The sequence below is a fragment of the Danaus plexippus genome, chromosome 7 (genome assembly GCF_018135715.1).
Source record: "Danaus plexippus chromosome 7, MEX_DaPlex, whole genome shotgun sequence".
NCBI classification, from domain to species: domain Eukaryota; kingdom Metazoa; phylum Arthropoda; class Insecta; order Lepidoptera; family Nymphalidae; genus Danaus; species Danaus plexippus.
The window spans coordinates 4,102,281-4,163,005 of NC_083541.1; the positions used below are offsets into that span (position 1 = coordinate 4,102,281).

The 60,725-nt window shown below is 31.7% G+C and overlaps 5 protein-coding genes across 15 annotated transcripts; 2 read left to right on the plus strand and 3 right to left on the minus strand.

The window, feature by feature from the left end:
• The first annotated feature begins 9,530 nt into the window (after nucleotides 1-9,530).
• Nucleotides 9,531-13,674, plus strand: LOC116770632 (uncharacterized). 2 transcript variants are annotated; one of them, XM_032662185.2, is made up of 3 exons: nucleotides 9,531-10,753; nucleotides 12,146-12,277; nucleotides 12,371-13,674. In XM_032662185.2, exons 1-3 carry the CDS (start codon nucleotides 9,701-9,703, stop codon nucleotides 12,446-12,448), a joined length of 1,263 nt encoding a protein of 420 aa, XP_032518076.2. In that variant the 5' UTR covers nucleotides 9,531-9,700; the 3' UTR covers nucleotides 12,449-13,674. The 2 variants fall into 2 exon arrangements, with proteins under 2 accessions (XP_032518076.2, XP_032518078.2); XM_032662187.2 differs by having other exon boundaries at nucleotides 12,374-13,674.
• Nucleotides 13,675-13,717: 43 nt separating this feature from the next.
• On the minus strand, nucleotides 13,718-27,827 carry LOC116770494 (nuclear factor related to kappa-B-binding protein). 2 transcript variants are annotated; one of them, XM_032661973.2, is made up of 23 exons: nucleotides 27,097-27,827; nucleotides 26,680-26,973; nucleotides 26,183-26,299; nucleotides 25,739-26,112; nucleotides 25,134-25,264; nucleotides 24,235-24,486; nucleotides 23,776-23,888; nucleotides 23,357-23,466; nucleotides 22,744-22,860; nucleotides 22,013-22,183; nucleotides 21,345-21,491; nucleotides 20,962-21,049; nucleotides 19,958-20,536; nucleotides 19,661-19,756; nucleotides 19,399-19,488; nucleotides 18,740-18,839; nucleotides 18,577-18,641; nucleotides 17,559-18,494; nucleotides 16,582-16,731; nucleotides 16,199-16,274; nucleotides 15,951-16,006; nucleotides 15,819-15,869; nucleotides 13,718-15,221 (listed from the first exon to the last, which is right to left on the minus strand). In XM_032661973.2, exons 1-23 carry the CDS (start codon nucleotides 27,526-27,528, stop codon nucleotides 15,099-15,101), a joined length of 4,668 nt encoding a protein of 1,555 aa, XP_032517864.2. In that variant the 5' UTR covers nucleotides 27,529-27,827; the 3' UTR covers nucleotides 13,718-15,098. The 2 variants fall into 2 exon arrangements, with proteins under 2 accessions (XP_032517864.2, XP_032517867.2); XM_032661976.2 differs by lacking the exon at nucleotides 15,819-15,869.
• A 421-nt stretch (nucleotides 27,828-28,248) lies between these two features.
• Nucleotides 28,249-34,329, plus strand: LOC116770496 (serine/threonine-protein phosphatase PP1-beta catalytic subunit). The gene is made up of 7 exons (XM_032661978.2): nucleotides 28,249-28,407; nucleotides 29,596-29,727; nucleotides 30,892-31,107; nucleotides 31,352-31,543; nucleotides 32,279-32,430; nucleotides 32,726-32,860; nucleotides 33,145-34,329. Exons 1-7 carry the CDS (start codon nucleotides 28,359-28,361, stop codon nucleotides 33,241-33,243), a joined length of 975 nt encoding a protein of 324 aa, XP_032517869.1. The 5' UTR covers nucleotides 28,249-28,358; the 3' UTR covers nucleotides 33,244-34,329.
• On the minus strand, nucleotides 33,552-37,080 carry LOC116770552 (uncharacterized). The gene is made up of 4 exons (XM_032662082.2): nucleotides 35,989-37,080; nucleotides 35,773-35,917; nucleotides 35,131-35,340; nucleotides 33,552-35,056 (listed from the first exon to the last, which is right to left on the minus strand). The coding sequence occupies exons 2-4, from the start codon at nucleotides 35,883-35,885 to the stop codon at nucleotides 34,735-34,737; spliced, it is 645 nt and encodes a 214-aa protein (XP_032517973.2). The 5' UTR covers nucleotides 35,886-35,917; nucleotides 35,989-37,080; the 3' UTR covers nucleotides 33,552-34,734.
• Nucleotides 37,081-37,236: 156 nt separating this feature from the next.
• On the minus strand, nucleotides 37,237-44,489 carry LOC116770551 (uncharacterized). Of its 9 annotated transcripts, none has more exons than XR_004353537.2 (8): nucleotides 44,363-44,413; nucleotides 42,552-42,669; nucleotides 42,235-42,471; nucleotides 40,824-41,066; nucleotides 39,624-39,788; nucleotides 38,565-38,795; nucleotides 38,317-38,437; nucleotides 37,237-37,527 (listed from the first exon to the last, which is right to left on the minus strand). XR_004353537.2 is itself a non-coding variant. In XM_032662075.2 (8 exons), the coding sequence occupies exons 2-7, from the start codon at nucleotides 42,640-42,642 to the stop codon at nucleotides 38,367-38,369; spliced, it is 1,038 nt and encodes a 345-aa protein (XP_032517966.2). In that variant the 5' UTR covers nucleotides 42,643-42,669; nucleotides 44,363-44,489; the 3' UTR covers nucleotides 37,237-37,527; nucleotides 38,341-38,366. The 9 variants fall into 9 exon arrangements, 8 of the variants coding, with proteins under 8 accessions (XP_032517966.2, XP_061376815.1, XP_032517968.2 ...); XM_032662075.2 differs by having other exon boundaries at nucleotides 38,341-38,437; nucleotides 44,363-44,489; XM_061520831.1 differs by lacking the exon at nucleotides 44,363-44,413 and adding an exon at nucleotides 43,609-43,631 and having other exon boundaries at nucleotides 38,341-38,437.
• Nucleotides 44,490-60,725: the final 16,236 nt, after the last annotated feature.

A 60,725-nucleotide genomic window follows, 5' to 3' on the forward strand; every position in this document is an offset into this window, starting at 1 on the left:
TAACTGTGTAAAGTACGAAATAATATTTTAAGTAACACAGATTTAACCATTCATAATATTATAATAAAGAAATAAATTATTTTATTTTAATTTTATGTTTTTGACTTGTTCACAGATCACCTTTGACGTTTGATCGATTTGACATAATGATATATCGTGGTATAGGTAATTACGGTTCAGAAATGTCTAACCTTCAAGGATCTACTAACCTATCAGATGTTTGAAGGTATCCAAATTATTATAAATAGAAATTTACTAAAACTCCTTACTTCATTCCGTTTTACAATGTTGCTAAGTCCCATTTTTAAATTGACGTAGAGACTATAAAATTTAGATACATATCTATCCTAACCTATCTAGGCAATAACAACGGCAAGTCGCTCAAGTATTAAATGCAACGTTACTGAGATGATTTAAATTGTTTATTTGTAAAAATAATCTTGTTATTAAGAAATTAATAATGACATTTCATACATTAACAACGCAACCCGGAAATTAAACGACCTTGACCAAAACGCACAAGGAAGGTAACAAAAATCATATAAATGTAACATGTGTTAGTTTATTTCTAATAACAATCGAGAATTATAATGTATCGTTTATATTAAATGTATTCCATTCTATTAGTGGACAGTCACGTGTCGATCTTTTAAACAATTTCCGTGTTTTGGCATTAAGGTTATTCAGCCACATGAAATTAATTATATCTTTATGAATTATTTAATCAATATTTTTAACCTTTGTTTCAAAACATATTTATTTATTTTTTTATGAACTTAGTATTGTCACTAAAGAGAATAGTCTTTACAAATATAATAGAATCCAATTTTTTGAATGTCTCACAAAATTCTATTCGCTGTACTGTCAACTGTGTATTATTATATGTGTGTATTGTTATCTGTTGTATAGATACGTGGCTCATTCGATAATTAAATGACAACTAATAAAATCCTCTAATTACTAAAGTCTTTGGTTCAAAATATTAAATATATATTTTCATGGATGCCAAATAAAGAAAACTTCGTTTTATTAATTCCATGTTATTTAAATAAACTTCTGATCTGTCACATAAATAAAATTATTATATATCAAATTTAATTCCGCAAGTTTTGTTTTTTTAACCATTTACTACACGCAACATCCGGGTTCTCTTTAATAAATAAAAAAAAAATAAGTTTATTTTTGATTCTGAATAAAAATTCATTTATATAATTATCTTACATTAAAATTTTAAACATTAACAGTCACTGAAGACTTTTGAACTGTATGCAGATAATATTATTATTGAGACTTGAGACTAATTTAGGGAATTGCGTGATCGTCTTTATAATTTGCGGTCGCAGGGTTACCATATTTTAAATTAAAATCGATTTCATCGATATTCCGATGGACTTTTTAATGTTTTTATTCATGACGATTAAGGTTATACGCGTTAATGGAGTAAGCTTAGGTTATTTTTGTATATCAACTTCGCTTTACAATTTTTGGTTTAAAGCTTGTTGAAAGAGTACGGTTTGTGTCGCCTTACCATTGTGAACCTGACGCCTCGGCTGGAGTATAAATGTGCATTGTACCTCTTTAAAACGTCATACAACACATTCGCATACAACGATAGCTAGCTATAGCCAAGTATTTATTACAAGACGTGCCTCAACTGACAATGCCTATTTATGTAGATGTGTTTGTACATCACACAGAAATCATAAGATACACATGTCGCTAGTCTTCCCCGAGAGGTGTACGAAAATAAACATTTGAGACAAATAGTAAGAGGACACGTTTAGAATGTAATAAGTTTACAAAGAATCGAAAACAATGAATAGCGAACATTTGTGTTCGTAAAACGTTGGGATCGCCTTGACAAAAACACAGCGCCCATTTTACATGCCGCGCTCGACCTCTGACGTTTCTTCGAAATAAAACAAAGGAATCCTTGCGACTTCAAATATATTAATGAAGAATAATATACATATATATATATATATATATATATATATATTCAGTGTTTATAATGAATAAATAATGTTAGCCATACTTTATTAATACCAAAAGCCATGTGATAAGTACAATGGTATCATATAGTTTTTAGTATCGTATTTTTAATTTGTAGCTAATTATAATATATATATAATTTGATTACTATTAGTATGTATTATTACAAAAAACTGGACAATAACATTAAATCCAAAAATCGAAAATAACGAAACGTAAGTTTAGAAAAAAAAAAACAATTTTAAAAGAGAAAAGTTTCATGGATTCTATTTACATAATTTTACTTATTGCATAAATGTTACAAAAGCTATAATTGTTTACGATTCATTTCATTCGATTTTCAAAAAGCCAAGCCACGTAGGGATGTAATCAAAAAGATCCGCTTGCAAATACGTGATCGCATTTCACAAAATAAAATGTTAAATATTACCGTTCCAACAAAATATAGCTCGGTACCTATGTCTGTTAGTACATAGAAATGTTTGTATTACGATTTTTATCGGTATCCATTAATAGTAATGTAGAAAACTACCGCATGAACCGGAGCGAAGATAAAAATTGTATATTTTATGTATTGCCAGGATGCAAACCAGTATTGGGATTAAAAATTTAATGTCTCTCACCAGCATTGAAAATGTTTGTTTTATGTATGCAATGTAATACTCTTTATGGAAACCATAACAATAACTATAGATCCTAAAACTTTAGATTGCTAATTTGTTGCCAGGTTTCAAATTAGGAAAAAAAAAATTGGTAAATTTTACTCGTACATATTCTTTGTTTCAGAATACAATTTTTTTTGTTACCCAAAGAATACTGGATAAAACATCAGCAAATATTATTCTTATGTGACTTGAATCTTTCGCATTCCGTATTATTTGCAGTATTAACGTAGGTTACGGATATAAAAACGGGCAACGCTTCGTAAGTAGTGTGACGATGCAAACTAGGATTAAGGTTACTAACCTTATACTTTCATTCACTTCACTTCATGAATAATAGAGGGAGTCCGCATAAAACACATATATTCTACGTCTTTCTTTATCCTTTCTTCCCGCCTCACACCTCAATCACCACTTTTCTGGATAAAAATGCATGTCTCCAAATAGTCTATTATTGACAATATGTTCTTACCGTCATACTAGCTACCTATACCCACAATGTTGACTGAAATAAAAAGCAATTACTTTCAGCCAATTTCAATTCCATGCTATGGGGCATGTAGAAATAGAAATAAAGCAAAATGATTCAACTTAAATATGCAAACAAATCTAACAATTTATTGTAGGCCTGATATCAAGGAATAATATAAGTCCATTAAGAGCGAGCATCTCAAAACATAAATATCTTTTTAAATCTACATTTAAAACATTACAGATCTATAATTAGGATTTTCTAGGAGATTTAATTAATTTTTTGTTTGCGAAACACAAAAACTTAGGTTGTGTTATAACTTTTAACTGTCAATTAGTTATTTATAGTAGAACCGAACCAAGTTTATGGCCCATTAGAAGGTCCTCCGTCGAGAAATTCAATAACATAAAAATCTGTTCATAAGGGCCCCCAAATTTTTCCGTTGTCACCATAGTAAAGTAGTTTTTTGTTCAACCTGTCAACCCCACTCAGTTAGAAAACAAAATAACTTAGTGACGTACCACAGTAACATCACTAGTATTTAAATAATTTTGTAGATAAATATAGTATTTATATTTTCATAAATATTTAACGAAATGTTTACTATAATTATTATATGAAGTAGGCACACGGGTAAGTTATAATAAAATTTAATTATAATATACCTTTTCCTTTGACCCACATTACTTTAACTGTAATAGCCTTTTGAAATATATGATTGAAACCACTTAATAAAAAAACCAGGTGTATTTAAAATGGCAGGTGAAGTGTAACAGTGACAAATACAAAACCGTTTACTTTATACCTACATAAGTTAAGTATAATGGCTTCATATTTGTTACAAAACCTAATTAAAAAAAGAAATAAATTGAATTAATAATGTTTGATAAGTATCAATTCTCTATTTATCGATATTGAAGTGTATCGATAAGTGTGCATCACTATAGCTGCACAAGTGCAAGTTGGGTTAGGTCAGGTCACTCTTGACTGCACATGTATACTATTACGAAGAGTTCTAGTACCATCACATAAACAATACGACAAACCTGTTACGTGTTTTTTTTTTAATTCTCTTCAAAAAGAAACCGCAAGATTTTAAGTCTATGCCTCATTTGTCGGTAAAGTCGAATATTCATGGCCGATAATTACATTGTAGGTATGATAGAATCTCTTTCTACATGTTACAGCAATTTTAATTATCAAATTCATCGATTAATTCAAATTAAAAAAAAACATTTGAAAACAAATCGGTGTGTTTGACATAGAATATATGTACTTAAAAGTGTCAAACGCATAATCATTTATATATTGGTTTTATGAAAAAATTACGATGTTGATATTATTATAGTACATAATTTATACGCAAAAGATGTACATTTAACCGATTTCACGTAATCATATATATTCACAAAATATTTAAATAACATATAAAAATTCAAACCATTGAATGACAATAGCATTCTTACGTGAAACTAAATCAGGCATTAACTTTATTACGGTCATAAAAACTGTGACTACCGACTCGGTTTTACTACGAACACGTTAAATTAAACTTGTTGATTGCATTATCTTCACTCAAAAGAAAACGCAGGGTGTAGACACGGAATGGGCTAGATTTATATAGTCAATTTAACATTACAGTAAATTTATCGCAATCATAATTGTCAAATCTTAAATCTAACTTATTTATTAGGTTGCATTCCTGTCCCAGTTTTACACGCCTACAACAACCCAGCAACCTATCTAGAAGTTAAAATAAGACAATCTAGCTGTTGTTGCAATGCCCTTGTTATTGCACTTGCGCAATTAACAACGACTGTTTATACAAAATATTCCAATTAAAATATATTAATGGGTACAATAGTGAAGTTACTGTTGAAATTGTTATCGGTGTTTCGTTACTACGAAAAATTGCACGTAACACGATCATGGCGTGCGTAAATCTGTATGAAGCCGTACACTACATTGGGCACCAAATTTTTTTTAGGTCCAAAGATGCGTTCGCCATATGTAAAATCTACCGGAGGGATACATGCTTCGATTGTTTGTGAAATTCGTTCATCACATGAGTTCAGTGAACGAAATATAAACAAGCTTTTATCGCGGTATCATATGTGTAAATTGTGTTCCATCAACGACTTGTCGGCCACGGAAATTTCAATAGATTACTTCCAAATACATAAAATTTGTAAAGTTATTACAAGCATCTGAGTAATCCCGAGTCATTCGCCGGACAAGCTATCGCCTTAATTCATTAATCAATTACTCATCTATCATTTAACTTTGAAACCGTCATTCCTGAAGCCCTAGGCGTTAAAATGCGATATGAAGACCCAGGAGGTAAAAATGAACCAACATAAAAAGATCTCTGCTTCTTTGAGCTGTCCACCGTCTTGTTAAAACCGTGTGTATTGTGACGGGGTTGAAAGGGTCTTTGTATAATGGTCGGTGCCACATGGTATTGCGGGATTGCGGGGGGAGAGAGTATCGTGGGAACAACTAAGGAACACATATGGAGCGCAGCTTTATCTTCCACCATGCATATTACTCGAGGGATAATAATAATCATATTTGGTTAACACAATCTACAAAGTCCTAATGACGATCTTTAATATTGAGATTATGTTTTATTTTATATTGGGATCTTGTGTTTACAAACTGTGTGATAACTGTATAGCGTTCCTGTGCCGACAGGCGGTTGAGACAATAACATGGCACGCTATTTGACTCGCATAAATTAATTTCAATGAGCGTAATAACAAAGTAGGTACACAATGTATATTTATACAGAATGTAGGTAGTGCATTTGCATATATGCTTGTGGTTCATTGTTTTCCAACGCTTAGTGAGACGTACGATAATAAAAAAAAAAAACATTGTGTTAATATGTCAAGCAAATTTCAAGTTTGTCATTCATGCTAATACAAAGTGCGCCTGTAAGTTACATATTGAAAGCTGTAAAACAAACGTATTTGAATATTCATCTGGCGGACGTCCAAGCACGAATTTAACATTGTTTCCCTTTCCCAGGTCTCTTACCTATGAAATGTTCACACTGCGACTGAAACAGATTTTGTTCTCGGTCACGGCGTTTTAAATAACATTGAATTTATCGTAGAATACGTTTAATATAACCCCCACCAAGAAACTAGCTCGATCATTATCTCATAGTTTATTTGTATTAGATAAATGTTAATCTAAACGTGTGCAAGTCACAAGTGCACTCAATGCGACTCACACACGTGTCCGGTGAACGAACTCAGCCTATGCCAATGCCAACAATCCCTCAATTAATTACCCATTACAGTACGGATAATGATTTGGAAACCGTTTGATCGTCACACAAACAAAGTCGTTGCGGTAATCCAGAATAGACATACGCAAGACTTAAATAGAAACGGATATGTTTTGATTTTAATTACGGTTAGTGAGAAAAATCATGATAGTGACTAATTTCACGTATATAAAAATGAGTATACGTTCAAGGCTACTATTAATCAAAGGGTAATCAAAGCTTACGTCGGTTGTAAAACTGTTGGAACGATGCGGAAGGTTGTGATCACTGGCGGGTTGCCCGAGCCCAGAAATGTTGTGGCATTGGTCCAGCCAGGGTCAGGAGCGGCCAATGCACTCGTCACAGTCGATCACACGCCAATTATAAATAACATTTAACTCGAAAACAATGGACAGGACTCAATGCCGTCATCGGCCGCACTATCAATACTACCAATGTTTATTTACACAACTTTTCTGAACGCAACCGACGAATAAGAATAGAATAATAAGTAAGTTTTAAAAAAAAGTGTAATGATAAATTAATGTATATAATCAGAACTAAATATATACCCTTAATATCCTAATCGGCTAAATAAATAATAATTTTAAACTGAGAATTAAAACGTTACTCCATAATCTGAGGCCGAGTCCTGACTTCTAGGATAAGATAAGTTATCTTAAGCCCAAGTGACGATGATAGTTGAGAACTGGGGACAAAAAACTGACAAAAACTTTATTTAGAATAGGATAGGCGTATTAGTTGAGTGTTATAAAAAATACTCGTGTAAGATATACTGAATTTTATTAAAAAGGACGATGTTTGAACATTCGCTAATATTAGTGACCAAACATGTGCGAGATAATGTTTGTTTAGGCAAACTTGTTAAATGTTGACGGGATGTGCTTTGAACCTTCAAGGTTGCTGAAGTTATTTAAAGTACTATAATATTTTTGCTCAACACTTAATTAACTAAAAATATAAAATATACATCTCTAGACGAGTTGAGTGTTGAAAATGCAAATCAAATTGAACACATTATTTCATAACATTTCCCGTCACCAACAAAAAAAAATCGATTAAAAAATAACATCATTACTCTGTAATATATTACAAATTCATAATTTTTTACAACACATACAACGTAGTCATTGTGCCGAATTAGATCGGAACATCAACAAGATGACCTTGACATCTTAGAATTGAGATCTTAGCTTCTTTCAGTGACATCTGTTTTGGAAATTCGCCGGCCACAATCCAACTCCGGCTTGCGTTTTTTTTTTTACAACGCCCGTCTTTGGCTTTGCTCCAAAACGCTAAAATAGCACCTCCGTACATGTCATTGTACTGAGGAAGCTTGCAACATCAGCAGTTTCAGAACACATTAAAACTTTATACTGTAAATGCTACTTTGTATGAAGCATAAATAAGTGTAAGCACAAAAAGTATCCTACGAAGTTGGGCGACTGTTTATTAGACTTCACGAGTGACCAGCTGTCGAGATTACTTTCATCTTAATGTATCATCCGTATCGAATAAACGTTTTTTAATCGTAATATTTCAAGGATGCGGAACAATCTCCTTTATCTAACCCGACGCTTCATCAAAGTAGAAAATGGTCGACGGACAAAAACTGGGGCTGTTCGTTTGGACGAACCCTTTTATTTTGTTTCGCTCCATTCTTTTTACCTTTATTCTAAAAATATCGCATTCACAAGCCCATTTCGAAAGGAAACGTGATTCTGTCCAAGGTCAAGTGAATTAGTATTCGTATGGTGTACATAGTTCGGCCGGACGCAAAAACTTGTTAATGTAGGTATGTGCTTGTTGATTTTTTTTTTAGACAATAATTAGAATCACCCGCGGCGGAATCTCGTGAGCTGCTCCTCGAGTTATGTAATTGAATGGAGATGAAACGTGGACAAAAACTGAGTTTATAAGTGTTTACGAGTTTAGAACTTGTTAACTTTATGAGAGCTATTAGTACAAATTTAATTTTAATATCGTGATTTGGGCGATTGTTTAAATGGAATCACGTATTTATTTTATTCTCAACTAATAGTTTTTAGATCGCTTTGTAGTACCGGATGATAAATTCAGCTATTAATGGTAAAAACTTTAATCATTGATGACGTAGTTTATGAGAAATACGTTTCTTAATTATGAGTAATAGCGTACTTTACTCTAGCATTATTAAATTTTTCTTAAAATATGATTTAAAAAATAATACCTTATAATAGGAAATTTATTATTTATGATTCATTGATTACAACTATTCGAAAAATATACAATGTTTTAGAAAAAAAAAAAATTAAATTCTCTACTTGAAAAATATTGCAATCAAGAATATTAATGGTGTCAAAAAATAGATGTGGCCCTAAAATAATATAATAAATCTTTACGACTACAACAATGTTATATCACAATAAACCCTCTGTATAGTGTTTGCGACGACGCTAAACGACCAATCAATCTCTACACGGACCGCTGAGTTAATTAACTGTCAATATTTAAATGTATATTATGTTCCTCGTAAGCACCTAGCCTGCGTCAGTCAGATGCGCTGCGAACCCCAAATTTATCAGACATATTCATTATAAAGGTAAATTGCTGGAAATCTGAGTCATAGAAACAAGAAGACCTGAAAGACGCAACAACTTTCAAGTGAAATCTGATTCACCGGCTTCTTTATCATCCATTTATATAGTTGAGAACTTTTTTTTTTTTTTGCAATTTGCAAAGCATTTATTACCTGCCATTATACATAAATTTAATGAATATTATATTAAAACAGATATACATTAACATAATTATATACTTTTGGATATAACATCCTTTAATAAAGTTAATTTTTCACCTAGTCACATATGAGGAACGAATAATGCTTAAAAATTTATTATAAAATATGAAAAGACCTAGATGCGTTAGACGGTACAGTGCCATCACGTCTCTAATGAGGCGAGCTGTCTGCCTTGTTATTGTTATTGTCAGAAATGTGATGTACAATTTATAGAAGCCGGCATAGGAGTTATAACCTAAAAGTCGGGGCCGTTGAGCCGCAAGACGATAAGACCCCGCGCAGCCGCTCGATGTTGCTACGCATGCGCCCTGTTAAGTGAAAAAGCAAAGAACCATCAAAGCTTCACAAAGCGAGAATAGATTCCATGACTCGCAGCAAACGAGCACAACATTCGCGACAGACCAATAGTACATTTCAGTGCCATTTTTTATTATCGAGTATGTGATAAGAATTGACGGGAACATAATCGGTTAGTGCTTCTGTTGTGACTATCTACTAACATGTACAAAACAGTGAGACATGGTGAAAATAGCCTTCAGTACACCATATTACCGCAAACCGAAGAAGTCCTAAGCAATAGTGGTTTGAAAGGAAAAGGCCGTGATTATAGTCCCTCGATTCACGTGCGGCGATCCCGTAGAAAGTCAGCGTTGAAGTATATATTGTTAATAATTATCGGTATAATTGTGGCTTTAGCGTTTGCTTCTGTTCCGCTCTACGTTCTTAATGGTGCTCTGTATGCTAGAAGATTACATCATGAACAACACGAGACGATAACAGCGGCGCCATTGACGCCAGCTGGTCGAGAACTGGTAAAATCACGCAAAAAAGAACTGAAAGTAGCTGCTGAGTTGACAACTCTGATATCTAGACTAGAGTCAAGTACCACTTCTACTACATCATCTAAGGTAACGTCAACACCGCTTCCAACCACATTAGCTAGTGAAAAGGCCACTACTCCACCGTGGACGCTACCTGCACTAAGATCCTGGAAGTTTTCGTCGTCTTCGACCACTATCAAACCTATTCCTACAGAAGATAATAACGAAATTCCATTCGCTGGGACACCACCTGGTGGTGTCCGGTTATTGGACCATTACATGTCCATGTCGATGAAACCATGGGAAAAGGACATTATAATAAGAGCAACAGTTACTCCAGATCCGCTAACTATCCGCAACGTATTTCAATACTACACCCGAACCATGAACCCGTCGGAAAAACCAACCACAACAAATTCAAAGTCCTTCGACGATGTTTTAATAACAACAAAACCGACCACAGCACACGCGGCGATCACCACTGAGTTGAACGAAATCAATGACAAGGCAAAAATGAAAGATTTGAAAGACGCCATACTATCGGTGGACGATGATGACGAGTTCAAAGAATCTTTGGAGGTGGATGAGGTTTTCTCACTGCCACCTCTAAAACCGGAAACTTCAGTCCAAGCTACCGATTCAGACGAAGTGACAGTTTCGAAAGCGACTGAACCAGGCTGGTACGGAGCTCGCTGGCCATTCGTTGATACGTCATCGTACTTTCAATGGACGGTAAGCACGATCGTGAGTTAGATAACTTGTGTAATGTTTATATTTACGTGAGCATGGATTGCGTGCTCAGTAATCTCGTAACCAATTCTTAAGGTAAGAACTGGGTGATGCCAATTATGAAACGTCTGATATAATTTGCTCCAAGATCCGCTCTGTTGGGTGTAATTTCTTATATATTTATATATTTTTTTTTGTTTTTAGAATTCTGTTTTTAGTTATTTTTCTACACGCCCATAACATTTTCGGTATACAGAAAAAAAATATTAAAATGATCAACAGAGATTTTAAACATTCCATTTATAGTATTTCATATTAAAATTTTTATATTGATATAAACTTTGAAATTAGTAAAAGTATTTAGGTAGTTAGTGACTAAATGTGCTATCGAAATTTATTGCAATTTTGACTGCTATTAAGTTATTAACCTACTATCTCGTATAACTACATAAATAACAATATCTAATAGTAACAATTTATCTCAAAAAGTAATCCATTGAAATCTTTAATGTTTGAAATATAAAAAAATTTAATTCTAAAAGTAAGTATAACTCGCCAGTCTCCGGCGTTCCTCATAAATTAATACAATTCGTGTAGGTTAGGTGTTAATTTAAATGAAAAATGTTATTCTCAAACCGTCACCTCTTAATAAGAGACGGCAATTAAAATTTGTTTTGTGCCTACGGCTCCCTTTTATTTATTTTTAACAAAAGTGCCGCTAATGAGATCTTGTTAGGTCTATATTGTTCTTAAAAAATACAATTAAAATTCTTTTCAGCGTGCTAAAATGATACGACCATTGGAATTAATCTATTTCTTACATTTGATAACGCTGTTTGTCAACCGCTCGCTTTAAATAGGAATGGAATGATGTGAATGATATTGAAATTTAAATAGACATGATACTATAATCTATACATATAAATAAAATTGAAGTGTCCGTTTGTAATATTGAAATAACCGTTTTTTACTACATGCATATGAATGTATACGGTACATACACCATAATATTATTTTTTTTACAATTTTTGTCTGTCTGTATGTTCCGGCTAATCTCTGAAATGGCTGGACCGATTTTTACGGGACTTTTATTGGTAGGTAGCTGATGTAATAAGGAGTAACTTTTATCAAGATCCCGAATCCCCGTCTCGAAATTATAAAACGCGAGTGGGTGGCAGGGCGCATACGGAGGTTAGCTTTTTCATTGTTTCTTATTGTTTTTCTTACGCAGACGGAGTCGTAGGTAACAGCTAGTATAATATTAACAGATAAATAAAATTTATTTAATAATATAGTATCCAATACATCGTTTGTTAGGTTCCTTCGCGTTATTCTACATCATAGTCATGGCGATAAATGAATATGAAATGAAATAAAAAATAAGACATTCCACAGGGTTATTCTCCGGGAGATAATCTTCTGCTGCCGCTGTTAATAGCAGCACTGTCCTCCATTGCCCTGGTTCTATTGCTGGCGTTAGCTGTCAAACGCCGCAAAAGAACGACAAACGCTTCAGCACAAATAGGGGTAAGAAATTTTATCACGTGACATCAATGTATATTTATACCGGCAATACTTTGTCACTAACTATAGTTACGTAATCGGATGCGATTGTTCCAGAAGTTGACCGCCGATTTGCAAGCAGACGACAACACTAACTTACTCACAGCCGATAATCAAGAAGAAACCGAAGAGTGATGCTTCCCATGAGCATTTTTTATCTCCTCACGTACTAGCAACGGGTGTGATGGATTCTGCTAGAAGATTACTTTCTTGGATGGCTTTGCAATTCACGCGTATATATTGAGTTGATTGTAACTAACGCAAATTAGGTGTGACAATCATTCGGGTCGTTATTAGACTGATGTATTGATCTTGCTCCTGACATGTTGTTTTAGGCTTATATATTTAAGGGCACATTTATAAAACCCTGATACATTTTTTGGATATTAAAATAATAATTGATAAAAATGGAATTGATACGTTAGGTAACTTTGTCGGTTTTTTAAAACAATTTGTATTCGTGCGGATCGTTGTTCGTTCAGATTTAAATAATTTTGAGTGCCTATCAGTATAATGGAGTGTAGGGCTTCGCGCGAGGGCCTTTAGAAAGCATATTCAGAGATACGATATAATTCTGCTTAACGAGTGATATTAACTTAGATTTTGACTAATTAATTAAGATTATTAAATGCCAAAGCAGTTAAAATTATTTTTGTTAAATATCTACAAAATAATCGGTACACTGTGAATAAAAGGCTGAAAATTAGCTTCGTTTACATTTGAAAAAAAAAAAAAAAAAAACAAAACCCAAATACTAGTTTTCGAGATTTCAATAAAAAAAAAATTGCAATAAAGTATATCATATCTCTGAAAGTTCCGACATCTCGTCAGTATTAACAAAACCCTGTGGTATATAATAAGCGTATTATTTTTGGTGTAGTTATAGTGTAAGGCAAAATATAATATCAAATTAAAAAAAAAATGTATCATTCTTCATCGTTGGACACTATTATTGTATAATTTGAAAATAGAAATAAGACTGAATAGGATTGCGTTTCAGTGAGTTTATTTTAGACAGAGATTTTTGTTCGTTTCGTCGATGTTAGGTTAAGAAAAAAAAAATAATTAATTATAAATTTGAAAATGGAATGGCTTTTATACGCAACGCCATTGGATCGAATTACACCAATCACGAAGCTTTTACGTCAAAGCGACATCTAGCGGATAAGGATTAAAGCCGTACGCTACAATCGAGACCACAGATATCACGCTAGCGATATTTTAACGATAATAATACCGCACATTTTATATGTAAGTTAGCTTTTGTGTTAGAATAGTTTTGGGCAGTGTGATTATTTTCTACGCTGGATAACACCGTGTACATAAATACTCGAATAAATTATGTTTTCCCACCTATAAAACATTCTTTTAATGAACTTTCGTGTAAATAAAAAAAAAAAAAACTACAAATATTAATTGACTTATATTGTACAAAAAAATCCGAAATATTGCAACCAATTATCATTCAGATGAAGACTTTAACCTAAACTTATCTAAATCACTAAAAACTAAATCTTACAATTTATCATACAATAAATAAGAAATTAAACTTTTTATTATTATAAGAAATAAAAGCAAAATATAATATCTACATAAGAGTAAATAAATATATAATGAATCATTAAAATATAGCTCTACATACTTTTTACAGGTTACCGACCTTAGTACAGTTAAAATGTTGTAACACTAAAAAATAACTTGACTTACAAAGTAATTAAATTTTAATATATGTTAAGTTAAATTTAAAAGAAACAAAAGCAATTTATAATGAATAAAACTTCCTGACGACTACTCGAATAGATCTTTGAGATCGTTTAAAAAAAATTTCCGAACTGAATTTAGACACCATACAATAAGCAAACTACTTTTATTTATACATTCGCATAAAAAAATCGAAAAACCCAATAATAGGAATATTTGATAATGCAGCTATAAATATAAGCACATTTCTGAGAAAATAAGAATAATATCTCTCTTTTCTGTTAATTTTTTTTAAATTCTAAAATAAAAAAAAATTAATTTGTATCATAATAAAAAATAAATAAATAAATGGAAAATTTTGGGGTCCTTATAATGTAAGAATGGAAACACAAAAAAATTGTCATTTGTATGAAAACAAAATTTTATATATTATACATTAATTTTCTTCGTTTGTTTACTTGGAGACTTCAAATGAACGGTATAAAGTATAAGTAAAAGGTTTCTCGACTTTTCTATGAAAAATGTATATAATAAAATTGTTTCAGAACACATTTTTGGTCTGTATGTACATGTACGAGTAATTAAATGTACACATTAATCCCTTAATCTCATAATTTATTGTAAATGACACGAAAATTTAAATTTTCCGATACTTTAAATATATTATTGCGGCTCAAAAACAGACGAAACAAAAAGTACACATTAACATTATGTATATAATATTTACACAACGAATTTAAACTTGTGTATAATGGGGGCTCAGCAAAATTAATTTTCTACGACGCTTTACGTGAACATGGAATTTTACGTAATGTGGATTTACATGACATTTCCATGAAAAATTTTTTTTTTTAAGCATTAGTAAAAAATCAACTCCCCTAAGCGCACGACACCCTTAACACATGTTCTCGTACTCACGCTGCTAAAAGTTTAGATTCATTCATAAACCTGAATCGATATAATCATGTTAGGAGGTTTACAAACAACAGGAAACTGTAGGTACTTAGTTGGTCCATGTTGACACGTGTTAAAGGTATCGTATATTTTAATACTAAGTTAATGTATAAAGTGTATAATTGTATAATTAGGGGGGTGCCTGTTTTAGGAGGCGGGCGAGCACGTGTCTTCCTCCAACCAACTTCAATTGCTGGCCGTCCATCAGGACACTCCTCACACCGCTAGATGTCGCTGTGGTCGTAGTCACAGCCTGAAATAATATTAATATAATAAATATTATATAAAATACCATACACTTATAATACATCTCAAAAATTCCTTGACCGACTTAAAAAAAATTGTGTTCCATGTTTGCGTGTGTGTGTTTGTGTGTGTGTTGTCAATTTTCTCATAAACTAATCTCATATAGTGAAATTCTCATTCAAAACCAAACTCTAAGAGGAAATTTAGTGTGTAAGATATAGTGAAAATATACAGTAGGTGAGCAAACATCTCAGTGAATAGATTAATTATAATTAGGTCTCAGAATCATACGTATTACTTATGACAAATATTTAAACAATCGCATACAATTTCTCGGACATATTTTTTATGAAATTTTAACTATAATCATAATTAAATTATACATACATAATATTATTTCTAATTCATATGTCATTATATGCATAAAACCGTGCAACATCACCCTCATCAGTACTCATATCATACCAAACGTGTGTGCAATAATGTTCATACAATTGAAAATGTTAAATGTTAATCTACAATGTTAAAGTTTATGTTATATTTTATAATCCTATAACCCCTGGTCCATGCCAATCCCATGCTTCTAATGTAACATGCATATCACCTGTTGAATTTTAATTCCCTGTGGAAGTTTAACCTGATGTATCGGATTCACCTGTGATGATAATATTTATGATAATATTTCTGTTATGATACATCACTGTGATATGATAATGATATGATACGATATTTATACCTGCTGCAGTTTCAACACCGGTGCTGTGGTTGTAGGCGTGGTGACGGTTTGAGAGCCTGTTGATGAATTACAAATATTTAATCTATATATAAATGCATATTATTTCATGCCGTTGTACTATAAACCTTTGAAATAACAAAAAAATCAATACTAATTAGTACATAAGTTAATTCCTGTGACTCAAAATCACCTTCTTATGCTATTCCTTGCTAATCTCTTACCAACCACATATATTATGACACACATACCTATATTACTTAAAACTATTGTCTGTGATGTTGAAGTCCCTCCCGATGACGTCACTCGTATGGTGCCGTCCGATTGCTATGGAATTAAAATTGCGTTATTACACGATAAACAAATTATTAATTATTAAAGCAAAAATATATTATATCTAGCGTTAAAGACCTTTCCCGAGAATAGTATATATTTCGAAAATCAATTAATGTTTGTTGGTGAGCTTGTGAATTGTGATAAAACTAGTAAATTATCTAAGACGCCCTTTAGGATTTTGCCTTTCACATATATATAAACTATGTTTTTCTTGTGTGTAATCACTTTGTGTTAAGATTCATTAAAATTTAGACGTCTACTGCCGAAAGTCTTAATATACATACATACTATAGAGTACCTGTAATATAATGTTATGGAGAGGTTTAGCTGATGTCAATAAGAGGGGTCTAGCTAGCCTGGACGCCGGCGCTAGGACTCGTACGCCGCGCCCACCCCGGCCTCCTCTGCCGCGAGACCCCACGACACCCTCCAGTGAGATCATCTGGGTCTAAAGTATAATGCATTAATGAGTATATATATATATATACTCATAAAATACGTTTTATAACTAGAAAGCTACATTAAAAACAGTTGAATTAACATTCGTACAGTAAATATAGAATGAAAAAAATATTAACTAACTAAACTCGAACCTAAAGAACCTATAATGAAACTAATATCGGAGTACTGCGCGTCATTTTATTATTTTTAAAACTACATACTCCCGACTTTTCGCTTACTATGCAGCAAACCTGTTCACGGCCAGACGAGATGAGAGATTCTCAAACGCGTAGTAATCCGAAAGAAAATATTAGTTTTTCTCGCGAAAGTCTTAGGTCACATAATGTGAATTGAGTTATTTATTTACGCGATATATCACCACAGAGTCGAGATAGGACACGATGGCTAAATTATTTAATTAACAGCAAACAGATATTCTGCGGGTCGCAGGTTCGAATCCGCTCGTGTTGATGATTTTTTCATTTTATGTTTCCTATTTGTATTTTAAATGAAACACATTTCGGTCTTCATGGATTAAATAAGGTTCAGATTGATTATCTCTAAGCAATCACGAAAATACTTACAGGGTACCAAAAATATTCTTGAGACAGAAAGTGTAAGACTAACTTATAGTTTTTTGGACAAAATGTATATGTAACAACAATTAAAAAAATATTTATTAATTTTTTTTTATATCGTTCATTTTAAGATGTACAGTCTACTGTCTTATAGTGAAGTTGAAAGTACTGCTATGTATACGTATATATATTTTTCGGTTTGTATTGAAAATAGAAAGAGAGAAAAAAAGAAAGAAAAAATGTAATTATATCAAACCTGAGCATTAGTTAGCAACTTGGCGACAATTGGTTGAGATGTTTTATCACCGGTAGGCTGGGTTCTAACCACTTGCGCTATGGATTTCGGGGTTTGTTGATTAGCCAGTTGTAACGTCTGGCCACTCGCCAACTGTAACGTCTGGCCACTAGACAACTGTACAGTCTGACCACTGGACAACTGTACGGTCTGGCCACTGGACAACTGTACGGTTTGGCCACCAGACAACTGTAGAGTCTGTCCACTCGGCAACTGTACCGTCTGACCGCCGCCCAACTGAACAGTCTGACCTCCGATCTGCACAGTCTGAGATCCCAACTGAACACTCTGACTAGGCATTTGCACTGTCTGTCCACTTAACTGAACGTTTTGGCCTAACTGTACAGTCTGCATACCACTTGCCAACTGTACAGTCTGACCGCTAGGTAATTGCACGCTCTGTGATGGCAGCACATTCTGACTGGCGACTTGTACGCTTTGGCCGCTCGGTAATTTGACTGTATGTCCAGTCAACTGTACACTCTGTCCAGCCAATTGCACCGTCTGGCCAGCTATTTGGACAGTCTGGCCTAATTGCACCGTTGATACTGGAATTTGTACTGATTGGTTCATAGCTTTGATATTCGGTGACGATGTCTGTGCTTTCGGACTTGGGTTTTTCACTTGTGTTGTAGATACAGCCCTTACTTGTGGCGACGCCAGTTGAACAGTTTGTCCACTGGGCAGTCTGACGCTGTGTGTTGGTAACTGAAGAGAAGAAAGTTGAAGCGTGTGTCCTGAAGTTAATTGTACAGCTTGGCCACTCGGTAAATGTACAGTTTGATTGGCAGCCAACTGAACTGTTCGACCGCCAGCCAACTGTACAGTTCTCGTTGTAACTGAAGACGTTACAGCTGTAGGTATACTAGATACGACGTTGGTCGGACTCGATGTGCTCTGAAATATAAATAATATATATGAGATAATATATATGAAAAAAATATTTACTTATACTTACATTATATATATTCACATATACCTGTGCTATGGTAGTAACTGATGTAGTCCCGGGTATGATTGAGCGCTTTTTCGTCGTGGGTATACCTACAAATTACCAAACAAAATTATAAGTATGAATATTTACATATACTTAACATTTTTGTACTAAATCTTTGTTATAAACTATTTAAATATACTCTTACTCTGATGCATGAGTGCCCTTGGAGATATTAATGATTTCCCCGAGGAAGGCGTCGCCGGACTCAGGACTCTCACTATACCACGTCTGGCGCTCGGTGTCACCTAGGATTTATGTACAAAAATAAAAAATATCTAAAAAACTATCAAATATTTCTACTGGTGTCAGTTAATATAATTGAAAACTTAAAAATGTATTATTCCTTTAAGGTTATTATTATGTAAATTTTTTAATATTACTTCCGTTTAATATTTTATTATATATTTTTAAAGATGTCGACGTTTCATTCCTTTCAGTCATTAAAGTATGAATTAAAATCTTAATTTGGACTAAAACAAAGCAAACAAATTTTATATAAAAAAATAATAATCTTAGAGTCGTATACTAAACAAAATTATGCGTTAAAATAAAACTAATATTTTTCGGATATACTACGTGAATTTGATTGTTTTAAAAACTACATAATCCCGACGTTTCGTTTACTTTTCAGTAACCATGATCGCGGGCAGACGAGATTACGGTTGAAATAATAAAATTCGCGTAGTAAATCCGAAACACATTTGTTTTATTTTAATGAATACTCGCGAAAGTCTTAGATCTCATTAAAATTATGCGTTATAAGTGTTTTTATATGTTTTTTATTTCAATAACACAGTTAGTTACCTGTGTCGTCGGTGTACAAACTACGGCAGAGGTTGTTGAAGTCTGCACCGTGGAGGGTCTTATTAACAACGAGCGAGTTACTTGAGCTAACTGGAATGATAAACATTATATATGACAGAATACGTTTAAATAAATACTGACCTTAACGGTCATTATTTTAGAGATCAAAATTGAACACATTAACATGTTAACAATAAAAGAAATTAACCAAAGAGTTAAATTAAGGTCAGTAATATTAGATTTTATTTAATAATTGACTTGCCTTTGCCGACTGACTGGCGCTATTCTGATGTATAGATGGCGCCACGTTGCTTTGGATAGCGGTTGACGAGGGTTGTACGGAAATATTTAATGAAACCTGAAAATATATACATATACAGTATATACTTAAAGAAATAAAAAAATATAGACTGTATATATGTAGGACAACTATTTAGTCATATATAAGTTAGTTGCATGTTAAATAATTTCTACAAACAGAAGGACATAATATTATTTAGAAACCTGATTCAAAGGGCACTGAAAGTCACTGAAAGATATTATGAAAATGATAAATTACCGGGACTTGTGATGTTTCTATCGCGGACTTTTGCTTCATGAGTGGCGACCTCTGCGGAGCTACGACTATGGACGGAAGGCTGACTTGAGTCAACATAGTGTCGCTGTTCTGCTTCGTTAACGGCGGCACGTTCTGTTTGACCGTCTGAACTATCACACCTTGCTTCCCGCTCTGCTTGGGCGAGGGCAAACTCTGCTTCACCTTAGTATTAACCTGCTTAGCCTGAGTCTTCACAGCTGGTTTGTTTGTCAATAGACTAGTTTTTGAATTAGCTTGGATCACCGGCTTCGGCACTGTTTTTGGCGTATTCGTAGTCATTTGTTTGACAGCCGGCTTCATTTGTACTAGTGATGGTACTTTCGGTTGCTTGGGAACCGCTCGAGGCTTCTGCGGTGTCGCTACGAGTTTGCCTTTCGGTTTATTTATCTGTATGTGTTTCTTCGTGGCTTGTGTGGCTTGCATTAACAATTGGGCGGATGATAAATGTGGCATTGCGCTGGGAGAGGTGTCGTCTACGTCGACATCACTATCAGAGGCATTATCCCCGACCTCCTCAACGTTAGCCACGTCGAGGTCCATCTGTAATGGAAAATAATAGAACTGGGTTAGTACTGTATAGACTCATTATATAGAATAGATATATAGATTTAGATATTTCCTCATAGACAAGTGTCAATACGTTGCTAGGAATGTTATACTTTTAGTTTCTGATTTACATAATATTAAAAAAGTTAATGTGGTTATCGTAATTATAAGTTATTCTTATATTTTAATAACACCATGTTTCACAAACAAAAAACTTGAAGTCAATAAAAATAAATTCAGTACATTTCATTTCAGCGTTAGTTCTGAGTTGTAGGAGGTTTTAATCGTGCAATCAACGCTTTATACTTTGATGGAATCTTAAAGACCCCACTTCACATGACGATAGACAGAGATACGGACGATAGAGAGAGATAGAATTAATTTTTCTGAAAACCAGATCACATCTTATAAATTCTTACGGGTGTTTGAGGCGAAGTAACCTGATGTGAGGAAACGTTGGCCTTGCTGGCGCGACTGCGTACACTCTTATTCCAATCCTCTTCGCTCCTAAAAATAATATCGTTTATTACAAACAATATTCATGGGACAGTAATAAAAAAAGATGTTACTGAAAAATTAAAAAACACAAGAAGCGGTATAACCGCTTGAGAGCGAGACCTTCTAGACAAACTAATTTTAATAGGAGAAAAAAGTATGAATTGAAAATCGTGAATACCAACATATAAATACATACAACAAGACTATACATACACGTCCGTAACAATGACGGATTTTATAAAGCGTAAAATACACGATCATTAAAATATATTTTTTTTATAAAATACGTATACGAAATATTCACTTGTGTCTGTGCAGGTACGTCCACACCGCCGTTCTTTGGTCGTATTTGACTATGGGATCCCTTTTGACGGCCAACAGTCTCTCGAGTGCAGTGGCAACGGCGCTTGATAGGGCTTGCTCACTGCAGGGCACGATCCATTGAGACATTCTAGAATAGGAAGAATATTATCAACATCGATATAAACATAAAAATAAACTTTGACTATTTATTAGTATCGTGACTTGCCTTATATTTAACAAGCAAAAAAAAATATGAAAATGTTACCATTTACGTGTTACTATATTATTTTGTATTGTACTATTATTTTTGGGTGAAAATAAATCTAACGATACACTTGAGATATTCGGATTCTAAATAAGAATATAATAATTCTGATTTATGTAAAGCTTAATTAAGATAACACATAGTTGTAAGGGTTCTTTTTTTTGTAACTAACAAATAAACTGTAAATTGTCTGAAATAAACAAAATTATTATTATTATTATTACGCTACAAAATTTGGTTAAACATTGATCGCAATAACGTAGATGTCTTATTTTCAAGTTTCACATTTACGCCTCAAAATCGTATCATATAACCCATCCCCGCTATGTATTGAGATAACTGTCATAGAATATTATAGTTAATTATAATAATCATTATATTAGATCTCTATCTATGATCTTCACCTGAGTAGTATGACGATATCTCTCCTCGACCCCTCTCCGTTAGGCAGTCGTGCTAGAGCGTCCCTTAGTAACGGCAAAAACGCGGCGGCGCGAGGTCTAGAGGGCGCTAGTAGCGCGGACCCCGCTGACCCAGCGCGTTGACCCGTCGCAGGACCCACGACCGACCTATAACTGAAAATAACACCAGTTCAAATTTATAATCGTGTTTAAAGACATACTCTCCACGTTTCGATTACTATACAGCATATTATGTACTTTCATTTCAATGAAAATAAAAATCTTAGATCTCATTATACCACTATTCGTGGCAGTGTTGACAGCTAGCACACCGTTGCGCGTAAATTTCACTTAAGAAATATCAACATAGAAATACAATAGTTATGAAGCTGGAGTCACACTGTTGGACTTAAAATCTACATAACATGCAATACAAACATATTGTATATAAAGCTATATACACACTATTTCCGAAATATCCTCCATGACTGACACATTCTTATAGGAATAGGTAAATAATAAATATTCCATTAAAATTGCTTTTTTTGGGTAGTATAAATTATATAAGTATATGTAGTTCATATATATGTTTCTCAAAGCTATAACTGAAACAACGGATATGAGTAAATTGTCCTCGTATTTTTTATTCTATATTATATATTCTATTTATTGTCATTAATTTCCTTCAGACATCTGGTTATATCATTATATGTAACTATATTATATAAACATACTCATATTGTACGTATGTGAATGGTTTAGACGCGGAAGCGAATCTCCTCCGCTCTTGTGACCGGAAGTCTGCTATCTCCATGGTCGTCGGTTGTCGAACTACCCACGAACTCGGATACCTAAAAAAATATACATTATTTGTTCATGACATATCACATTAAAGATCAGAAGATAGATTACTTCAAACTTCTATTAATAACTTGATGTCCGTCCATATAAAAATGCAAAAATATATTTTACTGTTTCTGTGAGAACATATTGATGTTTATGACTTATAAAATTATATGAAGATTTAACAAAAAAATTATATGTTAATAATTTAACACATAAATATGTATATATAAATCAATATAAACATACATATGTAGAGGTATTTTGAATTGGCTTATAATTCTTATAAGTACGTAACATATTGACATAATCGATGTATAACATTATTTTTTAAACCGAGAAAATTGTCGCGGTCACTAGAAATTCACTACTTTAACATGTTCTTGAAGTCCTCGTGTGTTAATGACGTCATCGAGTCGTCGTGCGTGTAAGACGTCAGCGAGTGTTCGTGTTACAGTGACGTCATCCAATCATCATATAGTAGTCACGTCATAGATGCCGTACCTTGGCGGCGGTGCGGGCGGTGCTCTCGGCGGCTCGGCTCGCCTCCACCTCTCACAGAGTCGACCCAGCAAGGCGTCGCAGTCTCGACCGGCGCCGATCCATTGATACATCTGAGGTTGCATTATTATTATTACATTAGATCAGTGTTTCCCAAAGTGGGCAATAACGAAACTTGTCGACGCTGCAGGCCTAACGTGGAGCGGTTAGAGAAACCAAAAAAAATGGGGGTGTTGTGTATAGTGATTTTTAATTTAATTTTGCTAGAATAAGTTAGTGGATTTTCAGTAGGTGAAGAAATGAGAGGTTCACTATTAACATAAAATATAGAGTATTGTACTTGTAAGATTATTATTTACCAAAATCCATTTAATAATAGAGCATTGAGGTCTTAAAGATTACAAATATGAATGTAAACTCACTTCCGTTTCAGGTATATATTGTAAATATGGTACAAAATCTTCTGGATGGGGTCCCCTCTCCCCGGCGAGGAAATCCAGTGCTGAATCTAATTCAGCACACCAGTCATCCGACACTGAAATTATGATCGGTAAAAATATTACAATCAAATTAATTAATCTCTTCAGAATAACCAATACCAAATAACAAGAACATTTAAACTACATTAAACTAAATATTTAAATCAAAAGAGTAACAGCTTTATTACTTAACCGACAAAGTAAATAAGAATATATATCACAGGTTCATGTAATACTTGTAAATTTTTTTTTTTCATACTATACTCTTTTGTTTCAAATTTAATTCCAAAAATGCTTCCGTTACTGTCATAATACATTTAACTAACATTTGTAATATTAAAATACTAATAAATAATTTAAAACCTGCATGTTTTAGATGCCATTCTATACATAAACACTTACAATTATACCAAGTATTCAGTGGAGCGATTGGAGATCTCATGACAGCTGCGCATCTAGCATGTAACTGTTGCTTGGATGCCCTATGGGCTGCCTTCGCCGGAAATAAGGCTCGCACCAGAGAAAGGAAGTTAGCGTGAGTTATCTCTGTCAGAGCCTCGCCTCCCTCTAGAAGGCTTTCATCGTTCTCTCCTGATGTATCTTGGAGTACTTCGCCAGAATCGTCTGCTAACTCCACCGGTAAGGCCATCATATCTGTCATTAAGATTTTTATATATGTCAGATAGTTTTTTTGATATGACATTCCATAAGGGATAGTACAAATCCGAGTCACTAGCATTTAATAATTCTACGTATCTGCATTAGAAGACTAACAGAGCAAGGCTAAAACTTAATAATTTTCTAATTACAGTCATTAAGACTGTTAAGGTCATTTTTTCACAATGAGAAAAAATTACCTTGAAAATTATTAAATTTTAAAAAATATCAAGTTTTAACGTTGTTCCTTTGGAGATACAGGGAATTATCTAATGCTAGCTATTCGAATTTGTACTATCCCCGACTATTTGGAGACTAAGATCCTAAATTTAAAAAAAATATCGATTGTGATAGTATTATATATGCCAGACTCAATATTACTTGAATGATATAATTTCTGAATCTATGCTTAATAAAATATAGATAAAGCGGAACACAGTAACGAATGATAGAAACCAAATTAATCTAAATGTGTTGTTGAGTAAAAATTATAATATTTTATATTAATATCTTTAAAATCAACCAAATAAAGATTACAATTGCATTAGAAAGTAATTGATAAAACCTGGTTATGCATATATAAGAAGTTATGTATGCTTAAGTTTGTTTCCGTTATAGCAATCAGCATTATCTCATAAACACACCTATTCCATCCAAATCTTCCAATTTTATAGGCACGGGTTGAACAACTCTGGATTGATTCTGCATCGAGAGTAGAGTATCTTGAGGCTCCTGTTTTATTGTCCTTTCAATGTCACCATCGTGACAATTTGCACTGTAAATAGATACACATAAAAATAAATACTAGGCAGAATATAATTTTCATTACTTATAATATTAAAGTAGACATTTGGATGTGTGTAGTGATATGTAAAATAAATTACCTTGTAATCATTTGATAGTGAACATTTTTAATATGATGTTGTATTTATGTCCTAAATACATATTAAAGTACAAATATTAAAATTAAATTCATTAACATTAAAAAAATCATCTAATTTAACTTTACAGAAAACTTATTAGTTTCTATAAAAACTTTCCATTGGTTTGCAAATCTAATAGTATTAATATGTTAAGTCAAAAACTGATTTTTAAATGTATTTGTAACTTAACTATTAAGAAGGCGTGTGAATTTATAACTTTATATGTGATATTCTTGAGGTATCATGTTTCAACCTCAATTGTTCTTGTATCAATGAATTAGAATATTTATTAAGTAACAAAAAAACAAAGCACATTAATAGCTTACTTGTGATATCTCATATCTGGAACCTCTTGTTTTATATCCACATGTTCTGACAGTCTCTTAGTAAGTTTCGGACTCGTCACTGGATCTAAGAATGACGAACTCTCGGAGTCCGATTCCTCTCTTTCGCATTTAATTTTAATGTTTGGTAACAGAGGTTTATTTTCGATACTATCAATATCTTCTTTGATTTTCTTTGCACCTTTGCCATCTTGCTTCTGTTTATTGGCATCTTTTTTAGCACCTTTCTTTATTTTTTGTATGGGAGCATCTGTCTTTTGACCACCAAACATAAGTTTCTTTGTACCATTCATCAAAGCTACCCTTTGCTTTATGTCATTCAAGGTAATGCCGGTTGTATTAAGTTCCGGATGATTCTAAAATACAAAATGGCATTTTTAAATATTATTTTAATGTATTAATAAGTTAATATAGTTGTTAACATACTTCTCTGAACTGTCGTCTAGCTCTGTGAGTTGCGAGGACATTTTTAAGACAATCCAAAGACGCTGGATGTGAGGGGTCGGTTATACCAAGCGTTCCCGATACATTTGTATCACCACTCTGAAATCGCCGTATGTTTATAATATGCTTATTAATTCTATTTGATCTTCTTTTTTCACAATATGATAACATTTTGACATAATTATTCTTATAGGAAATATCAAATTATATACAACAATGAAGGGATATAATAGAAAGTTGCAAAACAATACACCATAGTCCATACAATATGAATTCTAAGACCTATATGTTTACATTTATTTTTGCATCACAATAGATTTCTACAATGGCATTGCATGAACCATTTGAATTGTAAATTGCAAAATGATTCTTGAAGCTTACTCTTGAGTTAGAAAATAAAAGTAACATATCCATGTAACAATATGTATGAGCTTTGGAAAATAAGACTTTAGAGATAAATTGAATTGTTTACAATATACCTGACTGGATTGCATTGTTTTTCTCTTTTTAAATGTATTTTCAGATGGGCCTTCAGGATAATTATCATCTTCAGATTCCTCTCCGCCTACCTCACTCCAGATAGCAGCTAGCTCTTCAAAATACCTTTGTCTCGCTCTCACATATAGAGGTTTATAACTGTTTTTAGCTGATGGTTTTGGTGGAAGCAATGGAAGAAAAGGAATAGGACCAGGAGGACCTCCTTTTGCTGTAGCAAGCAATCGCTCCCGAGCAATTAATACTTCCGGCAACATTTTTGCATAGTAAGATTTGGTCTACAACAATTTAATTTGCACATACTTGAAACTAATCAAATATTAAAAAGCTTTCTTAAGTCTGTTTATAATGGAAAAACATTAGTATTATTTTGTTTACATAACAAGTACAAAACAGATTACCTTGTGTTTTTGTTGTTTAGTTCTGGCTTTCATCAAGAACTTTCTCATTCTAGCAATATCTGGTCTGTAATTACCTTGTCTAAGATTACTAAAAAAGTTATTCAAAGGTGACTTGAAATGAAATGGCTCAAAGTTAAATAACATTTTAAGTGTTGTATCTTTTTCTTCTTCGTCATTTTCTGGGAACTTTGGAAGATATTCTTTGAGATACTCCTTGTGTTTATCTTCTAGACTTTCCCAAGTTTTCATTGAAAAGAACTCTTTAAAAATGGAATAGTCCTCACATAACTCCTGAGGTAGCTCTAGGGTGTGCCCAAGAATTCGTACTGGTTCAGTGACTTCCTCATCGCAGTCGGAACTACCGCTGGAACTATCGGAAGAACTGCTACTATCATCACTGTAACTGTTTTCACTGTCTGCTTTTTCCTCCATGACCAAACCACAACAGTAGGTATAAAATTCCTAAGCCTTAGTGTTGGTCATTCACCGCGTATCACGCTTTAAAGTGTATTCCATCCACTTCATTGATATTTCAATTTGTTTTGTTACCGATGTTTACGAAAAACCGAATAAGTGATAAGTATTATCCAACAGATAGCCATGGACTTTTTTATTTAGTCGTCAAGTCTTGTCTAAAATAAAATACAACGCACACGCCAATCTGTAGAGTTTCATACATACTATGCGCCAGAACGGCACATTGCGATGAGAAAATAGCTTGACAACCCCGAACAGCGACATTTTGCCTTTTCAAAATAGAATTTTAAAACAAAATACCAGTTGTCTATGCGCCTTTTCAAATATACGCTGTGAACTTGCAACAGATTATCCTGTAAATTATAATAATGAACAATTGAAGTTCGTAAGGGTTTACCTGTATTTCTGAGTTACACAATCTAATTCATATTAAATTATAATTTCATCTAAGAAACATTAACAAATAATGAGTTCGAAAACAAATATAGTTTTCCCACTATAAAAATGTTAAAATATTTTGTAATAATTTTTGTGTCTGTAAGCTTTGATAGGCATGTATTTAAAACAAAATGTGTTTTTTCGATATTTACAGATATTATACTTCTTAGCCTATTATCGTAAAAGTCTCCTTTCAATCCGAAATTATTTTTGAAGAGTTCCTGAAGATTTAAAAGTTTTTTTCACATATTTAATCTGTATTAATCACCTTCACAACTTGCCGCTAGGCTGAAATACTATAGGGGATTTGACTTTTTTGACATAAAATAAATCGTGGTGTAGTAAATATGGCTGACGAACTCAATGTTGACAGTCTTATTCATAGGCTTTTAGAAGGTAAAGTACCAATAATTATGTTTTATTGTTAATATTCAAACTCTGCACCTCCTAAACAATAGTGATAATAAATATTTCAATCTATAATCTGCTTATAGTTGCGTAATTATCGCTGAGTGTATAGGTATAGAAACGTCTAACTCATAAATAAATCGATTATCCTCAATTCTTATCTGAAACTACTATGAATGTTCATGCTCAAATGCCTTTTAGACGGCTATTTTTGTCTTATTCGTAAAGTGTAATGCGAATTGTACGAATATAGAAGTACAAGTTACGTATGTATTTCTAGCACTGTGGATGACAGATTCCATGGCATCGAAGAATTTCATGGGCTTATTGTTATGCTTTGTTCGCATTGTATGTTACTTTACTTGTTAATTTCATTTTATCATGCTGCTTTTTATGGGTTACATCAGTATACAGGCTGCAACAGGAAACGGCACGGCGAAAGGGAAAATTCAAAGACATCTTTTCAGGAGAATGTATGGTTACCTCCAAAATTCTATTTTCAGTATTGAGCTAGATATTAATTCGTTTTATTTTTACTTGGTTCTAAATGGACTGTTCCTTGTTTGCTTCCATTACATCCCAATTTGAATTTATATTTACTGCTGAGTTAAATTGGGAAATATACAATATATATTCAAGGCTTTCTTCTTTTACCCAAAAATTGCCAAGTCCAATATCTACCTCTTATGCAAATTGCATAGTCATATCCATTGTATGTAGCACTTCATAGTAAGTTAGTTGTGTTACTGATAACTTATATTGTTGCTTTAAATTATTAAACAGAACTGTTTAATCCATGTCCATTTTTGGTTTATGAGATGTTTTTACTGTCACTGAATGCGAGCATGTCTTATGGAAACTGTTATTCATTACATTATATTATCATGTGCTACAAACAGCTATACATAGAGGCCGGACTTATTGATGAGTCATAATTTTGATATAGCTTTTATTTTTATAGTACACTACAAAATAAGCATTTTTTAATTACTAAAAAGACTTAGTAACTTACAGACTATAACTCTCATTGGATTAAAAAGGGATGGATTAAGGCGGCCTCTCTGTATTTAAGTGTAATGTTATTACCAACCACAGTGATGTCATAATCATTGCCTATCCTTGCTTAAATAATGATTTTTAGGTTGTAAATGCTATATATATTATATTTTGTCTTAGTTCGAGGATGCCGTCCTGGAAAGACAGTTCAGATGTCAGAGTCGGAAGTGAGGGGGCTCTGCACCAAGTCCCGGGAGATATTCCTACAGCAGCCCATATTACTGGAATTAGAAGCACCACTCAAAATTTGTGGTAAATATATACCAATTATTTTCATACAATATACTGTTTCTTTTATCATTATTGTCATTTGTTATGAGTAATTTAAAATAGTGTAATTTCGAATAGGCCGTGACATAATCATGTGCTAATATCATATACAATTTATTGAAAATTATTTATTGGATATTTTACAATTAAATTATAATTATGCTTTAGATGTAATTGGTATTCATAACAAATACTGAAAAGTTTGACTATGTTTTAACTAAATATATGTATACATTGAAATAAATAAAGTATTTATTTACTTTATACTTGAAAAGTAACAATAATACATATGATGACTTTTAGTTAATATTACTGATTCCAATAAGGAAATATTTTTACCATAAAATGTTAAAATGAGGTTTTATCTACAGAAAGTTTCCTGTCTTTGTTTATCAACGGTATATTTGTATTGTAAAATATCTGTAATTTAGAATGCAAATTTGAAACGAAGTAATTGTAAGTATTATTGGTTTTAGGTTTAATAAAAATATTGTTTTCAATAGGCCAAACTGACCAATGGATAAACGGACAGTTTGTATTTAATACCAAATGTTTCTAAAAATCAACTCAATTGGTTATAAAAAAATTATATCGTTTGTTTTATAAAGTTTTCCTGTAACAAATTGGATCTCCTCGAAGAGAAAATTTTCACATTCATATAAAATTATCTATATATTATTTTTTATTTAATATCCTGTTGAATGCATTCTATAACAGTTGAAATTCTCTAAACAAATGACTGTGACACATGCAACATGTAGATTAAAATACAGTACCCGCTGTATATTAATGAGTTATGACAATATATATTAAACTATGCCAAATGCCAATTCTGTTACAGCTGTCAGCATAGATAACGTAACTTTCTAGAACATTTAAGTAAAATCATATTTCAAATAATGTGAACAAATATATGTATATATAATTATATAATATAAACAATATATTTGTTCTTATTATAGAATTGCTAACTCGGACGTGGATATGTGGAAAATAATATTTTTAATAATTTTTATTTAATCATTGTAATTATTAATGCAAAATAACACGGAATTTCAGAACATTATTAAGTTAATTTTATTTCTATTTGTATAAATATTGAATTAATGTTATATGTGTGAAATTGATTGAAAAATTTGTTTTCAGGTGATATACACGGCCAGTACACAGACCTGTTACGTCTATTTGAATATGGCGGCTTCCCGCCAGAAGCTAACTATCTATTTTTGGGTGATTACGTTGATCGCGGCAAACAGTCTCTCGAAACCATATGCCTCTTGCTGGCTTATAAAATAAAGTATCCAGAGAATTTCTTTCTGCTTCGAGGCAATCACGAATGCGCGAGCATAAATCGTATTTATGGTAATTTTATGTTTCAAACTTTTGTAAGAATCTATTAGCTGTGTTTACTTACTAATTCTGTATTAAATCTCATGATAACGAAAAACACATGCTGGCTTTCATGTTTTTTCTTCGCGAAAATACTTCGTATATTAACAAATTGTTAATGAATAGTTCAACAAGTATACAAGAATGTTAAAACCATTTTCTTTTGTTTGTTTTTTCAAAGTATAATATTGGCTAAATTACAAATTAATGTTTTCAGGTTTCTATGATGAATGCAAACGCAGGTATAACATAAAGTTGTGGAAGACATTCACAGACTGTTTCAATTGTTTGCCGATAGCTGCTATCATTGATGAGAAGATATTCTGTTGTCATGGAGGTCTCTCGCCTGACCTTCAGGGTATGGAACAGATCAGAAGGATAATGAGACCCACTGATGTACCCGATACAGGTATTTATTTCTAGGAATTATAACAATTTATTCCTTATAAAGTCTTTTTACTGTTGTTATATTATAGAGAATTATTTAGTATCTACATATATACAAATGATATAATTTATAAAGGTGTTATTAAATTAGAAAAAAATATAAATTACTTTGTAGGTGTTTTAGTTAGCAATATCTTAAATAATCCCACATAAAAAATTATTAGTCCTTTAACATTCAGAGAACATATTTTATCTGTGAAACATTGAAAATTCATTACTTATTGTATAATGTATGTCTGGATATTTTCGTTAATCTTATCAGACATTATATGTCATAGTCTATCTTATTATGATTGAAATTTTTATCTTTATCTCACAGTAAATGACCTCCTGAACTTGGTATCACCTGCAATATGAATCAGATGCCAAAAATAATAAGATTACATTCAGCTTCCTCCGACTATACATTTTTAATAATTTATAGATAACAAAATCAATAAACATTCACATGGATATATATAGAATTAGTGAATGACCTTATGCTCTATAGAAAATACATTATATTGATTAGACATTAAACAACCACAATCCCATTGTTACATACGCATTACATAGGTATATTTGTGAATATTCCTAATGTGTTTATTGTCACTAAATGTCAAACAAAATGATATTTCTATTACACACAGTTGAAATTATAATCAAATAAAGATGCTTTCATTGTATATTATATCTAATATAATGTGCTATTTCCCAGGTTTGCTCTGTGATCTTCTATGGTCTGATCCCGATAAGGATGTACAAGGTTGGGGAGAGAATGATCGTGGTGTTTCCTTCACTTTTGGACCAGATGTAGTCAACAAGTTCCTGAACAGACACGATCTAGATTTGATATGTAGAGCCCATCAGGTACGCTTATTGTGATGAATATTGAATGAGGTCATAACAGAGCATTACGTCATACATATTGTCTTATGTATTGAACCAAGGTTGAAAATTTAATTCAAGTATTGCTAGTGTACAAGTAAATGTTATTGTAAGCGGAATATGTTATATGTGTTTTATTGTTATTATGTATTAATTCTCGGAAGTTATAATATGTAGGCATACTAAAAGCATTATTTCGTTAATAAAAACAATGCTATTACTGGTATTTATAATTTAATGAGGAGTTAATTTTAATATGGGTATTTTTTTTAAATAGGTTGTTGAAGATGGTTATGAGTTCTTTGCCAAGCGTCAGCTGGTCACACTATTCTCGGCCCCAAACTATTGCGGGGAGTTTGATAATGCTGGTGGCATGATGTCCGTTGATGAAACGCTAATGTGCTCCTTCCAGGTGACTAACATTATTATTAAAAATGATTGTGTCCTATAATTTTTGTAATAATATATTATAACTAATTTAAAGATTTCGAACTAATTGATTGTTGCCTTATTTAGTTGTTGAAGGTATTTTACTGAATAAGGTCCAACTATTGAATGAGGTCTTAGTAAAATAAAAATTAATTTAATCATACAATTTTTTATAGAAGACAATAATCAATAAAATTGCATGAACTATAATAAATAAGTTGTATATTCTCTTGGCCGGTTTGTTAATCACATTAAAATTTATTATAGATATTAAAGCCATCTGAGAAAAAGGCAAAGTATCAGTACAATGGAATCAACAGCGGCAGACCGGCGACGCCTCAGAGATCGCCACCAAAAAAGAAATAACTGATGCTTGGCAACCATTGTACAGCACAGTGAGACGGATGTTACAAATAATTAATTTATATCGAGTATTATAATAACTGTTTCATGTCGGACATAGCCGAATAAGAATGTGTACTGTCGGAAATATATATATATATATATATATAATTATCTATCAATTTGTGCCTTCCTATGTTTAATTTTACTTTATATGTGAGTGATATTAATTTATTTGTTTAGTTTACAGGAGTTTTTGAGCTGGTTTTGATTTTTATTCGGCGATGTCGCGTGATTGGCTTTTTAGATCCGACGTTAGCAGCTATTCATCCGATTGCCTCGTGTTATGGACATTGATATTATATTTAGAAAAATTGTTTTTTTTTTTTTGTTATGTAATGAAGTTGATTGATGGAATCTTTATGATGGCGGGCATCGGGGCAAATCACTAACAATTGTGTTGTAGTGGATCGGAAGCACCGTTGCTTTGTTTATTCTATAACTAAATGTGCCTATAAATTTAAATTTATATATAGGTATTGGATGTAAGTGACGAGAATTGGTTAATTTGAAAAATTATTGTTGTTCACTCGGTCAATTGGCGATGTCGTTTTAAAAAAACTAAATTCGTCTGTAACGTTGATATCTTGGGTTTTTTGTTTTAGCTTACATTATTTATTGCGACCCGCTTAAATCTGGCCTAAGACATGCTAAGATATACCGGGTGGCACTGGCATGTGCTTTCAGTATAAGTACTGGACCCATTGAAAATATAAGGGAGTGAATCAGAAGTCCCAGTGAAATTATTATTTTTTTTATTTTGCACACAGTATTAAAGTAATGAATAAGTAGATGTTTTCAAAATTTTGGCAGATTGCATGATCTCCCTATTGAGGCTTTAACTTCACAAATTATGTTAAGTCTCGTTTGTAATAACTTTAATGGCGGTAGAATCAGTGTAGTCCTCGCAACAATAGTGCAATTGCTTTAATATAATTATATAAAATATTAAAAAATTATATGCAGATATTGCATTGTACAATTTTATTTTTTAGCTATGTTAACAATGTCAAATAATATTCATTAATAAATATTACTATATAAAATTAAGAGGTTTATTTTACTTTCATATTAATATGAGGTCACGGATGTTTTTTTTTATTATTTGCAGGTAAATACAATTTTCTGTAATTGATTTAAATATATATTATATCTAACAATACATAATTTTTTTTTCATATCACTTTCAGATTTTAGAATAGTTTTCACTTTATCATTGTAATTGATACTTTGTACTGCTTGTTTGATTAAATATTTTGCTAGTTCATTGACATTGCGAGATAGATTGTGATCACTTTATGTCTTACTATATTCTTCTCTATTTTCATATGTAAAACATAGTTTCAGAGTAAATTGAGTTTTTTTTTTAGATTATAGTTTTGTTGTACTTTCTCTGATGTGTACAATTTTCTGAAATATAAATTTTATTCAATATTCAAGTGTATTATCAGTTTATTAATTTAATTCCGATACTTTTTCCGACCAGTTAATTTCATCGACCCTGATCATATTTGGAAGCATTATTTCAGCAAGCTTTCCATGATTTGAGATTTTATTATGTATGTTAGCTACAATATCTTCATTTTTCTTTTGATATTTTTGAATATCCATTTGTAAAGCTTTGAGGTAGCCTCTTTTGGCCGTCACAGATTTTTTAAGTCTTGCAGCTCTTGTTTCATATTCTTTGGCTAAAGTTTCTAACAGAGTTTTCTGTTTTCGTAAATTTGCAACATCAGAAGCCCTCAGCTGACTTTTAACATCATTATGTTGTGGTCGCCTAAAATGATACCATATTAAATGCTATACAACCTTATGAATAAAACGAAAATAAATTATTAAAAAATTAAGTACCAAACATTATTTTCAGTATTTATCTCTGAAAATTTCTCCTTTTGTTTTTCTAGTATTTCTAATTTCTCTGGCATATTTTCAAATTCCCACATACTACTTATTTCTTGCACCATCTCGTCAAGAATGCCCTGTTTTAAGCAATTAAACATGGGCACCCATTTAACTCTTCTTAATTTAGCTTTAGGTACTGTTTCTAAAAAATCTTCATTTCTAAAACAATTACAAGTGGTTAAAAAATTTATAACATGATTATTTATGAATTCTTTTGTACCAGAAATAAATCAAATTAAAATTAATGGTGTCATAGTTACAATTTTGTCATATTAATAATGGAAAACATTACATTTGAGGATTTCGTATCAATATCAGATAGATTGCGTGCACTTAATATGAACATTTACATCAATTAGTTACTTTACTATAGTAAAGATACAATAAGTCAAGTGGCATACAATTGGGCTATAATATTACAGAAATTGCAATATTAAAGTGAATCCAAATGAAGGGCATTAAGTTATTTATCAATAATTTTAACTAAAATCATTAAATCAAAGTTTTTTAATTAATTTGCGATGTAGCTATATAATGCAAATCTAGCTAAAACATAATAAGTTATAAAGTGCTAAATATTATCAAACTTACTTGACGAGATTAGCTATATTGCTAAACTCTTTGAGAATCGTAAAATTGTCAAATGTCGCTTCGGAATTATTCATATCGGCTTCATTCATTTGCTCTTCTATTTGTTCTCCCATTTTGTATAGTTAATAAATCCTGGCCAATGAATCTAATGAATTTTAATAACTTTCACTTAAGTTATTAATTTCGTAATAGATACAAATGACAATATAGTTGTACCTATCCAATAATTTGTTTGTTATTCTTATTTTAACGTCTTTCTGTTTAAAATAATGTCATTAGTTTGAAATATCAGATGCGCAGAACATTCTATCATGCTTTGAATTCTATATTATTAATCCAGAGTAATTCATAGCTGAGTGAAACAAAGCATGTTAGAAAATGAAGAGTAAAAACTTGTCTGTTTACTATTAAAGCTACTCTATTACAAAAATAGATTCTTTTTCATATCTGACATGGTATTACAAGCAGAACACATAATACATATTTTTTATAAGTGTCAAAATTATATTTGACAATGGTTTGACAGCTGAAAGCAGTTGTTTGAAAGTTTCTTTTTTAATTTTAATTACCCAATTCAAGAAGGCATAATTTAAACCCAATTGTATTGCAATCCTGCTACTTAGACTTGGCGTTTCTAACAAGTAACAATTAGTTATAGCTACTGCATAAATATTAAATAACATTAATACTAGATAGCAATGTTGTTTACTTCGTTCATTGCGCATATTTTTTTTATTGATTTTGCTAGGAATCATATTTCAAAAATAATTTCGATTATTTTTTTATTTAACATTTAAATAAATACTCTCGAAAGTCTTTGATATCATTTTATTTAAAACTGACTGATGTCACGACACCTATTTTCTTTAGTTTTAATTGAGCGTTTCTTTATGATACGCCGTACTAAATACTTAGTTTATTATATAATATAAATTTATAACGTTTTAGTTCTTAATATACAGACAGACAGTTTTGACTTTGCAAAAATATTAGATTACAATTGGCTCGTTATTTTAACTCATCACTAAAAAACGCAGACATAGTTAATATTAAATATAAATTATAATCTTGAAACAGTGCAGTGGCGGGTTTTGATTTTACAAATAAAAACTAAAGTGTAACGTTTCCTGTTATTAGGCATAATTTTTTTTTAACTCATCACACGTTAATGACTTGAATAAATAGTATTTAAAGGTTTTACTGTAAATTATAATTATTATAGGTAAATTCCAATTGTATTGTCACTGTCACATCAGAAACACAAACTCCTAAGTTGCCATTATGATTATGATTAGTTTTTCGCCGAATATTATATTAAAATAAAAGTAGTTTTCTTTGGCAGGAACGGCTTGAATAGGGGCCTGCCAACTGCGGCACAGGATTCATATACCAAAAAATCTGTCTATACCACCCTTTAATTATAAAGTTAGAGTAATAAGAAAAGCGCACTTTATAAAAACAACATTGATTTTTATATATTTTATTATATATTTTTTTAATATTTTAAAGTACATAAAAATAAAATAATTATAGTATAAACAATTTTATTGTAACAAAGTTCATTTCCGTGGCAGTGACTATGTCGATTATTGCAGTCTTTGAGATCTTAAATAAATTATGTACTGAATAGAGTTCTTTTATAAAATTTCGTAACATAGTCAAAATGTAGACAGGAAGAAAATAGAAAATAAATGTTATAGTAGGCATTATAACTTATCAAGTAACGTCGATGACAGGCCGTTTAGAAAGCAGCAGCTGAAAAATAAAAATTATATATTAATCAATGAATTAAATCTATAAGAATTATTTCTTCTAAAAGCTATGTATTCATTTAAATAGTAAATAATGTTTAGTACGCCAAGTACTTTTAATTAGTCTATAAATTGTTTAAATTTAGTTACTATACTTCATAATACTATTGAAAACGACAAATCATGACTATTACGTATGACAGGTGATGACCTCAACCTACTCAATAATGATTTTGACGATATTTAAGCGTTTTTCACATATTTTTCAATTAACAACTTTATTAATACATTTTTCATTGTTTTGTAATCCAGAAAACGTAATGTAAATTATACTACAATACCATACGAAAACGATTTCTTAAATTTTGTATTAGTTTAATATAAATTTTATTTTTTATATAAAATGTAAAAAGATATTAATACCTTCATAAGATGCTATTGATTATCTATGAAATTATTTAATCAATGATAACAATTTTTATGTAATAATAAAAATCGAGAGACCACATTAGGAATACTAAAAAAACAAATGACATGGGAATTCAAGTGTAAAAAAATAATGTGAGGCTAAGAGCTCTAGGAACAAATAAGAGAAGTATCAACTGGGGTCTAGGTTAGTCAACAAGATGCATAATAAAATATCAAACTTTTTTGTTTACTACACCAATATAATGTAACATTCACAACAATGTCTTTTTTGTGTAATCATAATCTTGCAAAATACGTTATAGAGGAGTAACATGTGCAAACATATAGGTAGGTAGGTACCACAAAAAGTATATAAACTATCTACCGTACACAAAGACATCCTAGTTACCCATCGAAGTAATATCTGTAGCTCGTTTATAGGCTACGTATGAACGGAAAAGTCTTGCTTAAATCATCCACAGTGAATCTGTCTTCCACCATAAGATCTGCCGTGATCAGAGATTCGCATTAAGCATCGTTTTGTTAGATATAGTGATACAGAGCTGTCGAGTCGTCGAGAAGAGGCCAATTTTACAGCTCAAATGAAGCTTGTATGTACAGCAAGCCACTAACCTAAAGGCCTGATCGGATGTTTGTCCCAGAGGAAGGTGCGTTTGACCGGCGAGAGGTACGAGTCACGGATGTAGGAGGGGCTGCGGTCCCAACGAGCCATGGGCCTCAGCTCCGGCCAGTCGTACCAGAAGGGGTCCCGGGTGATCGCCGAGATGGGCAAGGAAGGGCTAGGGTTGAAAATGTCAGCCCAGGGCCTACGCCTCAGTCCGCCAGCGTTGAATAGTGGAGCACCTACACGTCACAATGATTAATGGCCGGACAACAGACAACACATTACGTCATCGCTCCTGCACTGCTGTTAGTGTTATAGCAAAGCTATGTTACATTCAAGCTGCAATTAGTACTACAGGAAACATAAAAACAAACTGATGTTACAATTGTCTTTTATATTGTTATGGAAGTGTCCGATCAAAAGTCGATGTCAATTTGCTGATTCTTCGGATATTGTCACAATCGATTAACGACAAAGGCTTCGCAATCCAACAAAATTTTACTCCGATGTAGCTTACAATGTAATCAATTTTTTTTTTATCTTTAACATTTATTCTTATGGTTTTTGGTTAATATTTAGAAATAATGTAGCTATAAGTCACCTTGCCATTTTTTTATCAAAAAATAATTTTGAAGAAATTTGTTTCATGTGGGCCGAAGAGCGATCGGACATTAGTAGCGGGTGAATATTTTTAGTGCAATATATTATTTATTAAATACTAATATTAGTGCTTAAACAATAGTAGTTGAAAAATTAGTATAAACCGATTAATTATAACACTACAATTTTACATAACTAATGATGTATTATTTATATTAATGGTTAAATGTTCGGTGTTCGTTATCAGTCGTGTACAGCTAGTTAGGCAACACTACATAGAAGAATTTCGTGAATAAAACGTCTCGTAGTTCATTCATTGACACCATAATTATAATGTAGTAATCGTAACTACTTCACAAAAAGAGTGCTGGAGAGAAGACGCTTGCAATTTCAAGTGACATCTAGAGATCTTGAAACATTTACAACAATAAGGGGATTGACGTAAACAGGATGTCTGTTGTCCTTACCGTCAGCATCAAATGCAACTTCACAATCTCGGGGTTGACTTATCCTTGGCTTCACGGGTGTAGGGGATCTCCCTCGGAGCGATCGGTCAAAATCAGCCCATTTTTCGGCATCAGCAAAAAATGGATCCTTATTGAACACGTCCGATAGTCTGGCCGGCAACGCTCCTTGCGGTAATTCTCATAGTAAATACCACGTCAAATAATCCAATATTTAAAACGTGGCTTCATTTAATGCACCCATTCACAAATCATTAATTCACTGTAGTGTTCACCCAACGTTATTAATGTGGACATTCCGATGGTAATCTTGCTATTTACAATGCCATCATGCACATGTCCTACGTTATGTTATATATGATACATATTTTTCTGATAAACTCGTGAGAAGCGTCTCTTACGTCAATGACGATGTCAGACACGATATACCAAATGAGAGGAAGGTACTAAACTACTAAATCAAAACACGAATAGGTCTTTTATATTTTAATAAAAAAAAAAATATGAATGGGTTAGTCAGTGCTATTAATTTTGTACTATTTATATAGTAATAGAATACAATATAATTACATTAAACGAATCTACTCTATGTGTTCTCTTGATTAACAATGACACGTATAACATTATAACGATTGATACAAATTTTTATATACAGAATTTTGGCAACAATGATGAACAATATTTTAAGATAGCAGAGGGTATTAACATAATAAATTTTGAAAACATAGTATAACATTTCTTAGATGTCTTAAAATAGAGGTCATATTTTAATGTTGCGATTTATAAATTAAAACGCAATTTTTAAAATATTTCACTATTCACATTTTCGTTATTATTGTTCTCATCTGATTAGATTCAACGAATTGTATTGAATCTAACAGGGAGTGAGGTTTTTGTTACAATACCCTATCCATGTAAAAAACTTGAAATATAATGCTTTTATAATAAAATGATGTACAAAACATTAAATATCAAATTTTTACACGGATTAATACACGCCGAGATTAAGCCACTCGTAATTTACAGAACAATCAGTCTTTTCGAGACACTAAAAAAGACGTAATAAACAATCTATCCGTCGTCAAAAGCGACGATCAGATAAATCTGCCCCAAACAAGAGTATTAACGCAAAAATCCGAATGGAGAAATCTTGGCAGCTCTTAGACTAGCTTTCAATATCGTGCAAAAATATTTAGTATTTACCTGATCCCCAGTGAGGCTTGTTGTCGGGTTCATATTCGATGCCTTTGAGGCTCTTGGGCGAGAGTGGGTCGATGATGGGTGCGGTCAGGTCGGTGATGGGATAGGCTCGGTCCTTCAAGTACAGTCCGTAACGGGATGGGTAAAGGCGGTCGATGGCGGCCATCCTGTCCAAATGATCCTGCCACGCCTTGTGAGCGTCGAAGGGGTCGACGCCTCTTCGCACACGTCTTGGGACATGGTAAACTGTGATCGAGTGGAGCCATTAAATACTGTTGCAGCGAGAACGAGGACTAAAGTTAAGATATATCCGACAACGTGGACTTTTGTTTGGAAAACTGATAAGTATAAACAGGAAATCTGTTTAATGTTAAGTTCAATCGAAGTATGAAAATATACATGGAAAAACAGAAGATAGTGCAGTTATTAGAATATTAAGAAGAATGTCAATCAAAGCTTGTATTGCCGTCAGTAGAGTTAGTAAGTATAGAAGCTTTTGTAGGACTCACCTTTGTTTTTTGAGGAACTTAAAAGTAGATTTTTTTTTATATCATATTTATACAAGTCAAGGGGCTTTTATTTATAAAGAAAATGTGGTCACCTGAGAAATGCTCGAAGATTTAATAATGATGTAAGCGTTACGTAGATGTTATGAGTTCTAATACACTACATGCTTTAATGATTCATGATTTGGAAACAAACATTGCAATGTTATATTATACAAGATAAGTGAGCAACTACATAACGAATTTCTTAAACAATATGCCACTATTTTTACTGCTGTGTCCAATACATCAAGATCTATACGCTAATGTTAATGTATTTCATGTAAAATCTTGTTGAGTGTTTTTAAAATGGTCGATTCATCATCAATTAAATCTTCCAACCTTGTCAGGTCCACCTCTTAATTCAAATGCTCAAGCTTTATTTAAAAAATGCATACAACAACGTCATAATGTGATTATACTCAAAGTATTCATAGATATTTTATACATGACAGTTACTTTACAGTTTTAATATAATTCCCTTTCTCAACATTAAGGAATGGATTTAACTAAGAAATCTTCCTCGAAAATACTAGAAAAAAAAAGTAGGAAAGAATGTCCGTGTTAACTAAAATAAAGTTTAATTCATTTTAGACTCTGCCGGCATTCGCTGAAACAATTAAATAAAAATCCCAATATATACATTATAATGTCCCATGAGTGAGGTCTTTTTGTCAGTTATAATTCATGAATACATGTACATAATAAAAACTAATTTTAGAAGCAAATAGCTGTAATGCTTGTTACAGAAAAAAGACATGTGAGATATAAACAATGAGCAAATTAATAACACGTGTATTGACAGATCAAAAGTGTTATGTTGTGTAAGCTGTCAAGGTATGTGAAATTTGTTAGCGTTGGGTACTAACTTGGCCTGTAGTGATCGAGGGATCGAGGGTAGTTGTGGGCGTAGATTGGACGCGGTGAGTATCCGTAGACCTCACGGTGGACGGGGAGGTAGCGGTAGCCGGGGACGGTTATCCTCTCAGCGGCGCCGATGGGATCGTCATAGATGGATTTGCTGTATGGGTAAGTTGACAGCAACTCAGGGAACACGCTACGACGTGTCGGCCGGTATCTTTCCTCGGCCCTGATGTCTTCCGATCCTGATATTGAATTATTGTTAGTGAGATAGTATTTCTAATATTGTGATATCGATAATATATTTGTTATAAAGTATAATTACCTTTTAGAGACCGAACGAAGGATTGCCAAAATCTGGCTTTCTTCGACGGCGTCTCATTTCTGCCGATCATTTCTAAATGACTTTTAAACATTTTGGCGTTTTATGTCGTGCTCGTTTTCTGCAACAAAATATTATATTCAATTAAATCATGAACCGAAGCGAGTGAGGTCGTTACAAAACTTATCTCTAACTCTTATGACATAACGGCTACAATAGCGCCAGTCGATCTTAAATAGACTAATGACGTACACAAGCTAGATGCTAGTCCGCAAATAGCCGTCTCGGTGGCTGCTCCGATTCGAATGGCCCATGACTTGGCTGAACGCCAACCTGATGATGAGGGCTTGGAAATGACCGTTTTTACGAATGTTCGATCATCGTCAACTATTTTAGAATTCGTGACGACCTTGTTGCTAGCAACGTCTTCAATAAGTCACCGCCCTGTCGCAATTCTAATTATATAATGGTGATATGTTTTCCAACTTGCACTTAGCGATCGAAATGAGACGCATATAAATTTTGATTTTATAAATTTTAATTAATTTAATACTAAATAATTTGACAGTATTAGTAGGTATCTCGAATTTAATTAAATAAATTGATTGTTACGATGCCAAAATAGAAGCTGTTATGTTTGAAGCTAATAAGTAGTCAGAACCAAAAATATTTAGCGCAGCTATGACCATATTTCTCGTTCCTCTATAAGCTAAACGTAATTGTAATTCATTTACGTCATTATAATCGAAATCAAGAGCAACAGATGGCGACTTATATCAAAACTTCAATGTAAAATTCCGACACACTCGTAGACTCAGTAATGTAAACTTAATTCTCATTTTAAATTGTAAATATAGCTAGATTTAATATTGCGGTTTTGATAAAGAAGAGTCTGGGTTCAATTAGTTTATATATGATTTCACTATCACGATCGTAATTACTGCTAACCGAATTATTATATCCTGGGAGATTATCGACAGAAATCCAGATATGGGTCAAGTTCGAAGGCCAATGGCGACAGATATATTTAGTGAAACACCAATGTCGGCTGGAAGCTCACCTGTGATAAAATAACGCGTGAAAATATTATGAAACGGATACATAAATACTTGAAGCTCTAAATGATTGCAAATTTGGCTCGGATGTGAGCCGCCGAAAATAGCTCGTACCACTGGTATCGAATTTACAGCATTCTGGACGCAGCGCTTTGTGACGCTCACAGGTGGTACATCATTAACAACTTTCTAGCATCTTCTAGCATGTCATCGATTATAAAATACTGGCCATTTTCTTTTTTTTTTAGACTTTAAAATATAAATAGAATTTTTTAAAATAATATTAATTAATTAAGTTCGGTTACACGAAATAAATTAGTTTCAGAATAAAAGAGATGTTTATACGGTAACTTATTTCTTTAAAAAATAAATAGTTTTCTTAGGCTTCAAGTAGGAGGAAACACCCTTGTTGTAACTTAAATATGATGTGAAACCTTTGGATTTAATAAAATTATAATAATCTTTCTATAATACATACTTTTTAATATTAAACTTCGTTAACTTTGTCTTCATAATATTTAGCAAGTAGAAAAGGGTAATTTTATATCACCGTATTTTGTGCACATAAATATTCTTTCTATGTATTATGTTAATTTACTTACGTTCTGCTGCAAAACCTACGTTTTAAACCCTGACTGAACTACTTACTGGCGAGACCAAAAATAAAATCAAATACCTACAATAACGACTAACCAGATAAAACACATTGATCACAGATAAAATATACACTTCCCGATTAATAATGCACTTAATTCTTACCGATTAAAATAATTTTCGTATAATAGCGATGTGTTGTGTCGCTGACGAGCCGACGTTGAGTGTCGGACCAGAGCGGGCGCGCACTGGCGCGTTTCGTGTTCCCGCCCAGAACCTTCCCCATTCCCCCCTTGTAATCCCCAAACCCCCACAACCCCTTCCTCCTCTGAACTCCCAGTAAACATTGTCCACGTTTTACAGCCTCATACATTGGCTGAATATTTTTTACCGAATATTATATTTGATTTAAACGCGTAGTATAATTGTAATAACATCGTTTTTATATCCTAACATGGATATTGATGTTAAATCCTTGTCACTACGTTCAATTTTTTGTTAAGGCATCGTCGTAACCTAAAATGTTCTGAAAAATGGTTCATAATATGAGTGCATTTTCCATAAGTCAGAATAGTTTGAAAATCACTGTTGTATATACAAATACACATAACCATTTAAAATTTTACAGCCTTGACACGAAAATGTCTGACTTTAAAAGATTATAGAAGGAATATTCAAAATTTTGAAAAATATAAAAACATTAGACAGTTATGCCTATATTACATACATACATTTTGTCGTTATTTTTATTAAGTTTTCAGAAAATAATACACGATTTATTAAATGAATTCAATTATATTTTTCATATTAATAAATAAACAGCTACGACCTCTACACTTTCGTAGAACCTCTACATCAACTTTAAGGTTCTGAGGTCTGCTTGAATACAAATGATAGAAATTATAATGAAACTGGCCTTATATATTTTTAACAAACTTTTTGATTATTTTTTTTGTTTTAATAAATAAAAATTATTGAATTCTCATAAACCTAATACTTCTACTTGATTTTTGCTATTTAAACAGTAAATATTGTTTATATTTTTTTTCATTCTTATTATTAAAATTAATATATTGTCCTCATATTATTTCCTTGAATACTATAAGTAACTAATTAAAATCGTCTTAAGGATATCAAAGATTTATCAAATACGTGACATATGGAACCTTATTATTATTTTATATTAAAATTGATAACAAAAGGTAGTTTAGTTTAGTATAACAACAATAAAAATAGTTTGTATACATTTGAATGTTGTATTAATTAAAGGAAAACAGTATAACTTTTCCATATGAAACAAAAAAGGTTTGAAGCACTCCCGAAGTAACCAAATTAGTTACAGATAAAAAATTCAAACGCTTTTATATTAAAAGCCTCCTTTTATGAAGATGTTATAGGACGATAACACGTAATATAGCCGGATGCAATCATTTCTAAAACATTAAAAGCATCTCGTTTGATGCAAACATTTTTATTTCTATCCCAGACGTGGCAAGGTCGGTGTATGCGGAACGTCCTCCATATATCGGTGTTATTTTAAGACATATTGTATTTCGGTTGATATACTGTAGATAAAATTTACTGTTGTGTATAACTGAAACCATAACAACAATAAAACATGGCCTTGAAAATGTACACGAATAAAAGAAATTTCAAAGACGCTGATTTCTTTAGCTTTTTTTATTAGTTTAAAATGTTCATAAAATTTTTCAATAATATGATCACATTAATTGTTTTCATTAAATATCACTTAAAACAGACGAGTAAAGAATCTCCAAGAATAAGAAAAAATGTCTAGCATTATTTTTAAACGCTTTTTCGATCAAGAAGTGTTATTCTATCCGTCTTTTACGACAAAATACTACCGTTTTTTTAACACTACAAAAACAAATTCTATCCAAAAATAACAATATATATTTCATTATGTTCATCATCTAATATCTCATCGTTAAAAATTTCTAAAATGTATCAAAGGTTTGTTATTCTCTTGAGTATTTTGTCGTATTAAGTAATCCTCGAAGATTTTATCTCTACAACGATGACCCATTATCATTATTTATCGGAACTCCTAATATTTTAATGTTGACAAGTGTCAACATGTTTAATTTATAGTCTGTGTATATACAAACTTCTGCCAATAAGTAACTTGTGATTGATGTTTAGGAAGCGTTTATTGTGGTATAAATCATTACTATATTTGTACACTGTTCAATTAAAAACATATTATTATCAGTGACGTATGTTTGACGTCATCACCGCCCACGGCCCTGTGCAATTTTTTTATTGAATTCTTGCTCATAATCATATATAAAAATAAGCACAAACGACAAAAAACGAATACTCAATACATTTGTAGAGGAACATCATCCGCTTTACTTAATCGATGCGTTTCCAATATCGAAGATTTTCACATTTCTAAAATAGCTCTTGGTCTAAAAAGTTTGATCAATAAATAAGTGAGTAAGTTTTCTATTAAATATATTATTATTCATTAATTCATATATCCTGAATTAAGCGTCCATATCTATTTTTAATTTAATGAACACAAGTTGTCAACCAGTTAAGACTTAGTCTTTTTAGTTTGCGAGATTTACTTCATATAATTAACCCCGTGGCGAGTGCAGTTATTTCAGAATTCATTTGGCATCTTGAGATTGTTCTGGTATGGTGCATCTGTTGAGTGTTTATTCATATATTATCTGTGGCTTCCCACTAATATCATGATTAAATTAGTGATGTTATAATTAATTTTATTAATACAAGAAAATTTTCTCCCAAAAATAATCATTATTTTTTTTAATTAATAATATAAATTCTCAAATTTTATGAATCTCCATGAAAGCTTGATACCTACGCAAAAAAAAAATATTTCCTCACCTTTTATTCTCTTATTTGTAATAAAATCGTGTTTAGCAAAAGTTTAAATAATTTTCCTGTCAAATTAATTTTGTATGTTAAACTAGTCGCGTTTTGAGTAAAAACCACGTTCAATCTATCTGTATAATATAAGCGAAACCAGTGTGTCACAGTAGTAGCTTCTATACACATCGCAAAAAGACAAAAATTGCTGCAAATTGTTAATGTGCACTTTTATTGCTAATTATCCTGGTGTATTTGTTGAGATATTAAAGCCAACAACTATAGTTTTCTTCATAGATTCTCTAAAAACTGAATTCTGGTACTGAACATGTGTTTGAACTCAGTCTATATTTGTAAATACATACAAACTTTACATATATACACAGTCCAAGTTTATCGTCACACTACATACGACCCGTTTTCCGTTTCTTATACAATTAGCTACTTTAATACTATAATGTGCCAATATTTATGAATGAAAAACTTTTAACGCTCCGTACGTAGCGCGTCCATGCAAACTCAGACTAAGCGTACAGATACGTGGATTGTTGCACTTTTAATCACCTGGCAAAACAATGACTTAAAGACGTAAGAGATAATATATATTCAAAGTTATTAATGTTCAAGCATAAATAATAATATTTTATGTATTTCCTACATTTTTTATTGTTTTCTATGCTACAATAATAAAATCTACGAATATGCAATTACCATTTCTGTTAATGTCAAACTGTAAATGGTGATTTGATACATCCTGTTTTCTCGGATTAATTTAATCTGTCGCGAAGTTGTCAAGCTCGTTGGCTGTTTACTAAATTTCATTCACTACGAAGTAATAACGTCATCAGTCTCAATTTCATCCTCTATTTTAGGATCCTTTATTGATTCACGTGTATACAGCGTCATGTACCAAGGCAAAAATTATCTTGACTTCACGCAATAAAGTTGCTAACACACGATTCACTTATCAATATAGCTTCTATTTTGGTTTTCAAAACCATTTATATCTATTTAATTATTAAAAAAAAACGGTAATTCTCTGTTAACTTATAAATTGTGTAGGCACTGACAATTATTTTGATTTCAATATGTTTAGTTGTCAGACTATAATTTAATTTTCTGGTTGACAAAGAAAATGCAACAAATAACAAAAAATAAGAAGCTTCCTTTAGACAATTGTTAGGATACTTTATTATTCTTGCTTGTCCTAATTGGGTTTGGTTTAAAGTTTATCCGTGTAAAGCTTGTGTTACCTTAAGATAAAATAATAATTTTACTGCGACTTTTCTTCATCTCTATGGTTTGTAACACTGAAAATTTCGTGTTCAATCAATAATCTGTGGTTTTTACTCTAAACACGACTACTTTAACATCCAAAATTAATTTGAATGGAAAATAATTTAAGCTTTTGCTAAACATGATTTTTATACAAATAAGAAAATAAAAGGTGAGGAAATATTTTTTTTTATATAGGTGTCAAGTTTTCATGAAGATTAATAAAATGGGAGAATTAAAACTTATATATGTATTTATTGTTTTGATATTATTTCAGAACGTTCTTCGTAAGAAGCGATTTATATACAGAGAAGGTTTTGAAACATTTTTGAAAACAAATTTCCATATAAATAATGTACTTTATTTCGCACATTCTCATAAAACAATGCAACATTTCTGTTCTTGTTCTATTCTTGCAGTTTAAACGCAAGACGTAATCACGATTTAATGTCCAATAAAGTTAAATACATATAAACCACAGTATTCAAGTTTTCATTCGAAGAATACAGTAGAAATTAAGGAGTGTGTTATCTTAGGATGTGTTTAAAACGTTGCTAAATAACGATGTTTTCATAACATACAAATTTTAAGTATGTAAATTCGAGAACCATCGTTCTAAAACAAAATTTAAACAACCACTACACCCGACCAACATCATATTATTATAGAGACAATCTACAAAGAAATAAGAAAGAGTTGGTGGTTAACGAATAAAATCACTTAACTTATATAAAATTCCAACTCATCTTTCTGAAATATCTGTTGCGTAAAGTTATCGAACTTCGTGGGACTTTAAGTTAAAACCATTTTAACATTGAATTTTTATTTGATTCTGTACTTTTGGAAATCTTAGACATTATTAAGATGTTACGTATTTTATTTAGTCACTCTTTCGCCATCCTCGGAACGATGCTTCAAATCTTAGTCAACAATTCGGCACTTAATCAGTTATTTCTAGGAAACGTGGGTGAAACCCTTGACATGTTTATAAATATTCAACTAAAATGTATTTATTAATAGTTTCTAGAATTTTGACTTCTCAATGAAACTCACAATATCATGCTTTGTTTATATCCGTGACTGGAGTGTAACGTAAAATATAATCCGTTGTTTTACATCAAGATTATAATGATTTTGTAATTACTTCCTCAACGTAATGTGTTCAGGGTAATTAATAGTACAAAAAATATACATGGTAAATGAATTAAAGAGCTATTTGTAACCAAGCTGGAATTTTATTTGCTTTTTCTTATAAAATGTTTTGAAATAGAACCCAGACTTCGCTTGTAGCTTACAATTTGAAAGGCATCTTCGTTGATGTGAGGCTAAAGTTTTAAAATAGCGTCTTTCTCCTTTAAAAGTGTAAAATACTCTCAAAATATTTAGAACTTTCAAGTATAAAAGTATTAAGTTATATAAGATTTAGATAGAGTTTCTAATAAGAAATTATTTCGCCAGCAATGTTTACTGTATTAGTATATAGAAGGCAAACATAGAATATTTATATATTGTATATGGCAATATTTACATATGATTTTTGAAATCTGGGTACCCTACGGTTTAAAATAGCGATGATGATTCTATCCGGAATACAAGACGTAGTTATCATCCATAAATTCAGCTTTCCAAACAGTTCACTGTGTGGTTTATGTCGGAAAATTATGTTTCACAACAATTATTCCTTTAAAAGAGCATATACAAATTTAACCATAAGAAAAATAATAAAAATCTTTTATATCTACTTAATTATTGACAACATATAATTTAGTACGAGATACATATTTGTTGTAAGAATTATAATAGAACGATCTGTTCGTACAAACGTTCTAGTTGATCTGGCAACAAGACTTAGTCGATACGCGTAGGAAGACAAAACACAACGAAAGTAATCATCGATTCACCAATCTAACAAGACCCCATACGTGAACGCCATTAGTAATGGTAAAAGGTCAAGTAAGATTAGATAGTCTCACTGTAATACTATATCGTGTGGCCTTGCTACGAATAGTGCCCGCCCACGGAGCGCAGAAAACGAAGCTACACTTATTTTTCATATGCGTGTTGATTTTTACTTCAACATCTTTTTCAACGTTGGCCTGTTTTTAAATCGTATTTATTTTTAGGTATATCCATTAATTATGAAGATAGATTAATTAGATGATACTTTTATTTTCTATATTTCCGCTACTTGCTTCGATGTTGTATAAAACATTAAAGATGAACATGTAATTATGAAGTATCGAATGCTTGATACTGTGGTTTCAAGAATTGAATTACAAAATTTTCTGTTGATTTGCAATACTTGTCGAATTCAAATAAATCTCCCGTTGAATTGAATGAATAAAAAGACCCTCGAGGAAACTCTAAGACATCCGCTCACGACCTGTCAGATGAAGACTTTTTGAAGATGGCCGGAAACACGTCAATGTATCGGACAGCTGTAGATGGCGCCACAATAGCCGAGTTGCGCGATTCCCTCGCAATCGCCCCCCACAGCTTCCGGCCAGGAGTTTTTCGCATAGAAATGGCAACATTACACATTGTTACACAAAACTTTCGCCGTAATGCTCTCCTGTGAATACTCCACTCCGTATTTTCGTGGCACTTCCTCTCGGACAAGTTGTACGATAAACAGAAAACTTTACTATCAATTTTGTTTTTGTCATAGAAACTTAAAAATAGAGGGGATGGAAGTTCCTTTCGAGAATCTTTTATACTATTACGAATATCTTAAAATTTAATAAATCTGATTTTAATAGAAAAATTTAATAATATGCATTCCTGCTTTTCAAACTAGTTTTCTGATACCAATAGTGATAAATAATTCTTATAAGGATATTGTTACCAATTGTATACGTAACGTAACATCTTAATGGAATAAAACTTAGACACCAAGAAATTAAAAAAAAACATTTTACATTGATATTTTTTTTTATTTTACAAACCTTCAAGAGGACATAATTAATTAAAATTATCTTCTGTCATGTAACAAGACACCATTTAATTCAGCAAGTAATGTTGTCGTGTCGCAAACAGTATTGAGTGCAGCCGCGCCAATACAAATGTTTGTCATATACCGCCTCTGTTCAAATGCATTCACACGTACTGTACTATTAGTAACGGTAATGGTCGATTTAATTACATATCTGAAGGTCAAATGCTGTTTATTTAAGACCCTCGTCAGTTTGCCTAAGGACGGCACTGAATGACGTTTAAAATAATTAAAGGGCTGTAGATTTTAATTTATTGTCTCGCATAAAGGCGATTAACAATTCCTGTTAATATCTTTTAGTTATTGCACAAATATTTATTAACAATTAACGGAATTTTATTGCAAACTGGCGTTTAGTAATAATGTTACATTATAATACTCCAGATGTCCAGATTTTTCGGGAAAGAAAATTGAAATATACTACTATACTGGTATTTTTTTTTAAATTATTGTTTTCCTAAAACTTATTCGGAAATTGGAATAGATGGAAATTACAAATAATATAAAGCTTTTTCTTTAAGTTCTTTAGTAATTATTTTTATAATAATAAAGGTAACTTATTTTACGTTACACCCATCCTTCAAGTGACCGTCGTTAATACGCTCACAGCACGACATGATGTTCCAGATAATTATTAAACAACATTAACGTGATAGACAAAACAATCACAAATATTTGGCAATACATTCAAACGTCATATCTAACATTTTCTAATAACAGTATTATAAACTTTATTTCTAATGAAATACAGTTTATATTTAAATAATTATTTCCATTAAACTGTAAATGTTTTTCTTACTGGCAACAAACGTCAATTGTTGCAGGGTATAATTCAAAGATGGCGGCACGCGTCGCGCTCGTGTCGGAAGCTATGCCCGGAAGCGCGGGAACGCCGCCCTCACCCGACGAAACAATACAATTGTGTAAATTGAAATAAATTGATGCACTTACATTGTTTTGCTTTCAATGTACATCTTTTGGGTGTTTTAAATGTATATTTTAACCATGATGATAATGACTTGTTATTTTCTAATCGATAAGCTGTAGCACGCAAGAGGCTGAATAACAATAAACATTAGACAGATATTAAAAAAACTATCTCTAAACAAACATTTAAAGCAAACACAGTAATTAATGACTCCCACGGCTGGTACGGGAAACATTTAGGGTATCCAATTCCCGTGCCCCCGTGACTTGTCGCGCTAATTACGCAATCAGTTCACACAATTATTTGACGCTATAATATTACGATTTTATTCATCAACAATATTTTTTCTGTCGGTTTTTTGTTTGAACGCAATTAGCGATATTGTATCCCCTTCTTAACATGCAAGGATGATATGAATCTAAAAGCTATTGGAAATTTGATGTTCATATTGACTAATGTATGTGTTAAAAATATAATATTAACCGTATATTTTTTTACGCACTGGAGTCGTGTAATATTTTGACAATGTCAACGTTTTTATTTGATGGAAGAATTTTAAATTTGAGTACTGTCTGGAGAAAACACGAAGGAGTTTATCGAATGGAATAAAGGCGTTTATTTTTTATTTTATTTTAAATAAGACTATTATTTTTTATCAGCACCGACCGTATATTATTCTTATAAATATATTATTTTAATTGACAGATAACGAAATCATTTATAAAATTATAATGTTACTTTAAGAATGTGGTTTAGCTTAAAATAATAAAAATGACTATTTAGGATCATAATAAGTTAACTGATTAACTAAAAATTTAAGATTGTTCATCTTAAATTAATATTTCCAAAATGGGAATGACCGTGGAATAAGGACACCTTTTCAAGATATAAATTTCAAGTACAAACTGCGTAACAGATACGAAATATATTACACATACAACAAGTCTAATATACAAGCACGTTAAATATTAAGCTGAGTATTCATCTTTATTTTTAACGTTTTATTTCCATTCATTTAACTATGTACATAAAATTAGAAAAAAATTAAAACATGTATCGCTTTATATCCCTAGTCCATACCTACCTATATACTTACACAATTAGCGTGTAGTCGTCAAGTCATTCTCAATTTAAAACTGAAATATAAAATTAATAATAATAATAATATAGCCTTTTATTCAGATCTCTAACTTACATAAATGTTATATCAAATAGAAAATTACATGACACTTAATAATTCCACATTTGTTTTTTAGAAGAGGATATTTAATAATAACAGATAGGTATTATTTTATTATATATAATTAATTAGGAAGATTTAAAAAAAAATAACATTACCATGATTATTGTGATGTTTAAATATAAGATAAAGCATATTGTTTTATCCACAGCTCATTAGGTATATGATAAGCGACTGTGAGGGAGTGGCCCTTCTTCCCGATAGTTAACGGCTTGTTTGTTACCAGCAAACGGATTACCAAAACGGATTCTGGCTGAATCAAGAAAAACCTTGACTCGATTATAATTTTCTCTTCATATTTAAAAAAAAGTTTTATAAGCGATGTAATTTTTGGAATAATATTATTTTATCACTAAATTTAATTTCAATATAATTTTTCACTTAATAATTTCAAGTATTAAAGCTTTTATTTGTTACTACGAAAATAAACAAGTTGAATGTTAACTGATATTTATAAAACGTAAGCCAGAACAACTGCGAAATATTATTTAGATGTGTTTCAAATTTAAACGCTCAAAAGGTTAAATAAAAAAGAATTATAATATTTTTTTCTGATTATTCTCATCCGACTCCATTGTTCTCTATGATTTCAGATGACAAATAAGTATAGGAAGTGATCCATTTCGGCGGGAAACGGGCTCAGGAAGTGGATCCGACGACCGCGAATGTTGCCGGCGCCGTACTGAGGGTTGATATTTTTGAAATTGTTTTATTCCATTTATTGCTTGCAACCAATTAAGAAAAACTAACAGTATAGTATTCCAGTAAAATTAATAATTATAATAGACGTCCTGAGTTACGACTAACCTTAATTTTTTTTTATGAGGTTAAGCAATATATTAAACAAAAGGTATCAAATATTTTAGTGTACTTATAAAAAATTAAAACTACGTAATAATATAATTAATAATCACGATATAATTTACCGTCAACAAAAAAGTAATTAATAACAAGATATATAAACGTCAAATGAAGATCGGAATCCCCAGCTGCATCACACCTACCCGCCTGTGTAAATGAAACTCAAATAGAGTCAGGAGATCACATAAAATAAATTAAACAATCATATTGACAAAACTCGCAGCGTTTCAAATCCGGTCAAAGGAAGATGGAAGCGTTTAAGGGGCCGAAGACCAGGTGCTTACTATGACAAATTATCATTGTGTTTTTTAAAGTACACGATTCTGGGCCACAAAGGCTTTAGCGATAATTATGACTATCGAATGATACATAGTATGTGATTTATGGGATTTTTATAAAAGGATTTAAAAAGGCAGGCGCTTTTTAGTAATTTTTTTTTTAATATTCCATTGTTTCACTGTCAGTGTATCATGAAATTAGTTTAGTAACAATGTGTTAACAAAATCATATTTTTATAAGTTGATACTAACATCGTCTTGTAAAAAAAGTGGTAAAATAGTTTTTTAATTACATTTACCGAAGTTGATTAAACTACAAACTACAATTGAAATATTTTTTGATCGAAGTTGAAACGTATCCAGTCTTAATAATAATTATTTAAGTTGGTAACATTCAAACGGGAAACAGTTCTATGTTATAAAGTTTTAATATATTATACTTAAAAAACATACTCAAAATAATAAAGAAAGCAAGCATGAAACCTCAGAAATCCAAGCCGACGGCCCTTAATACTTCCAACAAAGTGATTTCTACTTCAATTTAGTCAAATTTAAACGCTCCATGTCTATTACTTGCCGTAATGAATCGGTGTGACGGGCGCTAGTTAACTTGTTACTTACATTCAATTAGCTGCACTAAACGATGCAGATTAGACATGCATATGTAAAGATCCCATTAATATAAAACCTTTTTTTATAATATAAAACCTTCTTAATACAAGAAGCAAAAAGTTTAACACAGATAAAAACATTTAAATAGATTCCTGCGATCACTGTCACAGATAACACTAATTATGTCAGAAGTTATGAAATTTAAACTACAAATATGATACTTTCTCATTTGTTAGTTTGTAAAGTATGTATGTGTATTTATCTATTCCTGTCTCCGTCAGTTAAAGTAAATTAGATTCAGTTTAGCGACAAACCAAGCTCGACCAAGTGTTGACAATAATCTTATAAAACCTTTGAAGTGACAGTGAACATTAAACACATAAGCGTGATAGTAGTGCCAACATTACAGATTGCAATCGAAATAGTTCAACGGAGATATAAAGATAAGTCCAACTAACCAACGATTTAAATCTACCGTATAAGTTCATTATACAAAATAGTTATACGTTAAATAATACATCCTAAATCGTAATTTTGTTTTATCTATAGTCTGTATTATTAATGGCGGAAAGAGCTAAAAATTCAAATTTCTCTTTCGGTTTATGATAATTCTTTCATTTTAATAGCATCAAAAATTATTAGTTTAGCTATTATTGTTTACAAAAGCAAAATAAACATCTCAATTATTATTATTTTATAAGCATAAATTTAAAATTATATCTCGATCGAACATTATTCATCCTTTAGAAGCGGGTATTCAATAAGAGAGAGCATTTACTTGTTTGTTTACTATATAATATACTGACTGTAATATTTTAAAAAGTTTGATCATATGAGAATGGAAGTAAAAGTATTCACATAAATGTTTTGCTCAACTCAAAACTCAGCCACTTATAAACAAGTGTAGGAATATCGTCTTTACTAACTTTAAGTTACTTTTTTAAAATAATCTGTATTATATAAATATATATAGGACTAGGAGTTGAAGTTACTCTTTATCATAACAGTTATCTCACAATGGAAGTCCCGTAACAATTGGTTCAGCCGTTTCAAAGATTACACGAAACAAACAAACGGCCAGACAAACGTGTACTGATTTTGGTGAACGTACCGTATATAAATCCATATGTCTTTAGTAAAGCTGTTAGTTTAGTAATACAAACAGATACTAGATTCATTTATTTTTAGTTATATCTAAACAAATGTTTATACAAGTATATACTAAACCTTAAACTAAAAACGAAATTTGCTTCTTAATAGTAAATAATATGTGTGTTTATATTAAAAGGTCCATTTTAACGTAGAAATCAAAGCCAGTTTCTCATAATTACCGGCACGGCCAGTGGTATACGATACGTGATAACACTAAAACTGACATAATGGCGGCAATGACGCCGTATGTGACAACAGTCGTAGATTTAATGGCCCTTTACATTAATTTTCAGTTCAATTAAGTTTCCTATATTGATCCACGCCGAATTTTAGTATAAAATCGTTCCAATTTATTGTTATGGGAATGAATAGCAAATTGCACAAGTATGGATATCAAAAGACGTGCTCAACACCTGAGCAAAGACGTGAATTAATGATTTTAGGACCGAAGTACAAGTGCTTGGATATCCGATAGTCCGTGAAGTCGTTTCCGATTGTTAGTAATGAGCGATGACCCAAGATGAATTGGGGGTGGAAACATCCTTGCAACAAACGTAGAATAGTTATTGTTATGAAGAAAAAAACACCGCATTGCGTTTGTAGTCGGCGACTCGACGCGAATTGCATCCGCTGTTCCGACTTTTGGCGGCTCGTCCTTCTATTGTATGTCCGATATTTTTGATAAAATTACGTCACACAATAGGAAGATGGTTGTAAGGCTTGTTGTTCAATTGTATCTTATTGAGTGAATGATGAATGGTAGACTACAGTTCCTTCCGACATCATTTTCTTGCACAACGTTCTGTGATTCGACGATCCTGAACTCGGTGGTATTTGAAGTATTTTTTGTATTAAAAATCGTTATGATACAAAAAGAAATAACTATGGAAAAACAATTCAATTGTTAGAAACCAAATTGTTCCTAATTTTAAGAAACACAATTATACCTAAAATTGTTCCTACATGACATAATAACTAAAAAAAGATTTGATGAAAAAGTATATTCTGGTTGTTTATTGATATAAAACAACATTTACTTTCCCGTTTTTCATGTTATAGTGAAAATCGAACACAATTTACCAACCAACAGTAAATTCTATATACAAAAAATATGAATTAATTGATTTATCCTCAAAGGGTAGTTTTAATCGTCATACCAAAAAACCGATATTGAGAATATTTCTTATTGGGATTCGTTAAAAAATTAACGTTCCAAAAGAAATGCTATTATTAAAATTATGCATACAAACGTCATAACACATACCGCGCTCAGATGAACCCTTCTGGTGCTTTGTCAGAATTAATAGTCCGAAAACATCGTCGGCTTTCACCGCTGTCGCTACTTTCCTGATTTTCGGATTGTTTTACGCATTATTAAACCGGCAATCCAATTTCATAAGTAAGATTGAAATGTTGATACAGCTATCATAATATTTTCATGGAATTAGATGGATTATGCTCAATTATAGTCCAAGATATGAGACTGTTAAGAAAAAAATACATTTCAACCGAGTTAATTAATGTATTTTCGTTTAACTCATTTCATAACTAAAATCGAATTTATATAGTAAGCGCTTTAGATGACCGTGTAACAACGTTGAATGGGGAATCAATCTTTGGGTATATGGGCATGAATGTTAAAACAACTGTTAGTAGGGTGTGAAGGGAATGATTAGGCAATATCCGCACCCTCGGCGCGCCCTTCGACCCCAAAGACTTACTTAACTCCGGTTGAACATCTGATATTAGGCTATCGCATTTAAGGTGATCTTATTTGTTAAACTTTAACTACGATATAAAAGATAAAAATGTCGTCTATTTTTAATAAGGATTTCTTTTATTATAATAGTTTTAATCTAAATTAACCTATGAGATCTAAGATTTTCGCGAGTATTCATTTAAATGAAACTAGTATTATTCGGATTTACTACGCGGATTTTATTATTTAAAAACTACATAATCACGACGTTTCGGTTACTTTGCAGCAACCGTGATCACGGGCAGACGAGGTGTAGTTTTTAAATAATAAAATCCGCGTAGTAAATCTGAATAATACTAGTTTCATTTAAATTAACCTCACAAAGGTTCTAAATAAAATATTTTATATTTTCAATGTAAAACTGGGTTCGTATTTTTACAAATATTTAAATGTTTGGTCGGAATTACTTAATACGTTAATAGATTTAGACAAACATGTACTGTAATGGATACGTTACAAATGCGGCTTTGTTTGAAATTTTGAGAGATTAATATATAATTAATAATTATCAAATAAATAAAATAAAAAAACTGAAGACATGCTAGGTGAAAATTAAATTGTAAAGAATTACAAATCGAAGGAATGCGAACGTAAGTTCACAGAAAATTTATCGTTTCATACATATGTACTCTATTTTTATTTTTAAAATCGCTCATGCGTTTATAAATCAGATGTTTTTTTTTTGCCCGGAGCATTAATTAAGTTTTAAATTTGAATTCCAATATCAGCTAGTTACTGAACGTATAGCGTTATTAAATAGATCCATCACATCAGATTTGCGGTGTCACCCTTTCTGGGTTTAATTAGATCCTCATTGTCACAAGCTGTGTCTACTGTTTACTTTTTTAATATAGCACTCCCCGCAACTGTCAACGTTTTAAGATAAAAGAGCTAAACATTAAATTAATCGAATCAAACGAAAAGTATAATTACGATTTACATCTACTATTAACTATATTATCTTAATTATTTTATGATCTTGAAGTTCTAAACTAATGAGATAAAAATAATTTACCATATAAGACTGTTTTTTTATAACGTATGCAAAGTTGCTTAACAACGCTAGTCAGAAGAAAAAATACCACGTAACGACTTCTGAATAAAACTTTAATGAAAAAACTAAACTATCTGCTTATTTGTTACGAATGTGATTTAAGCAGCTTCCGTATAAATAATAGGCATGAAATTTTAATAAAGTTAGCACGTAATACAGAGCTCAATATAAACGCTAGGAGGGCGCTCGACATAGATTCGGATTAAGTGTAAATCCGCGCATGGATACGCATACTAGGGTACTAGCTGATGCTGATGGTACAAGTCATAAACGAAAGGTACAGTGCTCATATACTAGTATGATAAATACTCACGAATTGGTATACAAACATAAAGCCAACATACATTTTAGAATTAAAAGTTAATTGATTATTTCCCTATCTAATTTATTTACATTAAAATTTATATATACCTATGTACTGTTTATCATCACAATTCGTTTGGATCTTTTTAAATATTATATTAATAATGTCCTGCATTGTTGCCGCCAATATCTTGACATGACTTTAGCCCATAGTCCTCTTGACATTGACAGCGTCAAAGTGTCCCGCCAAAACTCTTGGTTTGTACCACACAAAATATATACAGGGGCGTCTGGGACACGACTATCAAAATGTAATAGCGGTTTTAATATTGTCAACGATTTATAAGGATAAGTCAGTGAGAGTAAATATTAAATTTGTTAGCGATACTATCAGAGTAAGTGGGAGGGACCTGTTATGTTTATTTGATCCAGGGGATATGTTAGAATTTATTAAATCATTCATTATTTATGTTTATAAGTCCTATAGAATAACATGTAACACTATTTCAATGACAAACAGAGATATTAAATGACTAAATTTTTTTTGTTCGTAGGTAAATGAAATAAATATAATAGAAATTCAGTAATAAATAAGACATATTTGTAATATATTTACTTACTTTTAAGTACATATAATTTTTTTTTCAGAAGACGAGAATCTAAATTCGACACATAGTATTATATCGAAGAACGCAAACATGCATAATTGACACTTTCTTGTAACATAATGTTGGAATCACTTTAAGTTATAGCATAAATAAAATTAAATCAATATATAAAACAATTCATATTATTTTAAACGAGAAAAACTTTAAACATTTAATAGTTAATATGTAAATAAATCGACTTTAATTATCTTAATATAATATAACACTGAACTAACTAAATAAATAACAAAATAAAATATACGCAGTTGAATAGAAAACAGTAATTTCCCGGCAATCGTAAGAATTCAGAGCTTTAGATTATAATTTCAACAACAATCGCTGTCATAGCAGAACCGCTACCAACGTTAATACAATTTTATTAAACACTATTCCTACAACAGCCATATAAATCATTGCCTAATGTTATAATGTAAAATGAGTAATATTTCAAATTTATACTGATAAACAAATTATATCATACGTGCTGTTATTTTTGATTAATGTCACATAATAACGGGATACGTTATACGTGGAATTGAAATAAGTTGCATCGTAAGACGTAGGAGTA

Coding starts and splice junctions, on each gene's coding strand:
- LOC116770632 (XM_032662185.2), top strand. CDS start 9,701: ATGTACAAAACAGTGAGACATGGTGAAAATAGCCTTCAGTACACCATA. Junction 10,754..12,145: donor CATCGTACTTTCAATGGACG/GTAAGCACGATC, acceptor GACATTCCACAG/GGTTATTCTCCGGGAGATAA. Junction 12,278..12,370: donor ACGCTTCAGCACAAATAGGG/GTAAGAAATTTT, acceptor CGATTGTTCCAG/AAGTTGACCGCCGATTTGCA.
- LOC116770494 (XM_032661973.2), bottom strand. CDS start 27,528: ATGGAGGAAAAAGCAGACAGTGAAAACAGTTACAGTGATGATAGTAGC. Junction 23,889..24,234: donor ACTGAATACTTGGTATAATT/GTAAGTGTTTAT, acceptor TCATAATTTCAG/TGTCGGATGACTGGTGTGCT. Junction 19,489..19,660: donor GCGCCAGTCAGTCGGCAAAG/GCAAGTCAATTA, acceptor TTATCATTCCAG/TTAGCTCAAGTAACTCGCTC.
- LOC116770496 (XM_032661978.2), top strand. CDS start 28,359: ATGGCTGACGAACTCAATGTTGACAGTCTTATTCATAGGCTTTTAGAA. Junction 29,728..30,891: donor AGCACCACTCAAAATTTGTG/GTAAATATATAC, acceptor ATTTGTTTTCAG/GTGATATACACGGCCAGTAC. Junction 32,431..32,725: donor TGATATGTAGAGCCCATCAG/GTACGCTTATTG, acceptor TTTTTTAAATAG/GTTGTTGAAGATGGTTATGA.
- LOC116770552 (XM_032662082.2), bottom strand. CDS start 35,885: ATGGGAGAACAAATAGAAGAGCAAATGAATGAAGCCGATATGAATAAT. Junction 35,341..35,772: donor AATATAGCTAATCTCGTCAA/GTAAGTTTGATA, acceptor TAATTGTTTTAG/AAATGAAGATTTTTTAGAAA. Junction 35,057..35,130: donor AATACTGAAAATAATGTTTG/GTACTTAATTTT, acceptor GTATCATTTTAG/GCGACCACAACATAATGATG.
- LOC116770551 (XM_032662075.2), bottom strand. CDS start 42,642: ATGTTTAAAAGTCATTTAGAAATGATCGGCAGAAATGAGACGCCGTCG. Junction 42,472..42,551: donor CTTCGTTCGGTCTCTAAAAG/GTAATTATACTT, acceptor ATTCAATATCAG/GATCGGAAGACATCAGGGCC. Junction 38,438..38,564: donor ACATCCGATCAGGCCTTTAG/GTTAGTGGCTTG, acceptor TGATCACGGCAG/ATCTTATGGTGGAAGACAGA.